This window comes from Balaenoptera acutorostrata, chromosome X (assembly GCF_949987535.1).
Source record: "Balaenoptera acutorostrata chromosome X, mBalAcu1.1, whole genome shotgun sequence".
Lineage (NCBI taxonomy): Eukaryota > Metazoa > Chordata > Mammalia > Artiodactyla > Balaenopteridae > Balaenoptera > Balaenoptera acutorostrata.
In genome coordinates, this window is record NC_080085.1 from 118024800 (window position 1) to 118096888 (window position 72089).

General features: G+C 40.6%; 2 protein-coding genes across 2 annotated transcripts; both read left to right on the plus strand.

Annotated features, from left to right (window-relative positions):
* Positions 1–27854: 27854 nt before the first annotated feature.
* On the plus strand, positions 27855–32108 carry BRS3 (bombesin receptor subtype 3). Its single transcript, XM_007174493.2, has 3 exons — positions 27855–28288; positions 29866–30217; positions 31695–32108. The coding sequence occupies exons 1-3, from the start codon at positions 27855–27857 to the stop codon at positions 32106–32108; spliced, it is 1200 nt and encodes a 399-aa protein (XP_007174555.1).
* A 4642-nt stretch (positions 32109–36750) lies between these two features.
* Positions 36751–53397, plus strand: HTATSF1 (HIV-1 Tat specific factor 1). Its single transcript, XM_057538885.1, has 10 exons — positions 36751–36953; positions 37122–37362; positions 39058–39238; positions 39907–39954; positions 40424–40578; positions 42599–42762; positions 44115–44214; positions 49476–49565; positions 50494–50631; positions 51168–53397. The coding sequence occupies exons 2-10, from the start codon at positions 37177–37179 to the stop codon at positions 52410–52412; spliced, it is 2307 nt and encodes a 768-aa protein (XP_057394868.1). The 5' UTR covers positions 36751–36953; positions 37122–37176; the 3' UTR covers positions 52413–53397.
* The last annotated feature ends 18692 nt before the right edge of the window (positions 53398–72089 follow it).

Sequence of the window (72089 nt, forward strand, 5' to 3'; positions counted from 1 at the left end):
AAATATTAGTTATTTGTTGAGGCAATGTACCCTCCTTTAGATCTTTTGTCATATGATCGTGCAGAAATAGCAGGAGTCAGTGAAGTTTTTTCTGTAAGGGCCAAATAGTAAATATTTTAGGCTTGGGAGCCACTCAGTCTCTGCCATAGCTACTCAACTCTGTTGTGAAAGCAGCCCCATATATAAACAAATGGGTGTGTCTGTGTTCTCATAAAATTTTATTTGCAAAAATAAGTGACTGATCTATGCATGGGTCAGAGTTTGCTGCCAACTCCTGGTTTATAGAGTAGCAAGAGGTTTAGAGACAGAAATGGATAAAAGTGATAAATCTCGTTAGGAACATGTACTCGAATGAATTTTAAGCATTTAATTTTCATTAAACGAATAAACAGAGGTTTAAACCATAAACAAATTCATTTGAATTCTAAGCTTTTCTGTTGGATGTTGTCTGGACCTGTGTTATCCATGTTGGTAAATGAATCAAGCAGCAAAGACTATTAAATTAAAATTAACAAGGTACAAATTAGTATGGGGGCCAAGAGTACAGTGCTTCCAAGTTAGTGCTTTTTTACTCTTTGGGGTTCTTACACTTGATTCTTTTTGAGTGCCAGTAGTTGTAGACCATATGACTTAGGGCATGGTTGGTCAGGGGCTCATAGGGACAGTAAAGCACGACTGGGGAGTCCTGCTTGCCCTCTACCTATTACTTTGACCCCAAAACGTACACAATAAAGTCTCTATTCTTGCTTTTTTAAATGTGGCAGATAACAACAGGGAGAGGGGACTTATTCATTTGACAACCAACTGAGCATGTATTCTATGACAAAGATTACGAGAACCTAGAGAAGGAAGCTAAAAAGATGAAAATATGCATGATCCCTGCCTTTACAGAGCTCCCAAGCCAGTGGGGGAGACAGATCAGCAAACAGGCAATAACCCTTGCACTAGAGTGTGATATTGTTAGTGTCGTTGGAAAGCATTGACTACTCCTAGAGTTTTAAAATCATATAGTATATTATTTGGATACTGAAGACTTACATTGCACTTTGAGGATGTTCACACCCAGTTGTTAGTATAAGCAAAATTAATTGCTATTATAACAGTTAATTTTATATGTGTATGGATGTGCTTTCAATCAAATCTCATCCCTAGAAACAATACACTCAGAGAAGAAAGAATTTTTCTCCTTTGGTTAGCTTATGAAGGAGCCATTAAAGATCCCAATTTGTTTGACATTTGTCCGGAAGGATAACAAACCAAAACAGACCTGGGAAGAGGCAAAGTCCTTCATTCTCTCATGATCAATACTAGACTGCACAGAACAGGGTGCAGAAAATAAGGAAGACATATCACTCATTATAAATATGTCATGACTAAACCCTATCTGATGTATTTGGCATAGGAGAATAATTGGAAATTCTATTTATGGTCCTATTTACACTTCAATTGTCAAAATTAATGATTCACTATAAGTGAGAGGTTTTGCCTATATTCATCACCATCAGTGCCTGTGACTAAGTTAAAATGTGTTTATATTTCCATAAACCTTGATTTTCATTGCGAAGCCCCAGACTCAAATTTTATGTGCTAACGTTCATGACCAATAGCCTAAAGTCTTCCCTAAATCGGCAAATCCTTACCCTTCCAAACAAACATTTATTTAATAGGTTTTATTAACTACTGAACAGATAGACTTGTCTAGCATACGTCTAAGGAATGGCAATGAAACAAACCCTGAATGTCCGCCATCAAGAAACAAGAAATAAACACATTTTAAAAAATTAAATTTACTTTTGTATAAGTAATGCATTACATGCCATAAATTCAAAATTTACAAGAGAGTATACATACGTTGAAAACTCTATCATTTTCATTCATGTAAAACCCTTCCTTATTCTTTTTATGGCTGCAGAGTATTCTATTTATAGATTTAACATCATTTATTTAACCAGTCACCTACTGATTTATATTTTGCTTGTTTCTAATATTTTGCTGTTATTTTTTAAAATGCTGCAATGATTAACCTTGTGTGTAAATTATTTAACACATATATGAGTATATCTGCAGAATAAATTCCTAGAAGTGGAACTGTTTGGTCAAAAGGCATGCATATTTTGTTTTCTTTTCTGTTTTTTTTCTAAGGCATGAGTATTTTTATACAGAGAAAATGTATGCTTCTACCGGCAGTGCATGAGAGTGCTTGTTTCCCTACACTTTCATGAGTGAAATATGTCATTAGCCTTTGTCAATGTTATAGGTGAAAAATAGTATTGTGGTGGAATTTAGATTTGCATTTCTCTTATTACCGAAGCTGAGCATCTTCTTTTTTTCTGTATGATTCCCTTTATATGAAGTTCTCCAAGAGGCAAAACTAATCCCTGATAATAGAAATCAAAATAAAGGTCTGGGGCAGAGATAGACTGGGAAGAAGCATAAGAAATTTTTCTGGGGAGATGAAAATGTTCTGTATTTTGATAGGTGGTGGGTATGAACGCTACCTCAATTTAGAAAAAAGATAAGCACATAAGTACCTCGCACAGCATCTGGTTTGTAGCAGGTGCGTGGTAAGTGACTGCTGAATGAAATGACCGCTCCCTAAGCAATGAAGATGAGGGAGGAGGGATTCGTGCTGGACTTCTCCCGGGTTCCACTGCCTCCCACGGGCAAGAACTAGCTGGGACCGAGGGTTGCACTTAGGACCTCGCTGAGCATCGTTTCTTATGTCAATAGCCATTTGTATTTGCTCCTCTGTGAACTGTTTGTTCATCTTCTTCACCTATTTTTCTAAGGCTTGTTGGTCTTTTTCCTATTGACTTGTAAAAGCTGTTCATTTAGGGAAATTTGCTCTTTATCTGATATTAATCCCTCTTCTCCCCAGTTCATTTGTCTCTTTATTTTGTTTAGGTGGTTTTGCCATTCATAAATTCTTTATTACTGTGTAGTCTAATGTGTCAATCTTTTTATGGTTTGGGGGTTTTCTGACATATTGAGAAGGTCTTCTTTACTCCAAGAGTAAAAACAACAGACATTGAAACAGAACTGTGATTCCTGAATCTTCCTGCAATCGAGTGTAAATACTATTTTACCTGTAACATCTCTACATCTGACCTCAGGCACTGAATGGAATTGATTGGGTATAAAGAATTCTGCATGGTGACACTTCAGAAACCCAGTTGCTATGGAAATTTGATCCAGCTCTGTTGTTTAAAATACACTCATCACTTGTCTATTATGAGTAAAACACTGTGCCAGGCACCTTGTAGGATACAAGGAGAAAAAAATGGATCCTTCCCTCCAAAGGGCTTGCAATATAGTGTGGGAGATAGATTTGGTTAGAAATATGGGGGGTGGGGGGGGAGTGAAGAGGAGAATGGTGTGTAGGGATGAGGGGTAGGGCTCAATGTAGGTTGAGTGTCGAACTAGCTAGCTTTTATTGGCCTCCATATTGGATCACCAATGTTCTTTTCTTAAAAATTTATTTTATTAAAGTACAGTTGATTTACAATGTTGTGTTCATTTCTGCTGTACAGCAAAGTGATTCAGTTATACATTCTTTTTCATATTTTTTTCCATTATGGTTTATCACAGGATATTGAATATAGCTCCCTGTGCTATACAGTAGGACTTTGTTGTTTATCCATTCTATTGGGTTGGCCAAAAAGTGCCTTTGGTTTTTAAGTAAAAATAAAAGACACATTTTTCATTTTTACCAAGGACTTTATTGAACAATGTATTCACCCTTTTGTTCCACTACCTTCTGCCATTTTTCAGGCAACTTCATAATTCCGTCTTCCCAAAACTTTTTATCTTTTTGAGCAAAGAACTGTTCCAGGTGCCTTTTACAGTCTTCCAGGGAATTGAAAATTTTTCCATTAAGAGAATTTTGTAACAACCGAAATAAATGGAAATCCGAAGGTGCAATGTCTGGTGAATACGGCGGATGAAACAGAACTTCCCAGCCAAGCTGTAACAGTTTTTGCCTGGTCATCAAAGAAACATGCAGTCTTGCGTTATCCTGATGGAAGATTATGTGTTTTCTTTTGACTAATTCTGGACCCTTTTCAGCGAATGCTGCTTTCAGTTGGTCTAATTGGGAGCGGTACTTGTTGGAATTAATCGTTTGGTTTTCCAGAAGGAGCTGATAATAGAGGACTCCCTTCCAATCCCACCATATACACACCATCACCTTCTTTGGATGGAGACCGGCCTTTGGTGTGGTTGGTGGTGGTTCATTTCACTTGCCCCACGATCTCTTCCGTTCCACATTGTTGTACAGTAACCACTTTTCATCGCCTGTCACAATTTGTTTTAAAAACGGAACGTTTTCATTATGTTTAAGTAGAGAATCGCATGTAGAAATATGGTCAAGAAGGTTTTTTTCCCTTAACTTATGTGGAACCCAAACATCAAAGCGATGAACGTCACCAAGCTGGTGCAAATGATTTTCAACGCTTGATTTTGATATTTTGAGTATATTGGCTATCTCCCGCATGGTATAACGTTAACTGTTCTCAATAAATGTCTCAATTTGATTGCTATCAACTTCAACTGGTCTACCCAACTGTGGAGCATTGTCCAGTGAGAAATCTTCGGCACGAAACTTCACAAACCACTTTTGACATGTTCGATCAGTCACAGCACCTTCTCCCTACACTGCACAAATCTTTTTTGCATTTCAGTTGCGTTTTCACCTTTCTTGAAATAATAAAGCATAATATGCCTAAAATGTTGCTTTTTTTTCTTCCATCTTCAATATTAAAATGGCTACACAAAAATTCACCAATTTTGATGTCTTTTTTTAAATGCACACTGATATGACAGCTGTCACATACAATCTAACAAAATTGTTTTGGAATGAAGTTAAAGACAACTAAGTGCTACTAGAGCCATCATATGGAAAAAACCGAATGAACTTTTTTGGCCAATCCAATACATATAATAGTTTGCATCTGCTAACCCCAAACCCCCAATCCATCCCTCCCCCACCCCCCCTTGGCAACCACAAGTCTGTTCTCTATGTCTGTGAGTCTGTTTCTTTTTAGTAGATAAGTTCATTTGGGATGATTGATGTTCTTATCATGCAGAGCAGGGGTTGGCAAGCTTTATATCTAAAGGGCTAGCTAAGAAAATTTTCAGCTTTACAACTATTCAATTCTGCCTGAACAATGAGAGTATCTATGTTCCAACAAAAGTTTATTTATGGACACTGAAGTATGAATTTCATGTAATTTTCATGTGTTGTGAAATATTATTCTCTTATGTTTTACTTTTTTTCAAGCAATAAAAAATATAAAGACAAAACCACTTAGTTCAAGGGCCATACAAAAACAGATGGGAGGCCATATTTGGCCCACGGGTCATAGTTGGCCAACCCCTGATGTAGAGGAACGACTGTGAAATTCTACACCAGGAGGAAAGACGATTTGGGGGAAAGCTATCAATTATTGAAACCCTCAAAAATAACTCTAAGTTTGATACAAATTATTAGGTATAGTATAAGCTACAAGGATAGATTTACAACACGGGGAATATAGCCAATATTTTGTAGTAACTATAAATGGAGTATAACCTTTAAAATTTTCAATCACTATATTGTACACCTCTAACTTATACAATATTGTACAGTAACTATACTTCAATAAAAATAATAATAATTTTTAAAACTTTAAGTTCATCACGTTAAGTTTTGCAAAAGGAACCTGGAAGCAATGAATGGAAAATCAGTGAATATGTGACCTGCTGCTCAGCTTAACGCTGCTTCAAGCTGGAGAGGATGGAGTTCTTTGAATCAAATTCACGGATTCCTTCCATTAAACTGCCTTTCACCTAATATTTCTGTCAAAGAATCTAGAAACTATGGTGATTGATGCCATAGAAACACATAGCGAGCGAGCAGGGTGATGAGCTTGTGGATTGTGGCATGGCTGAGAAGCAAAAAGCTTTTTAGCTGCCAATCTCCAGGTAAAGTAATAGAATAAAATGCACTGCAGCTAGCATGCGGGGAGCTTTGCTGTTTACAGAGCACTCTTCACGTATATTATCACCTTTAATTTTACTCAAAACTCACAATCACCCTGTGTGGTCGTCATTTTTATGATTTTACAAATAAGAATCTGACTCTTATGGCATTATTCACATTGCCCTATGCATAAGGACCAGATGTTCCTCAATGCTAAGGCTAAGACCACAATTAGTAAATAATACGTATCTTCCTCCATTTACAATGGGGTTATGTCCCAATAAACCCATCATAAGTTGAAAAAATCATTAAGTTGAAAATGCATTTAATACACCTAACTTACAGAACATCATAGCCTAGTCTACCTTAAATATGCTCAGAACACTTACATTAGCTTATAGTTGGGCAAAATCATCTAACACAAAGTATTTTATAATAAAGTGTGGAATATCTCATGTAATTTATTGAATACTGTCCTGAAAGTGAAAACAGAATGGTTGTCTGGGTACAGAATGGTTGTAAGGGTATCAGGTGTTTACCCTTGTGATCGTGTGGTTGACGGGGAGCTGCTATGGTTGCCACTGCCCAGCATCACGAGAGAGTATCTGACCGCATATCACTAGCCCAGGAAAAAATCAAATTCGAAGTAGGGTTTCTACTGAATGCATATCGCTTTTGCAACATCCTAAAGTTGAACCATTGTAAGTCGGGGATCATCTGTAATGAAGATGATGATAGTAAAAGCATGCTGGTCACTGGATGTTGGTCATGTTCCGGACATTGAGCTAGGCAACTGACATATGATGGCTCATTTTGGCCTCACAACTGCCCGAGTATGGAGTCATTATGGCATTGTGTTTTCAATCACACGCTTTGGAGTCAGATAGATCCATGTTCAAGCCTTTGTTCTGCCACTTATAGCCCTGTGACCTGGGGCAAGTTACAGAACTTCTCCGATTTTCAGTTTCTTGATCTATAAAAGGCAGGTGACGTAATGCTACCTATTTCTTCTGGCTAGAGTATGAATCAGATGGGATAATGAATGTAAAATGCTTAGCACAGTAGCTCACACATACTAAGTACTTGATAAATCTTTATTATTACTACACAGAGCTTATAATAACTCTGATGATCCTGCAAAGATGATGAAGATAATTTAATGGAATCCACACACACACCTGGCATTCAGACCATTAAAAAAGCTTTGAAATCATTATAGACTCACAGGAAGTTGCAAAAATAGTAGAAAGATCCACACACCCTGCTCCCAGCTTCCCCCAATGGTGACATCTTATATAACTGTAGTACAACATCAAAATCAGAAAATTGACATTAGTATAATATCATTAAAAAACGACTTTATTCATTTTCCACAGTTTTTAAACCTACATTCACTTATGTGTGTATAGCTTTATGCATTTTCATCCCAAGTATAGATTTGTGTAACCACTACCACGATCAAGACACAGAACTGCTTCCATTACCACAAAATAACTTCCTGATGCTCCCTCCATGGATTTGCACCTAACCCCATCCCTGTCCCATGGCAACCACTAATCTGTTCTCCATCTCTGAAGTTTTGTCATTTCAAAATGCTATGTAAATGGAATAATACGGTATATAACCTTCTGAGATTTTTTTCACTACATATGATGTCATTGAGATCCATCCAAATTGTTGCATGTGTCAATAGTTCATTTATTTTTTTACTGTGTTCCACCATATACGAGAGTTTGTGCAACCAGCACTCATTGAAGAATATTTGAATTATTTCCAATGTTTGACTATTACAAGTAAAACTGCTATGAGCAATAGTGTACACTTTTTTGTGTGGACATAAGTTTCCATTTCTTTATGCCCAGGAGTGGGATTGCTGGGTCATGTGGTAAGTGTATATTTAAAATTATAAGAAATTGCCAAACTGTTTTCCAGAGTATCTGTACCATTTTACATTCCCACTAGCAGTGCATGAGTGATCCAATTTTTCTACATCCTCACCAGCATTTAGTATTATCACTATTTTTTATTTTAACTGTTCTAATAGGTGTGTAGTGATAACTCCTGGTGGTTCTAATTTGCATTTCCCTGGTGGCTAATGATGTTGAAGATTTGTTCCTGTGCGTATTTGCCATACATGTCTCCTCTTTGGTGAAATATCTGCTGATGTCTTGTACCCATTTTATAACTGGATGGATTGTGTTTTTATTGTTGAGTTTTGAGAGTTCTTTATATATTATGGGTATAAGGTCTTTGTTGAATATATGGTTTAAGTGGTGGGCTTAATCGTGTTCCCCCAAAACCCCAGCACCTACGACTGTGATCTTATTTGGAAATAGGATCTTTGCAGATATAATCAAGGTAAGATGAAGTCATACTGGATGAGGATGGGCCCTAATCTAATGACTGGTGTCCTAATAAAAAGAAGAAAATTTGGGCACAGACACTTAGGGAGAACACCATGTGACAAAGGAAGCTGGGATTAGAGTAATGCATCTACAGCCAAGGAATGCTAAGGATTGCCAGCAACCATGAGAAACTAGGAAGAGGCAAGGAAGAATCCTTTGCTTACAGCCTTCAGAGAAAGATACTGACACCTTGATATTTGACTTCTGCCCCGCAGAACTGTGAGGGAATAAATTTCTGTTGTTTTAAACCACCAAATTTGTGGTAATTTGTTATGGCAGTCCTAGGAAACGAATCCAGTTTATAAATATTTTCTTCCAGTCTCTACCTTGTCTTTTCACTCTCTTAATGGATCTTTCCAGGGAAAATATGATATCCAATTTATTAATTTTTTTCTTTTATGGATCATGCTTTTAGCATCATGTCCTAAGAACTCTTTGTCTAGCCCTGGATACCAAAGATTTTCTCCTATGATCTCTTCTAAATATTTAAAAATAATTTAGTTTTTATTTAAATCTATTATCATTTGGAATTAATTTTTGTGTACGGTATGAGGTTTAGGTTGAAGGTCATTTTGGTTTTGTGTATGAATGTCCAATTGTTCTAGCATTCTTTGTTGGAAATACTATTCCTTCTCCATTGGAATGCTTTTGCATCTTCATAAAAAATCAATTGAACATATTTGCGTTCATCTAGTCTAGGATCCTTATTCTGTTCCATTGATCTATGTGTCTATTTTTTACACACTGTGACCCAACTATTTTTTTTAATAGTCAAGATCCAAGGTTACACAGATCTAGTGGCACATATTTAAGGAGGAAATATCAGAACTATTGATATACCAATACCATACTGTCTTGGTTACTGTAGGTATATAATACGTTTTTTAAATTTATTTATTTATTTATTTATCTTAATTTTTATTGGAGTATAGTTGCTTTATAATGTTGTGTTAGTTTCTGCTGTACAGCAAAGTGAATCAGTTATACATATACATATATCCCCTCTTTTTTAGTTTTCCTTCCCATTTAGGTCACCACAGAGCACTGAATAGAGTTCCCTGTGCTATAAGTAGGTTCTCATTAGTTATCTATTTTATACATAGTAGTGTATATATGTCAATCCCAATCTCCGAATTCATCCCACACCCCCTTCCCCCCTAGTATCCATAAGTTTGTTCTCTACATCTGTGTCTCTATTTCTGCTTTGCAAATAAGTTCATCTGTACCATTTTTCTAGATTCTACATATAAGCGATATTATACTATCCATTCTTTAGAAAAACAAGACCATGTGATCTAGAACTTAGAGAGAGAGAGATAGAGGTCAGATAAGATGCCTAGAGGGAGTAAGTTGGAGAAGTGTATCTGTAAGGACACTGTACCTCTCACTTCCCTATGGTTTTATGGTATATAGTAAGCCTTAAAGTTAGGTAGAGTGATCCTTTCCACTTTATTCTTTTTCAGAATCGATTTAGCTATTCTAGTTCCTTTGCCTTTCCAGATATATTTTGGAATAATCTTGTCTATAGGTACAAAACATCTTGCTGGGATTTTGATAGGAATTGCATTAAACCTATAGATCAATTTGGGGAGAATTGACATCTTTACTATGCTGAGTTTTCCAATCCATGAACAAGGTATGTCTCTCCATTTATTTAAATCTTTGATTTCTTGCATCAGCATTTTATAATTTTCAGCATAGAGATCCTATACATATTTTGTTAGATTTATACCTAAGTATTACATTTCCTTAGGAGTGATTTAAAATGGTTGTCTTGTTAATTTCCTTCCACACATTTGTTGCTACTGTATAGGAATGCAATGGAATCTTGTGTGTTGATCTTGTGTACTGCAACCTTGCTAGCTCATTAATTTTACAAGCTTTTTTTTTTTTTTGCTGATTCCTTGGTATTTTTTACACACTGTGACCCAGCTATTTTTTTTAATAATCAAGATGCAAGTTTGCACTGATCTAGTGGTACATATTCAAGGAGGAAGTATCAGAACTATTGATATACCAGCTCAGAGTCATAACTCTAACTCCTCTTCACTCAAGTCTTCTGAGGGTGACAGCACATATGAGAATCCTTAGTTACAATTATTTATTTTAAAATTAACATTAACTTCCTAATATAAAGACAAGAGACTTGTCTCACATGTATGCATTCCTAAACTAGAATATGTCTTAGCAGCTAAGCTCAGTTCCATTGATCAGTCTGGGAAGCCATGTTAATTTCCTTCCTTCCTTCATTCATTCAACAAACAATTACTGAGAGCCTACTCTGTATAAAGTCACTGGAATAGATGCTGTGAACCCAGAAATAAACAAGATGCACATATTCTCAAATGTATTTGCCAAGCAACATCTTGAGCTCAAAGTCAAAATTTTATAAAAGGATGTTTATGCTGCTTCTAATTTCCTGAAGATTGAATTATTCATTCAATTAGCCAGTGAGTTCCCAAAGTGTTTTATGATGGGACATTTCCATTGGGAAAAGCATGAGAAAGAACACTGTGGTTATAGTTCTATTGACATAATGCTATATCTTTGAAAGCAAAAAAATAAAATAAAATAAAATAAAATAATAATAATAATAAAAGCAAAAAGAAAAGGAAAAGGAACAGCCACCCACCTTGTAGTTTGATCAATGTGGTCACCATCCCCCCAACCCTACTTTTAAAGGCCCTGACTCATTCCCAGGGTCTTCAGGTCTCCCTTCTTGCTAGGAGATGATAATTTGACCCCCAGTTCCAGACTTAGCAGCGTCTCCAGGCCCTAATATTGGTCTCAACCCTTGCCGTACATTAGGAATCACCTTGTGAGATTTTTAAAATACAGATCTTAGGGACTTCCCTGGCAGTCCAGTGGTTAAGACTCCGTGCTTCCAATGCAGGGGGCGCAGGTTCTATCCTTGGTCGGGGAACTAAGATCCCACATGCTGTGTGGCAAAAAAATATATATATATACAGATTTTAGGGATCCAGACCAGAGCAATTGATTCAGAGCCTCTGGGGCTGGGGCTTAGGCACACATATCCCTTAACACCTCCTGAGATGATGCTGAGGCATAGCGAGAACTAAGAATTACTGTAAATCTAGCCCAACCTGCTGATTATGGTTGCGTAAGTCCAGTCTTTGTGGACCAAATTGTATAATTGGATTTTGTTAAGGTTCCACTTACTATGTTCCAGGTACTGTAGTAAGCACTTTACACACATTATTTTGCTTTGTTCTCATGAAGTATTTGAGTCAGGAGGTGGCTTGAAGGATGTCAGGGGGAAGGAAAGTTTTAGCTTTCCTCCCATCTCCATCATATCTGTGAAAAACAACTCCAAATAATTATATACAGAATGAAAAGACACTGCTAGAATATTCAAGATAAGCTCTCTTAGGCTGTCCCCTCCAACTAAACTGTGCCTGAGTCACTCCTGTATGGAAATCCAGGAGCTGCCACTGCTTCAAAACAACCACGTGAGGTAGGTATTATCATCCTTATTTTACAGTTGAGAAAACCAAATCACAGGTTTGCCCAAGATCACATAGCTAGCAGGAGAGCGGAAGCCGTTTCTGTTCACCCACTTCACCAGGGCTGGGACAATCCTGTCTTAGTTGTCGCTGTAGACCCAGCATGTAGCCCAGCACCTGCACCCAGTGCATGATGGACGCTCTAAATGAACGGAAAGGCAGCAAAGTCATGCTCTTTACCACTTTGCACCTGCCTTGTCCCAAGGTCCAGGCTCCCTTGTCCCTTGCTCTAGTTACTGGATCTATGCTTCTTCCCCAAGCCCAGTGTTCTACCTAGGACTCTCATCGTTATGATCTGACTCAGCTCAGTGCTGGGTCTGCTGTTCTCTCCTGCTTAAAGGTATTGGATGTCAAAACACACCACACCAGAGCCAATGTTTTCAAGTGATTCAGAGGTTTATTTTTATACATATGTCCCCAGACCAGGTGCCTGCCCACCCGCGCGCTCTCTCTCTCTCTCCCAGGGACTCCTCTCACTTTGCCCATCCCTGGGTGGGAGGACCCACTGGTTAGAGGGCTTTCTGATGTTCAAGTGGAGGGAGAGAGAGCACACCTGGTCCTGGGTGGTGTTACACACACACACACACACACACACACACGCACACATACGTGATAGGAGCCTACCTGCAGGAATTTTTAATAATACCGGGGCAGTCATCACATTGCAGGGTTTGGGGGGAGATCAAAAGAAGCAGGACAGATTTCTTGTAAGGAACTTATCAGACATAGTGATTAGAGCTGGGGCAGTTCCTGACCTGGCCAATGTGAATGGTTTGGTCAAATGTCATTTTGCTAGCAGTGACTTACTGCGTTCAACTTTATTTTCCCACAATTCCCCCCTGACATTAGGTCACTGTGCCAGGAATCTTGTAAGTGTACTGGCATGTAGGTGCTGCTGGTTTGCCACCCCAGCTCAGTATGGAAAGTCCACCTGCCATCGGGAGGGACCCCGGAACAAGGCGCAAAGCCAGTCACCCCAGGCTGCAGGGGATGCCCAGGAGAAAGGTCTGTAGGACTTCCCAGCACCTCATGTAAAAGGTTAGTTATATTGTTAAGTGTTTTAGTTAGATGCTGTGTCTGTCTGGCTATTCGTGTGGCCAATTCTAAGATGCCCTGTTGTCCCAAGATTGTTTTTCCTGAGATTTAGTGGTTGCAGAAGGCTGAATCTCTACGTTTCCAGTACCAGCAGGTCTGCTGGGGGGCTTGCAATTTTGGCCCCAATTTCTGCCTTCCAGGGGTTCACCAAAACAGTAGACTTATGGGACCATACCAAATCTACTCAACAATTGTCTGCCTTATTCTAGTGAGTTCTAGTTACTAAGGCCTGAGTCCCACTGCAGTGGGGTGGGCTGGGCTGTCTGTGTGGCCATGGAAACAAAATGTAGGAGAGGGAAAGATAAGGTCCTCCTTCAGGGGCTATGATATTCTGGATGGGCCCTTTTTTTTCTTTTCTCTCTTTTTCTTTTTTTTTAATTTCAAAATAAACTTAGAGAAAAGTTGCTAGTACAATGCAAAGACTTTTGTTTTCTTCAGTTGACACTAAGTTGCTGACCTGTTGTCCCCTCTGTAATAACCAGGTCTTTTATTTTTCGTATTTTGATGCTCTGACATCTGTGATCTGGGGCCTTGCTGACCCTGGAGGGACTGCCCCCTCAGGGTAGCCAGTTCCTAGAGATAACAAACAACTTGTGGGTGAGGTCATTTCAATGTGAATCAGCCACTCCAGAGTCCCCCTCCCACAACTCTCCACTCCAGCCACTATCCACCTGCCCTAACCACCCCAGGGCCAGGTACCAGACAACCAGGGACAGCTCCTAGAGCCCAGGGAAATTATTCCAACTAGCCAATCCTAAGCCTGCTTACCTTGCCTTGCCTATTCCTTCCAATGGAAGCCTCTTGTATGTCATCAGACTCTGTTGCTGTGGTGCTTCCCTCCCCCATCTGCCAGAGCCTCCCGTTTTGGGGGAAGAGGGGCACAGATATTGACCCCGCTTCCTGCACCAGCTACGTGTTATGGTCATTCTTTGCCTGCTGCTCTGGCCTTTACGCCAGGCCTGAAGTAAAGAAAAGCCCGGGGGTTGGCACCAAACCCTTCCAGGTGTCACCTGCTCCTGACTGCCTCCGGCCCTACCTGATCCCACTGTCTCTCCCTCATGGTGCCGCTCAGGCCCTCACAGCCTGGGGCAGCTAGAGCACACCCAGAGAGTTAGCACATACCAGGCCCACCAAGACCCCCTACCCACGTTTGCACCAAGTCTGAGAACACAGAATGTTCTGCAAGAAACCAGATGGAGACGGCCCCCTTTAAAGCATAAAGGCCCCACCCACCTGCAGGAGGTCCAGCTCTGGGATCATGTGACCAGACCACCAGCCATCGCCAACACGAGCTAAAGCAGACCACACATGCCACCCCTACCAGGGAAAGTGAGCTGCTCCTTTGGGGGCCTTCCGCTGGTCCCCTGATCAGAGCCTGAGCTACAGCCTGTTCTCCTAGGAGAGTCAACCTCACAGACCTGAAGAGAAGGGCAGGAAGGCAAGAGAGGGAAGGAGAGTGGCAGGGAGGAAGGAGAGAGCTGTTGGAGGGCGGGGGAGGAGGAGGTCAGCCCACGGGGTGTGAGGTGCCAACCCTTCCATCAGGTATAGCCAACAGGGGCTGAGGTGCTGCCCCCTGAGGAGAAGAGGCTGAGTCCCTCTCGCAGACAGTGCGGCCATGAAGCAAACCTGGGGGCAGGAGCGCCCCTGCAGGCTAGTCCCTAAGCTTTACCCCATAGCGCCCCGGGTTAATGCCCCCTTCCTGCCCCCCCATGCCTCAGCATGGGAGAAGGGAGGAGTAGGGGTGGGGTAGAGTTAGGGGAGGGAGGCCTTGCCCTTGGCCCCCAGGGCACACCTCCTTCCAAGTAGGAGTAGCCAAATAGTGGGAGGCTCCAGGCAGAAGGGGTTGTGAGGGGATGGGAGGGGGTGGGGGCGATGGAGGCTTTCCCCAGCACCAGAGAAGACGGTCCTTCTGACCGGTGGTTCATCCACTTTTCCACTTTTTTTTTTTTTTTTTTTTGGCTGCGTTGGGTCTTCGTTGCTGTGCACGGGCTTTCTCTAGTTGCAGCGAGCGGGGGCTACTCTTCATTGCAGTGCGCGGGCTTCTCATTGCGGTGGCTTCTCTTGTTGTGGAGCACGGGCTCTAGGAGCGCAGGCTTCAGTAGTTGTGGCTCGTGGGCTTAGTTGCTCCGCGGCATGTGGGATCTTCCCGGACCAGGGCTCGAACCCGTGTCCCCTGCATTGGCAAGCGGATTCTTAACCACTGCACCGCCAGGGAAGTCCCGTCTCATCCACTTCTGACCGGTTTTAGTTTTAGAGAGTCTGATAAAATGGGGCAGAGATGAGAGAGAAGGAGGTAGGATGGCCGAGGAGGGGCACAGCTCCTTTAAGCACGGCTGGCATCAGAAACGGCTGCGCTGTCTGGTTGGAGGTGCACTCTGAAAAGACTCCTGCGTGTCACAAAGCCATCACCCTTTCTCCACCTGTCCGTACTTTAGTTCCACCACTGCCAATTCAGTCCTGAGGTCAATATTCAATTACCCCCGGGCTCCTTCCTCCCTTGGGCCCTTTTCAAAGCCCTAGAGGACATCATCTACTAACTGATCCATTTCCCTTATGAACCAGCACACAGTTTTCCCTCCAGAAAAGGTAAAGCAGGAACACAGAACAGGCATTAGGGACTGCAGGCCCCCACTTGCATAAGGCGAAAAGCCAGAAGTATCGGTAAAAGGAGAAAGGCAGGCTGGTGGAGAGTGAGTGAGTCTGTTGGCATATTAGAAAAGGCCCAGAAAGGTTGTGCAGGTGAGACCAGGGCAACGATGTTTCCCTTTCTGTTCCTATCATTCCACAAAATACTTCCAGAGGTCCCTAAACAGGGCCAGGCTCTGGCAAACCAGTCTGAGCTGTCTTCCAGCCCACCTCACAAGGAAAGGATCACTACTGATGCAGATTTTTCTACCGCAAATCACCACCCACACCGCTCCCTTCCACATAGTTAAAGCTCAAACATGATAGAAATGCTATGAGTAATTCCAGGCACCTGCCTCTGTAAAGGCAGGCACACAGCTGCTGTGGCCCAGAAAAGGAATCTCCCACACCTGCTGGTCCAAGGCCAAAATGTGTTCTCACTGTTTCTACCACACTCTAGAGGACCAATATCAGAGTTCCTGGTCTGGGTCTTCACACTAAGCCTCTCTCTCATAGGGGTAATGCCTAGGAAGGGGCAGCTAGCGTGGACAGGGCAGCAAATTTTTCCCTGCCGTTGCCACCAATTTTTTGACTAACACCAGATCTCCTTGTCTGGGCCATCCAACCAAGTCTCCCCCTGGGCTTCCTCCCAGCCACCTAGTAAGGGGAGGATGTCTCCTGGTCCATGCCCCTTAACCGGTGCATGATTGCTTCTACTGGAAATAGATCAGACTCTGGAAAAACAGAAAAGCTGATGCTATTTCCAGTTCCTGGCCTCTGCAGAGTGCATAAGGCAACTGTTCAATCTCAGAGGGGATGGGTCTGCAGAGATCACAGGCACACGGCAGCAGAGGCTTGTGAACGACGCTCTAGACCTCATGGGGCACCAACATTTCCTCCACTGTTAGTTATTTTCTCTGGACCAGAGCTCCCTTTCATTCTCCCTTTGGTCTGTGTTCTACCCATCAATCAAGGGGAAGATGACTCTTGACCTATCCCCTTAATAGTCAATACCCAACTGCTTCTACCGGAAATAGATCAGGCTCTGGGAAAATAGAAAAGCCGATGGTGCTTCATGGCCCCAGCCCCTGTAAAGGCACAAATGCAGCCGCCCCATCTCAGTCTATCCAAGGCAGAGGAGACGGCAGCAGAGCCGGCAGTCTAGACTCAACAGGGCAGAAAGGAGAGTGGAGCAGAGCGTGTGGAGAGTGTATTGATCCTTAGGTAAAGAGGGACAATCAGTTTCGGAAAAGTTTGAATCCCTGTTTTCTGGCTTTTGCTTTTAACCTCCTGAAAGCCATGATCACAAATCCACCTTTCTACTCTGTTGAGTCACTGCCAAAAATTCAAGGATTAGTCTTGGTTTATTAGTTTTAGAAACCAAGAGAGATAGTGTCCCCTTGCCCATAGTAAATTCAGCTGAAAGAGTAAAGTATTACCTAAATCCCTTACCCCAGCCCTGTAAAGGCCCTAACAGTTGTTTTATTTACAAGGGAGCTAAAGAATGGGTTGAGGCAGACAGCTCCACATGCCAGGCCTGTGAGAAGTGGAGTCTTGACTCTCAAGGACTCTGGAGCAGCTGTGTTGGCAAATCATTGTTTCCGGCTCTCCAACTTCTCCCCCTTCCGTACTCAGGATTGTTGTCACCACATAATCTTTTCAAAGTCTTCCAAGAGATCATCTTTGAGATTATGTAAGTAACTGCGTATTGACGTGCACTCAAACATGTGGTGTGTGTGAGAGAGATGTATAAAACAGTTCATATCATTACCCCGCCATAAAAATGACTAAGGCAGGCTTGTTATATACTCTTAAAGACAGGAAACTTCGAGGTGGTCAAGGAGAGTCTTGCTTTGGCAGCCTTTCTTTCATCCCGCCTCTGTTAACCAACCTCAGTTTCATCTGGGGATGTTCATTCCCCAACCTCATGTCCATCATGGACCCCTACTTAGCCAAGGGCTGTGAGACTCAGAGACTCGGTTCCTAAGTCCACGTGACCACCCTGATAAGCAGCCTGGGACACAGAACCTTCTCCCCAGCCTCACACCACGTGAAGGAGCAGGCCTGCCCAGTGCCTCTGAGGGTGTGTCGGGCGTACTTGAATCCCAAACAAGGAGGAAGAATGAGAACTTTGGTCTGTCTGACAAACTGCACGGGAAAGCCATCTGGGTGAGGTCGGCTTTCGAGCGGAAAGGTCAGTTGTGCGGGGAGCTCCCAGCTGCGTCCTAACTGCCCCCTGCTGGTGCCGAGACCATATGCTCTGCCATCACCACCACCCCCGCCCCATGGAAGGGGCTGGCCCCCTTGCTCTTATACGTGCCAGGTGAGGCAGGGAGCTATTTTGCACAGCACCCTGCTGGAAAGAAAGTGGATAGTGTGAAATGAAGGAAGAGCATCTCAGAAGTAACAAAAGAAAGAAAATGGGAATTGAAGCACCATCACGTCTTCACAAGGCCATGGCAGTCTGTTTCGCTTGTCAGGAGTTCAGGGTCTACTTCTTGTTATTATTTACGTGCATCTCCAGAGCTTCAAACTATCATTATTACTCACAACTATTAGCTCATCTACATGTTTATATTCCTAGCATTGACATTTGGTTTGTTTCATGGTATGGGATGTTTTATTACTCAGGTTCTCTGCATTTCTACTACAGCCAAATAACACTCAGTAGTAAAGACGCCAGGGGCCTGCTCCCTAGGCCCTGAAGTCTATCGCCTGAGAGATGGATGTTCTTGGGGTTAGCCCTGCCCAGGAAAGTCACTATACTGTTGTACCAGACGCTAAAGCACTTCCTCTGGCCTGTGAGAGGGGCAGTGCAGATCCTGTCACATCCTCAGACTGTGACATCCTCCTGTCTCCACTCCTGGGACTGTAGGATGCTCACCTATGTATTCAGTTCCAGCTCCCAGTTCATATGACTGAGGACTGGCTCTGAGGCAAAGGAGTGTGTAAGGAGCTCCAGCCAGCATTTTGGACTTGGCCTCAAGCTGCCTTTTCCACTTTGTGTGGCTCTGCCTTTGCCTTTAGTTCAGATGGCCTTCCACGTTACCTTTTTCCTACCTTATATAAACTTGGGCCTAAGTCCTTCTCTTGATACTTTACAAAGTACCCTTCATTTTCCTTCCTCCATGGGGAGTTCTCTTGTTTCTTGGTGGCGGGTAGAGGTGGGTGACTCACAGGTTTGAAGTTACTGTGGGGTTCGGGAAGCATCCCTGAAACAGCTTGGATCACCAATCCTTCTCCTCCCGCTTCCACGGACCCATCTTCTCTAATTTACACACCTCCCCTTCCTCCTACGGTCACTCAGGAAGCTCTAGCTGCTTAGCTTTTTTGTCCATTCCTTCTCCCAGATGAACCCAACTCATAGAAACCAGGCTAGATCCCACAAGTCAGAGCTGCCCGCAAGGGCCTGGGGTTCCCAAGGCAGTGCCAAAGGAATCTCCACTGAAGAGCAGCCGGGTCACTAATCAGAAAGGCCAGGTCCTTAGAGAGTAGATCTAAACAGCCTCAGCTGCCCCTACACCATGCACCAGGGATCTGCCCAGAAGAGGGGTGCTCTGGCATGGACTCAACTGGCAACAGCCTGCATTCTTTGCATCTGATCTTGTTCTTTCTTCCAGTTCGTCCTTATGCTTTGTCCTTTTCTGTCTGGCCTTAAGGATGAATAAAAAGAAAATAGACCTTGGTACTAGAAGGTTCTGGATTTGAATTCTGGCTCTTCCACTTACAAACACGTGTGACCCTAAGCACATTTCTTTACCTTCTGGGACAATTTCTTCACCACTAAAATGCAAAAGCCTATCACCTACCTCTCAGAGCTGCCTCGGGACTAAACGGGATAACATGCATGGAGAACACATTACAGCACCCAGAGCACAGTAGGCGCTCAAGTCCATGGTGGCTGTTATTCCACCTCCAATCAAGCCTCATGGAAGTCTGGTCGTGGCCAAATGTGCGTATTCTGCTCTTCATATCTGAACCTCGCGACTCTCCAGCTAGAGCACTTCCCTCCTCAACCACGTGGCTTCTATCCCCCAGCATCGGCTCCAGCAAACAGGCTTTTTCAAATTGGCATGGCCCTAGGAAGCCTGTTTTGAAGCCTCTCCTTCCTCATTTCCAGCCCCCCGCGGCACTCCAACCAACCCTGCTTGTACTGGGTGGGCCCGGAAAATGGGAACTGGAAAAGCAAAACAAAACCAGATCTTCAGACCAAATAAGACTTGGAGACAATGTGGTCGAAGATAAGATGAGGTATGGGCAGGTCAAGGTGATGCTCAGAAATGATTCCAGGGCCACAGCCAATCTGCCCTAGTACAGCCTTTAGGTATGGTTCAGTGCACCTCTTAAGGGACAAGGTGTGTCTCGGGTGTTTTTAAAGGAGGCAAGCTAATCCAGACACCCACTTTAATTCTCTCAACCACAGGTGTAGTGTGGTGGCTGTACCCCTAAACTGTCAACTAAAATACAGAAGAAGGCTCCCGGAGCATCTGGTCTGAGATTGTGGAGAGGGGGTCTGACGCCACGGCTCTTCAACTAAAACATTGATATAACTTCTTATTGAAACGACTTCTTATTGCCTTTCAAATTAAGTTCAGTCTCAGCCCACAGCATTCAAATGTTTTGCACAAGTTAACCTCAACCTACCTTGCCAGGCTTATTTCACCTTGCTTCCTTTCCACCCACACTTCAGCCAAACTGGACTGTTTATTCCCTGAACATGCCCCTGTACACTCCCACCCCTGTGTCTTTGCTGTTTATCTTATTTTTTTTATTGCAGAGTTTTGGGGTTTTTTTTTAAATTGGAGTATAGTTGATCTACAATGTTGTGTTAGTTTCAGGTGTACAGCAAAGTGATTCAGTTATACATACATACATATATATATATATATTTCAGATTCTTTTCCCTTATAGGTTATTACAAGATATTGAATATAGTTCCCTGTGCTATACAGTAGGTCCTTGTTGGTTGTCTGTTTTATATAGTGTATACATGTTAATCCCAAACTCCTGATTTATCCCTCACCCTTTCCCCTTTCCCCTGTTTATTTTTATTTATGACTGTTTATGTCCCCATCCCCCATCACTACCTACTGAAATCCTCCAGACTCCCTCTGAAAAAATGGACTCTCCCATGAATCCTTTCCTGATCCCTCAGCTCTCCTCCAACGGGACAGAATTTACTTTCTATCTTGCTTGTGGCATGGATTCTAGCTAGAGCCTAGGTGCTGGGGTTGAGACATACCGGGCAGTCTGGTAAATTGAGGGAACGGTGGTGGGGCTAAGGGCCTCTGAGGAGATAAATCCTCCTGAGGGGAGGAAATAACCAAGCATGACAGAGCTGACTCAGGCACAAAGGCCAAGTCGGTAGTAGGAAGCCGTGAACTGGAGTACAATGCGAAGGCCCTTAACTGAATCTGCCCAGCCCAGCCTCCCTGGATGCCTGCTTCTGTCCTATCCAGGGACCTATTTGCATCCAGGAAGGCTTGTCATGGCAGCAAAGGGAATGAGATCCTGACCTCCTCTTCCTAACACAGCCCACTGAGGTTCAAAGGAATAAACCAGCAGTCCCCAAACTTTTTGGCACCAGGGACCGGTTTCGTGGAAGACAATTTTTCCATGGACAGGGGAGGGGGGGGGCGGGGGGATGGGGAGGATGGTCCAGGCGGTAATGCGAACGATGGGGAGGGGCAGATGAAGCTTCGCTCACTCTCCCGCCGCTCACCTCTTGCTGTGCGGCCCGGTTCCTAACAGGCTGCAGACCGGTACCTGTCTGCGGCCTGGAGGTTGGGAACCCCTGGCATAAACGATGTCTAATGGCCTGGAGTGGTCCCAAATGAAGTCAGATTGCTGAGAAGGAACAAGGAGGGTGCTCTGAGAGGAGGCTTTCCATAAAAGGAGAATGTGGACAGGCTCTCAGAGTCCAGATCATTGGAGGGCATCTGGTTCAGGACATGCAGTCATTCTGGATATCCTGTGGATGCTCCTCGAAAGGAAAGAGCTGCATCCAAGCCGCTAAAGAGTTAAAATCCTCCAGGACCCAGGCAGTCTTTCTTTAGGACCCTTCTGAGCTGAGTCGGACAGAGTAGAAATGGCACCTTGAGAAACCATCTTGATGAGGATGGATCAAGTCAGCACTCTATGCTGGAACCAGTTCAAGCTGGTGGTTTGGTCGGGGCCACCTCTGATTAACGGGGGTAGTGGTTAGTAGCCAGGACTCTGGAACCAGCTACCTGGGTTCAACAGCTTTCTCATATGTAAATGGGGAGAACTGAATCAGTCAACTGAGAGCAGCAAATGGGACCACCTTGTTGTTAACAGTTGTGAAGTCCATTTCAAGAGGCAAGATTAGGTTGCCAATAACCCAGCAGACTAGAGCAAACAAAGTAGAGGACTGATTCATGCATGTGTGGAAGCAACCCTAGAGATTCTTGGGTCAATTTAAGGAGGGGAACCATTAGAATTCTTTCTGGAAAAAAAATGAGTGTGCATGGGGGCGGGGTCTCAATGCCATTGTAATCTGGATATTGGAAGATGAGACTTTTTTTGAGGCATTTTTGACCTACAACATTATATTAGTTTCAGGTGTACAACATAATGATTCAATATTTGTATATATTGTGAAATGATCACCACAATAAATTGAGTTAACATCCATCACTATGTATAGTTTAAATTTTTTTTTCTTATGACGAGCAGTTTTAAGATTTGTGGAGACTGGGACTTCCCTGGTGGCCCAGTGGATAAAACTCCACGCTCCCAATGCAGGGGGCCTGGGTTCGAGCCCTGCTCAGGGTACTAGATCCCACAGGCATGCTGCAACTAAAAGTTTGCATGCCACAACTAAGGAGCCCATGTGCCGCAACTAAGGAGCCCGTGAGCTGTAACTAAGGAGCCCGCCTGCCACAACTAAGACCCGGTGCAACCAAATAAATTAAAAAATAATAATAATAAGACTTAAGGAGAACTTATTTTTAATGTGCAGGCTTATCCTACCCTACCATACTGGCAGCGCCTCGCAGACCAGTGGGGCTCCCTGGAGAGGGACTGCCATGCTCGGTGGGGCAGTGGAGAAGACCACGAGGCCTGGCAGAGTGACACGGAGGTGGTAGGGCACCCAGTGGGGCAGCAACAGCGCCCGTGGGAATATACTTGTTCATGAGCACAGGGAAGACACTAGGAAAGAACTTGAAGGGTTAAACGATTGCCACCAACTGTAGCACAACCTGAGTCCCAAACTACAGCTTAGACCCCCATCCTTAGGGGCTGCCAGAAATACTTGAGGTGGAGGACTTTGCAAGAAGCTAAAGATCCTGCGTGAGCCCGTGTGTGTAGGTGCCCGAGAAACTGAGGTTTCCCGGTTGTGTCCTTACCTCCTCTCTCTCATTAAGTTCTTTGAGGACAAGTGCTATGTTTTACTTATCTCTGTATCTCCCCAACGCAGGAGCCCTAGTCCTGGCAGAGGGCTGCAGGGCAGAGTGTGGTGCCCAGTGGGGCAGCAGCAGTGCCAGCGAGAGCAGCCTTGATCCAGGCACAGGTGAGACTCTTCCACCTCGACATCCCCCAACAGCATCTAGCCCGGGACTTACTATTTTTTTTCTCATTTTTCAGCTCTCTTGAAGTATAATTTACATATCATGAGTTCACTTATTTTCAGTGTACAGTTTGAGGTTTAATAAATTCATACCATCACGCAGACATCATCATGCCACATCATTACAGAACACTTCCATTATCCCCAAATTTTTCCTTGGGCTCCTTAGCAGTCATCCGTTCTCCAACCTCCAGACCTAGGCAACCATTGATGTGCCTTCCATCACCATAGTTTCGCATTTTCTTGAAATTTCATATTAAGGAATTATACAGAGTAGCCGGTGTCTTTCATTGCATATGTTTGAGATTAATCCCTGTTGTAACACGTGTCAATAGTTTGTTCTTATTTGGGATCAGTGGCCAGTCTGAACTCATGACAGTTTAGTGCTAATTATGTAGGAAAACCAACTCTCCCAAGTTATTCCAATCCTACAGTCAAGGTGAGAGTGGAATGATCAAAATGCATTTAATATGCAATTTCTAATTTGTAAGAGTCACCATTTTTATCTGGGACAATTCCCTCTACAGATAATAGATCATGAAAGGGTTTCATGTTGCTAACTAAATAGCCACAGAATGGTAATACTTACGTCTTATAAAAAAGTAAAATTGATAACCAATAAACTGGATTTTAAAAATAATATTGTTCTTTTTTTAATTGCTGACTAGTAGTCCACGGTATGGATAAGTCACATTATGTTTACCCAATTGCTAACTGATGGACGTTTAGGATGTTTCCAGTTTGTTTTTATGAATGATGCTTCCATGCACATTTGCATTCAAGTCTTTGTGTGGACATATGTTTTCATTTACTTGGGTAGATATGTAGGAGTGGAATTGTGTGGTCTTTATTGACTTAGAGTCCCTTAAGAGGGATTACACTGCAGGAAGCTGAAAGTAAGCCCCGTGGAAACGGAACACGTGATTAAGGGTATGTGAGAGAATTTTAGGAAAAGGGAGGTTACTGAGAGGTAGAAACGCACTAAGAGATAAAATTATCTACTTCATAATTTGTACCTCAATATTTAGGAAGCCTAAACATTTTATCTGACACAAAACTGCCTCCGTCTATTATAATTGGAGACTCACTGGCCACAGCATACAATATTAGGCATGTGTGGGTGGCCAATACAGTGATCCAGGCATAGAAAGGCACCGAAATCTGAACAGTCTACATGGTTGTTCACTTTTTCGGAGCCATCAGTAATTATGACAAGAATTTGCTTTAACAAAAAATTCCACTTCAAGATTCGAGTGGAATTTCTACTCCTTGTAGAGCCTACCATTACATAATTTGTATTTTTTTTTAACCTGGTCTCTGCAGAGGCCATTCTGAATAGTAGTCTCCTCTTGAAATATGGAACTATATCAATAAAGTTTTGGAGCAAGAAATTATGAGGGAGAACAGAGAACTCTGTGATGACAGGAATCACTATTACATAGATCTAAATACACCCACAAGTCAAACTTGTCCTCTTAAAATTGATCTAACCCAGTTAATTAATAACAAAGAAATCCATCCTGTTTCCCAGCACAAGAGCATTAAGAAAAAAAAAAAAAAAGGAACCTCTATTGTTGGAGACTTATAGATTGAGAATTCTGGTTATTCATTTTTCAGCTCTCAAATATGCAGACAGAATTTGACCTTGAGTCATAGGCCAAAAGCTTAACCACTTCGTTTTTCTCCCATTGGAAAGATCACCTCAAGCACCTTGAGTCATTTGAGCGCAGGTACCCGATGGTTCAGTAGACGTGGCTTACCCGGGACTGAGATTCACAGGGAGGATTTTTGAAGTATCCATCACATCACAGAATTCCTTTTTCTTTAATGAAGACCCACAGAAATCTCTCTTCGACCTCAATATCAGGAAAAACCATGCTTCTCCTGAACAACTGGATTGTTTTCATTTTTATCCTATGTAAGTGGTTCTCAGAGTGTGGTCCCTGAGCAGAGCATCAGAATCACCTGGGAACCTGTTAGAAATGCAAATGCTCAGGTTCCACCCCAGATCTATCAAGTTAGAAACTCTGGACGTGAGACCCAACAATCTGTGTTTTGTTAAGCCTTCCTGGTGATTCTGATGCAAGCCAAAGTTTGAGAACATTAACTGAATTGGACTGAAACCAGGAAAACCAACTTTAGAAAATTGGTAATTTATTTGTTCAATGTCTAATACTTCCTTTTGAGTTAAAAGGTTACATTAAGGTTGTATTACAATTGCTTAATCTACAACCAAGTAGTTGGTTTTGAAAACCTTGGATGATAATATTGACCAATTATGTACTACTAAAAACAAACAAAAAGGGATTTCATCATCTTGTATAGGCTAAGTGCCCTGCAACTTGAACTACAAACGATTAACTAGACATGGTTATGCTTTGTGCGTGAATTATAGGGTAAACGAAGTAGATATTAAAGCAGATGAATTTAAATTATCTATCATGATTTACTTGTTAGCCTGGAAATCTCTTGTTCTTTAGTTAATAAAACACACAGAAAACCTAAGTCCACGATGCCAAATGAGCAAATATGGCTCATTGTCAGGAACTGAGTGTTTTTTTAGCTCTTGCCGCTTTCAGAATCCAGAGGGAACCTGTTTCCATCTCAGCTCTGCTACGGAATGCTTTGTGTGACCTCATATGAGATAGCTGTCCCCCTCTGAACCTCATTTTTGCCTCTGAAAAAATTGAGGATTTGATTTCATCATCTTTAAGCTCACTTCCATCTTTGATCTGCTGGGAGTCTGGAATTCTAGAGATCCCCAAACACCAGCAGCACCCGGGAAATCACTGCTCTCTCCTGACCTCTCCTGACCAGAGGGCAGAGGAAGGAGGGAAGGCATGCATGTGGCTGCAGCCTGAGGCAAGCGTGCCTGAGATCTTCCGAGTTCAGATAATTTTAAAAATCACGCGCCAGGGTTTATTTCTTACTAAACAGTGCTGTGTGGCCATCAGCCGAGGTGTGAATTGGGGCATACGGCTTGCTCTTTGCTAAATGCTACACGGGAATCCCAAAGAGATTTGATCATTAGCTTTGTGAGAACAAGATGTGAACGGTATAGAGAGCCGTTTTCTGTAGAGCCAATCTTAAAGAGGCAGCCCAGTGCGTGAAATTAACATAAGGGTATATAGTTCAAAGCGAAGGGGTTTGCATTTATCCAAGCATTCCCCTTCCTCTTTCCCATGAAAAGCAGTTATTTCACTGGGTAATTCAAGACCTGGAGATAATTTCATAAGGAGTGGAGGATAGGTGTGGTTTAGGTTGTTCTAATTAACCAGATAATTGATTCAATTCATCCAGTTCACTCTCCCTGTAGAATTTATTGCGCCTATTATTGTCAGTATAAAAAGCTATCTTTGCTCCTTCTGTTCATTGGGCAGCCAAATACTTTGCTGTCTTTCATGCCACTTCCCAGACTAATTCTGATCTGGATATATTTATAAGCACCTTACTACAAAAAGTTTCTCCTAGCTGAGAGATTATCCTTTGAATTTGATCATTTCAGAGAATATTCCTTAGCAGATAATATTATCCAATGCCTTTAGACTGCTGGCCTCCCACCCTGCATATACACACAGAAATCACATACTTACATTCTCTGTATCAAGGGGCATTTCTTGCTGGTACTATTGCTAGTACTAAGGGAATTGCCTTAATTTTCTGCTTCCTTCGGTTCATGTAAACATTATCTCCATGCCCATCACCTCTGGAGTAGCCTGTGGCATTCCCTCACTTGAAAAGAATGATTTTCATTCTTACAAGTCCTTTTGCGTCAGGACCTCGAGCTGGGTTCTGCATTATTTTGTTTTGGAACAAGGCAGGTTCCTTTTAACCATTTCTAAAGGGAGAAACCCTAAATGGCATTTACAAAAATATATGGCATTAAAACAGATGGTCAAACAGTAAAAGGGTGTTTTAGTAGGACATTTAGAGACAAAGCAACTGGTGGTTTGCCTGGATTTTGCATCTCTTAAAGGTTGCTTTGATACTGTGCAGCAGAGCCCTGGTAATACGCAGGGTTGGGAATTACCATGTGTCAGAGCTGGGTGATAAGCCCAGGTCACCTGAATTATTCCTCCTTGGAAGTGACATCAGCCCTATCAAAATGTGAATGATTTGTTGCTTCAGCACCTCTCTGATATTAAATCTAGAGGAGTGGATTCAAGTTTGTGCTTCAGGGGACACACATACTTATTTACCCTGTAAAAGAGAGTGCACTAGACCACCTTCTGATTGCAGAGAAATGGATGAAAATTGACAAAACCTATACAGATCTTCGTGGTTAGATATGGAAACAGAGTGATTCTAATAAACAATAAGTATTGTTTAATAACACCTAGGTAGTCCATAAGATTCCCCAACAGGGAAGAACAAGCAACTGCAGAGCATTTCCCAAACCCCCCTCCTTCTGTCATGGAAACGCCGATAAAACTCCTCCACCTCCCACACTCCTGTGCCAGATCGGTAAGCATTTAGCCAAGCATGCTGGGAGACAAAGAACAACTGAAGGAAAGGAGTATCCGGGTGTCTTGGATTTGCTTGCCATTCTGCTCTGTTGCTCTACCATCTCGTTACTAGACGTAGGCATTAGACGTGACAATCAACTACATTTGAACTGAGCAGAAGAAATATTAAAGGCATAGGCTTCAGAAGAAATGTCTCAAAGGCAGCCTCAGTCACCTAATCAGACTTTAATTTCAACCACAAATGACACAGAATCATCAAGCCCTGTCGTTCCTAATGATACCACAAATAAAGGAAGGACCGGAGACAACTCTCCAGGAATAGAAGCATTGTGTGCCGTCTATATCACTTATGCTGTGATCATTTCAGTGGGCATACTTGGAAATGCTATTCTCATCAAAGTCTTTTTCAAGACCAAATCCATGCAAACAGTTCCCAATATTTTCATCACCAGCCTGGCTTTTGGAGATCTTTTACTTCTGCTAACTTGTGTGCCAGTCGATGCAACCCACTACCTTGCAGAAGGATGGCTGTTCGGAAGAATTGGATGTAAGGTGCTCTCTTTCATCCGGCTCACTTCTGTTGGTGTATCAGTGTTCACGTTAACAATTCTCAGTGCTGACAGGTGGGTTTCTTTTCTCAGTTATATTTGCCAGGATGTGAAATTAGGCGAAAAGAAAGGAAAGCTTGTACGGAGCGTTCACTGGCTACTATTCTGCTTTTCTCACACTCTGGAACCTGGATGTAAGATTGAAAAATCGGGGGGCATTTTAAATAAAAGTTGGTGTAAGAATATTAAAATTCCTGTGTTAGCATCGGATGAGAGATTGAAATTGTGTGCTTCAGGGATCATTTATTTTCTTTGAAGTGTAATTGTTTGTTTGAAAGAATACTGAACGGTGTTTTTCCCCCCGGTTTATTAAGGCAAATTATTCCAGGTGTAAAAGAAAAACAATTCTTTCTTTATACGTTAGTGCAGCCTAGTGGTGCAATATTGTCAACATTAAAACATCAACATAGGTGTGAAATTGACCACATACACATTACTGTCTACTGGAAGAATGGTAAAAAGATACATGCATCTAATTTATTTGAAATGCATCAAATTAATTAATGGCAGAAAAACGGTGAGGCTTTCAGCTTCCTGGTAACTCAGTGTAATGTCATCACTTAATTGTGTTTGTTTTTTCTATAGGCGTTCAATGACATTCTCATTTCCAGACATAAATTAATCCCGGCTGACTTTTAGAGCTCTATGGATGGAGCGTGTGAGAACCCCTGGCAGCCAGGGTGTTTGGGCTCTGTTAGGATATTTTCAGTCTACGTACTGGGTCTTTCTGTGCCTATTGTAGAATGATAACTGTGAAAGCATGAAGAAAAATTGAGGCTCCAAATGTTAAAAGTGATGCTTTAACAAGCCTGCAAGAAGCCTGTAAGTAATCAATGCCTGGCAGTAACAGAAGGAAAAGCTTCTTCAGATTCTGGAATCTGAGAGGAGGAAAAGCTTTCCCTGTGTCTTTTATGGAATTTTGCTTTGACTGGTTTTATATTCTGTTTGAGGGCAGATTTACTTAAAGGCTGTAGATTTTAAGGTGGATTTGTCAGAATAAGGAGGCATCTTTTCATGGGTACAGGGTTTCCGATTTCACCCGTGCCTTGCCCTAAATCTACCTACAGATTGGATCGGCTTGGGCAAGAAATTAGCACTTATGAACAGGGAAGAAATTAACCCTCTCCTCTTTCCTGCATAAACTCATGGAATTCTTTTCTAGGAAGGTTGATGACTGCTCTCTCACAAGGAAAGGAGAATTAGGTTTAACATCAGTCACTTACATAAAAAGGAAGTCTTTTAGAACACAAGGTAATGCACAGGTAGTGAATTACTCTCCATCACACACAAAATCATGCTGAAAAATATTTATTTGCCCTAAATAGAGGGTCTACAAGAAAATTATAAAAATTGCAAATCTGGAATATCTCATAACAGTGAATAAAAGAAAAAGTGATTAGCATCAATATAAAGTACTGGGATGTATTATGTGTATTTGAAATCGTAACCAATTCCAGTTGGTTAATGTTGACTTGGTTATATACATATGGGATAAGAAGGTAGAACTGGATGACCACGGAGATCACTCCTAACTTTAAGATTCTGTAATTTTGATATTGATTTTGCCCTTTGCTATGATTATGTGTTTCTAGATACAAGGCAGTTGTGAAGCCCTTGGAGCGTCAGCCCCCCAATGCCATCCTGAAGACCTGTGCCAAAGCTGGCTGCATCTGGATCGTGTCTATGATCATTGCTCTACCAGAGGCTATATTTTCAAATGTATATACTCTTCGAGATCCCGACAAAAATATGACCTTTGAATCGTGTGCCTCTTATCCTGTTTCTGAGAGGCTCCTGCAAGAGATACATTCTCTGCTGTGCTTCTTAGTGTTCTACATTATTCCACTTTCGATTATCTCTGTCTATTACTCTTTGATTGCTAGGACTCTTTACAAAAGCACCTTGAACATACCTACTGAGGAACAAAGCCATGCCCGCAAGCAGGTATGTATTAATCAGGACCCACGCATGAATTTAGAAGGGAAATGCCTCCTTTTGCACCCCTGAGCAATAAATACTTTAGCAGTATCATATTTTTGTTATGGTCATGGGCTGTGGAGTCTGTCAGACCCAAGATTTAATTCCATACCAGCTGAGCAATCTTGAGCAAGTTACTTAACATCTCTGAGCCTCACTTTCCTCATGTATAAAATGAAAATGAGGTCTGGGTGATATATATGAAATGCTTAGCATAGTTCCTGCTGCAGAGTAAACATTCAATAAGTGGTAGGACTACTATTATTAGAAAGCTGAAGTCTTGGATCAGTCAAAAATCATCCCACAGAATAGTGAGAAACATCACACAAGGTGAGACTATAAAGTGAAGCATCTTTTGTTTAGAAAAACACAGGATGGTAGAACTGGCAAGAAGCCATAACATTATTCAATGCAAACCACTTACACACAGATGAGCAGACAGGGCGGAGGGGTTATCTCGAGGGATGCAGTGCCAATGGCAAGAGAACACAGTGATTCACAGAAGCTTGATTAAGACCATTGCAAGACCCAGGTGTGCTCTCCTCTCATAAATATGAACAGAATAAAAAGAATATTGGCAAAACATCGTTTCATTTGATTAAAAAAACCCAACAGGATTTCTATCTTTCTTGGGTGGGAGGAGATGATTCCATTTATCTCTTAACGAGTATGTGCAGAGCTCAGCGCTTTTTTTTGTTTTTTTGAGCTAGTACATTCAGTTGCTTCAACAGTGGTGGTCAGGAGGCTAAAGTTGCATTTTAATGCCCATGTGAACAGTTATCTTTGCTCTATCTGTGACTACAGGCAATGTCTTCACTTAATGTGGTTCATTTCTCTTATTAACAGGTGCAGGTAGGATTATTTTCATACATGAAGGGTGGCACATTGATTTTTATTCCTTTGACTATATAGTTAGAATTCCTATACGTTAACAACATTTTTTGGTACCAATTTAGCAACTTTCATAAACCCCAGAAGACTATTCTAACCTAGTCAGCCTCTGCTGATGCAGTGAAAGCAGGTTTGTATAGCATCTATTTCTTAATTAAATTAAATTTTCGATAATTCCACAACACTGCTTGAGATAATTACAGACACCCTAGAGTATCTCAAAACCAGGGATGGGAGTCTCTGAATTAGAGCTAATCAGAGACCAAGATCACAGGTTACCATGTCAATTAACTTGCTGTATTCTCTAGCCACGGGCTGACTTCCTTCACCTGCACGTTCAAAGGGACACCAGCCTCTTAACTGTAAATTTCTGTGTAAATCTAGAGAATGGCTTTTTAAAATCTCTGCCAGCTAAATGTTTTTGTTTGGGTTTTCGGTTGTTTTTTGTTTTTGTTTTTTGTTGTTGTTTTGTTTTGTTTGTTTGTTTTGTTTGGGTTTTTGTTTTGTTTTGTTTTCTTGGTTGTTGTTTTTGCCATTTTTCTTCCCCCTATAGATTGAATCCCGAAAGCGAATTGCCAAAACGGTGTTGGTGCTGGTGGCTCTGTTTGCTCTCTGCTGGTTGCCGAATCACCTCCTGTACCTCTACCGCTCATTCACTTCTCAAACCTACGCGGACCCCTCTGCCATTCACTTCATTGTCACCATTTTCTCTCGGGTTCTGGCTTTCAGCAATTCTTGTGTAAACCCCTTTGCTCTTTACTGGCTGAGCAAAACCTTCCAGCAGCATTTTAAAGCTCAGTTATTCTGTTGCAAGGCAGAGCTGCCTGACCCTCCTGCTGCCGATACCCCTCTTAACAACCTGGCCGTGATGGGAAGGGTCCCGGGTGCTGCAAGCACTCAGGTGTCTGGAATTAGTGTGTCCGTGTACGCTGGCTGTAGTGTGAAGAAGGAAGATGACAGAGTCTAGCTTTTCAATTAAAAATAGTATTTTTCCTCCCAGCGTGTGTATTCGACTCTGAGCTGTGTGTAGGTGTATGGTGTCAGAATTTTTGTTGCTTGAGAATTGTGCTGAAATCTTAGGAGGGAAGGATCAGACAAACCATGATTTTCTTCAATCTACAAGCATTAACGAACATTATTGGGCTTTCTAAATAAAACAGAGCCCCACTAGGCGTAGAAAGACATATCTGCGTATGTCAGTGGGTCCTATAAGAGGTTGAATAGGAGGTGAAGTGAAATAAACAAGATGACACTTAAAAATCTAATATGTTTCCATCACATCTCTGATGCTTATAATTTCGCATATACTCCTGTGATTTGCATAAAACTGTGTTTATTATGTGGTGTAAATCTACAGATGATACTTTGCATATGAAAAGGGGCTCAAAGAGAGGTAAAACATCTCTTCTGCAGTTTTCTTAAAAAACAAAGTCCTAAAAGATAAACCTTCACAGGGTTTGTTTTTGACTACCCTCTTCCATTAATCTCTATTCCATTAGAACTAAAGCTGTGCAATGGCAATGACAACGTTTTGAGCTCAGTGAGTATAAAGTAGCGAGTAAGGGTCTGGGGCAGGGTGTTTGCCTTACTAGGTCAGCACTTACTGACTTAAGGTAGTTCTGGAGTTACAACTCCCATTGATTGATAATTGGGCAAAGTTATCTTTCACAAATATTGTGAAGAACTTGCCTTCTTCATAGGCAGAATAAGTGGCCATGTTTATGGTGTCATTTGAGGGCTCCAAAGAAGGACCCCTGTCAAAAAACCTGTGAGCCTGCCAGTGTCTGAAATTCTTCCTTGAAGGAAATTCATTTCTTTCTGGTAAGCAGTGCCCTCTTTCTAAAAAATGCAGAAGTACCACATGAGATCCCTAACACCTGGGTGTGCAGTTACTATCAGATCATCTTCCTGCTTGACTACCTTAAACCTGATGTGTGCCTAAATCCTGTAAGAGTATGACCTAATTAATCTCTGCCCTTGGAAATCAGAGGATTTTCTATCCTCTGCTCCTACTTGCTAACACTATAAGCTTGTTAATAAATATTATTTCAAACAACTGTTGTCAATAGACGTGTCAGATTTAGATTTGTGCTTTCAGAAAATGTTTTCTTGGGGGCAAATTAAAGCATATGTTTGGCACAATCGATAGTTAAATTTGAATTTTCAAAAACTTGATTTTGGGGTGTGCTTTTGGTAGCTTTGAGCTTTCTTTAAATGGCTTGTGTAATTGTGAACTTTTGCTTAAAGATGTGGCTCGAAAAGGGGATATATATTAACACTAGACTTTACATTTAAGTAAAATTGGTTTACTTAAAGTGGGGGGGGGTGTTAGAATTGTGTTAGTATTGCTTTGGGTTGGATGTTGTAACAAGGGGAGAAAAATAAATATGAAATAAAGTTTTAAATGACTGTGTAACTTTATATTCTAAAAACAATACTTCTGACAGAATATCACTGAGAACCCATTTTAACTCCAAAATGTATTTTCAAGTGCCAAACTCCAAAATATTTTACTATTTTCCTTACTCTGGGTAAAAATGACATCTTTATTCTCCTAAGCATAACATTTTAGAAATAACTTGATCAAAGTACCAGATTACAAAAGCTAAGCGAGCTTTTTAGCAGTTGATAAAACTAGAGCTCCAAGAACTTTGATTTTCTTCATTCTCAGTAATCCCTAGGTGACTTAGGGGTCTGATATAAAATAAATCCCTGAATGGCTTTATAGGGCATCAGCCTCCCGTCCAGAATTGGGGAATTGGGATTAAAATTCATGGCTTTGTTTTGATTTTTTTTTGGAGAGGGTGGTCTTTTTTTTTTAACAGATTATCCTTGTCAGAGCTAAACTTACAAGTAGGCCCCAATATCCACAATTTTTTTCACACGGACTATTGTGTGCAGCAATGTTACTACATTTCACTTCTTTGGAGAGGGTCCTAAATGGGGGCATGGGGGAACACATGAAAAACAAATTTTGTATACTTCTCAATTTTGCTCAGGGCCTGCCCTGACCCAAGACTTAGAATAATGGACCATAATAATATAATATGCTACAAAGCAGGAAAACAAAGTCACAAATTTAGGTAAGTCTTTGTCATTGAAGTTGATAGTACTACAAAAAATTTAATACTGGTATACCTACTGACAATAGCAAATTTGGGTTTAAAGAATTTCTGCAGTTATTACCATCTTAAGTCAGGGATCCATCAATTTTTTTTTGTCAGAAGGAGTTACTTTTATTTCCACTTAAGTCTTGAGATTACAGGAAGTGGGGACAGGAAAATTCCCGAACAGAGCGAGCCTGAATGGGCCATTAAAAAAAATCTACTTTGGTATAGTTCAGTAATTTTCCAGAAAGACTTCCTAGGCCAGGTAGATGACTTCTCTGTCCAGGCAGTCTCTGCTTTTGTAGGTTAATGAATTTTTATCCACCAAGAAGTCGGTGGCCTATTAGGCCAGGAGTACAGCACAGATCACCCCTCACAGAGAAGAACGAACGTGATGTTCAGGGAGAAGCCGGCTGTCTGGGTTTTGTTTTCCTGGGTCCAGCAGCCCCTTGTGCAGCCCATCTATATTCCATTCCTGGAGTTTCAGGAGCTACCCCCATCCTTATAATAACAAAGGACCCCCCTTTTTGCTTGTTAACTTGAATGTTTCTTGCAAAAAATCTTGGAAATAAAAACAGGTTATAGGGACTTCCCTGGTGGCGCAGTGGTTAAGAATCCACCTGGCAATGCAGGGGACACGGGTTCAAGTCCTGATCCCAGAAGATCCCACATGCCGTGGAGCAACTAAGCCTGTGCGCCGCAACTACTGAAGCTGGTGCCCCTAGAGCCCGTGCTCTGCAACAAGAGAAGCCACCGCAATGAGAAGCCCGCGCACCACAATGAAGAGTAGCACCCGCTTGACGCAACTAGAGAAAGCCCGCTCACAGCAACGAAGACCCAACGCAGCCAAAGATAAATAAATAAAATAAATTTATATAAAAAAAGAACAGGTTATAAAGAGATACTTCCAGATTACCTCAGTTACTAGGGATTTAATTCTAGGAATCCACAAGGAAATAAGAACTGGAACCAGGCCTCATAGAGACAAAAGTGTTGCTTAAAAAAAAAAGAAAAAAACTGGGAATTCCCTAGCGGTCCAGTAGTTAAGGACTCCACACTTCCACTGCAGGGGGCACGGGTTCGATTCCTGGTCGGGGAAGTAAGAGCCTGCATGCCGTGGGGCACGGCCAAAAAAATTAAAATAAAAAATAAATTAAAAATTAAAAAAACAAAACTGTCAGGGCCAGTGGCCAAGTAGAATGCCATTGTAGGTACAAGCATGCTTAGGTCCCAACTCACTACTCCACTATTACAGTGACTCAATGACCCTCTGTCACTGCCTCAGCTTCTCCTCTCACCCCTGGAGAACTTCTCCACAGAAGGCCTCTGTTCTGCTTACTACCTTCCCTTTGTGGGCCTCCCTGCTTCTGGGCTACTCTGACCATGTCCCTGTCTGTTCCATACTCAACCCTCTTTCTGGGAGAGGCTTATTGGCTCAGTGAGTCAAATTCAGTCTAGAATGCGGGGCTACCCTACCAGGTCACCTCACAGGCCTCTGGGTAGCCCGTGACTGGGTCACATGGGAAGTAACCTTTTTGGCCACCTGCTAAGAGGGGTCTGTGGATAGAGCAGGCGCTCAGTGTCACGTGCAGCAGGGCTGCGTAGCATATTATCACCTATGCTGTGAACTCACTCAGGAATGAAATGGGAGCCCAATAAACACATTGCTGAAAACAGCTGTACACTCTTTTTGAATCCTGGAAGAAATATTTAGCAATGCTTAAATGAGCCTAATAAAACTCATGTTATCTATATTATAAAAATGCACGCAAGTTCTATTGCATGCATGTTTTTTTCTAAGAGATCAAAAAACGACGTTAGTGGAGCAGTAAAGGTGGTGTGCACACTGGATGTTAAAAGTTTTAGGTTTGGAGCTTGAGCACGTCTGAATCATGGAGTACAAGGGGCAGGCAACTGCTGCCCTTCCTTTCCAGAGACATCTCCAGCCTGAGGAAGGTACCGGAGAGATAAAGGAGGGAGCAGAGGCTTGGAAAGAAGGTTGGTCCTTCCACCCATCGTTCGTTCATTCATTCATTCACTCACCACACACGCACTAGACACTAGACCCTGTACTAGGAACTCGGGCTAACCAGAGCCGGCGCCTCTCCTAGTGAAATCGTAACGAAACAAGCGAAAAGACTCGTTTCCCACGCGGAGGAGGAGCCTCCGGGCGAAGGAGGCGCGCCTTTCTCTCGCACCGAGACCTGTCCCGCCCGCCCGGTCCACTCCCTCAAGATGGCGGCCGCCTCGACGCCTGCTCCGGCGCCGGCCGAGGGGGAACCTTCCCACGCCTTCGGGCTACCGCCTCGCCCCGGCCCCTCCCGGCCCGCCGCGGACCCCGCGGACTCAAACGGGCCCGAGGCGCCGCGCCAGGAAGTCCCAGCTGGGCATCACCGCCCGGCAGCAGCGCAGACCCCGAGCCCCGCCCGCCGAGCCCCACCCCCCCGAGCCCCACGCCGCCTGCCCGCGTCGGCGCCTGTTGACGCCACTGGGGGAGTGTCTGCGCGACCCGCGACGTCGCGACGCGTCAACAATGGCGACTGCGTTAGCGTGAGCGGGCCTCCGTTGTCAAGCGGTTTCCAGACGTTGCGGCGGGAGCCGCAGTCGTCTTAGACCCGGCCGGCGGGGAGCACAGAGCACCTTGTGCTCGCTCCCGCCGCGTTGTGGATCGAGCGGCGGTGTCAAGACCCAGCGGGGCGAGCCAGGTGGGCGGCGGGGCCGGGAGCAGCGGCGCGTGCGCGCGGCGGGCGGGGGGCGGTGCGGCTGGCGAGCGGCCCTGACTTCCCGGGGGCTGCTGGGGCGCCGCGGGGAGGCGGGCGGCGGGGGGGCGCGGGCTGAGCACGGCCAGCCTCCCTTTCTCTGTTCCCCTCCAGCGTCAGTTCGGCCTCTTCGCTCTCCCGGACCCTGCCACTGGGCTAAGTCGGCAACATGAGCTGCAACAACTTGGATGAGAACGACGAGTTTGATGAGCAGTTGCGAATGCAAGAATTGTACGGAGGCACTGAGGACGGCGACACCGAGAAAGATCCCGGTGGAGAAAACGATTCTTTCCAGCAGCAGTCGACTGACACCCCATACGAGTGGGACCTGGACAAGAAGGCTTGGTTCCCCAAGGTAAAAGTCGCACGGGCGCCGATGCGCAGCGGGCCCGCCTGGCCAGCCTCGCGGGGCGCTCCTTTCACGTTTTCTTTGCTGAGGTCCTGGGTTAGAGCCCCTCTGGATAGTGACGTTTCTTTTTGTTGTGTCTGTAGCAGAACCGACGTGTAAAGGAACGGAAATCTTTAGGGAGATGGCTTCAATGTAATTTAATTATTAAGCCTTTTCCATGACTTATAAATTTTATCTATGAAGGTTACAGTTGGTGACTGCTTTTTATTGCAAAGAGGAAAAACACCAAGAGCAAATTCAGTCGATGTTAATCTCACGTAGTCTCAATCTTACTTATCCTAGGAATTCAGATGTTTAGCTGATGTGCTATGTGCACAATTCAGCTTCTTGATTTGAAAAATTGATAAATTGATAATTCTTTACTGATTGAACTTTGCACCTCTTTTTACTTTCCTACTAAATTTTGTCCCTAGACACGTATGTTTGAACCATATTACCACGGGAATAGGACAAGAGGTGCACAGAATATGGATGGAAAAGATCTGAGCATATTTATTTAGAGTACTTGGAAATTGTTAAGTATTCTATTTTAGCTTGAAGGTAAAAGGACTGATGTTAAGCTTGGCTCTCTAAACTTTTTGGTCAAAGTACCCTGTTAATCAAAGTCTCACGGTATGGGTGGAAAAAAAGGATACTCATCACACAGTAATAGACTTGCAAGCCAGTAATACAAACTGTGTCTCCATTGTGTAATTTGAGTGTGATTTTTTAATTATTTATTTCACCTTTTTTCTTTCCCACTTTGTATTTGTGTGTATGTTCCAATCCCTCCGAATTGTTAAACTTACTATTTCACTTGGCTGCTGGTGGTGCCAGCTAGAGTGCATATTTGGTTTCTTCAGCCTTCAGAGTACTTTAACAATCGTCTGATAATGGATTAATTTGTGGCTCTATCTTTTTATGTTATGGAAGCCCATACCTCTTCAAACTTCAAGTTTTAAATTTTCCTCATTCCTGTGTGTGCCTAACATTGATTGGTGTGAAGATATAACTATATTTCTTTTGTTGTGCAATTGTGTTTTTTCCCTAAGAGCCAGGAGGATAGTTGTGAGTCGGATTTGTTCTTGATTTGTTCTGACATTAAATGATAATGTGATTTAATTAGTGACGGTGTTAAAATAGCATTTAATTTTATAATTGTTAGCCCCATTCTTTACACACCAAATCAGAGTTCTACTCTTTGTGTTCTCTGCCTACAGGTATTTAAATATTTAGAGTAGATATACTTTTGTTCATCCATATAGTAAAAGAAAATTTGATCCTGTTGTTAGATTATTAGTTGACTGTTGGTTTTTATTCTGTTTATTGTTATCTGATACTTCCTTTGTTATATTTATTTGTAGCCTTAGTCAAGTAGACTGCAGAGATAGTAATTTACAAATAAAACAACTAGAAAAGGTGCCAACTTAAAATGCCTTTAATAGTATCTCAGACTTTTGTGCTGATAATCCAAGTACCCATGTCTTAATTTTTTATTATTTTGTGTGCAGTTTTCTATATAAGGTGACTGTCCTTGCATTGACACAGAAACACTTGTATGTTAAGTTGTATTACTGAATATGCTGTTATTTAACACTGTAAACTTTTTGCGTGAGGAAATCATTTTTGAATTTATGTGTGTGTGCTAAATTTCTTGTTTAGATCACTGAAGATTTTATTGCTACATATCAGGCCAATTATGGCTTTCCTAACGATGGTGCGTCTAGTTCTACTGCGAATGTCCAAGATGTCAGTGCTAGGACTGCAGAAGAACCTCCGCAAAGAAAATCCCCTGAACCCAGTGATACCAAAAAGAGGGGAGAAAAGAGAAAGGGTGAATCAGGCAAGTGGATTTAGCTTGCAAACATGAGTGTAAAAATTAAAAATATGAGTGTGTGTGTATATATAGTTACTTTTGGGAGAATTATAAAATAGCTTTGACAGAATCATAAGATGGGTTTTTTAAATATTATTATTTGGGTTCATATGTTGGCTCTCTCACTAACCTGTGGGCATCCGGTGGGCTCTTTCAATTCAGTTCAGTTCTCAGTTTCTTCCTTTGCAAAATAGAGCTGTCATTAGGAGATTATCTAAAGTTCTGTTTGTAAGGTGATTTTTTTTTGTCCTTTTTGAGTTTAATTAAATTAAACTCAAGAAGTCAATTTTGCTTCAGCTTGGCCAGGTCTAACACAGTAGATTGGAGTCAGAAGCCACTTATGCCAAGGCCTAAAGTCAGTGCAAGGGTGAGGTTTTTTTAAGGTAATATCAGATTCATAAAGAACCAAGATAAACTAGCCATCTTTTTTCAGACTGGGCTCTGAAACGAATTACTTGTCCAAAGATCCAAATACTTTGAAAGCTGGACAGTGATTTGATTTAATCTGTCTTGTTCTAAGGGTAAGAAAAAGCTTCTGGAAGTTTTGAGAAACTGCCGCACTGTCAGGATTTCATAATGGGACTCTTACCTTTTCTGGCATGTGTTTTATTTGTTTACTCGATTTTGATTTTTAGGATGGTTTCATGTTGAAGAGGACAGAAACACAAATGTGTATGTGTCTGGTATGTATACCTTTTTAACCACATTTAGAGTAGAAAATATTTGATTTTGAGATTTTTCACAAAGTGATTTTTAGTTTTCAGTTTCTCTGAATTCTATTTTGTATCGTTGTGTCATTATTTGTTCAGCCATTTATGTGAGTGAGGGATATGTTGTTTTTTTATGAAACTGAGAAAAATTAAGTGTATGTAACTTTGCATGCCATCCTTTCTGTCTGCTTTAGGTAACTCACAGCTGTTTGCCCCTTCAGATTCATTGATACAAGGCCTAAGCAAAGCATGATTTTAATGTATATTTGAATACATTAAAACATGACATTTCTTCACGTCTATAGATGTGAGATTTTTACATACTTTTAGAAAATCAAAATTGCGCTCATCCAAGTTATGGATTTCGAATTGGTAGAATCCCTAAGTAATCCTCACCTTTGTTTTAGATGCCTTTATAATTTTTTTCCCCCTAACGTCATAGGTTTGCCTCCAGATATTACAGTGGATGAATTTATACAGCTCATGTCCAAGTTTGGCATTATTATGAGAGATCCTCACACAGAAGAATTTAAGGTCAAGCTTTACAAAGATAATCAAGGAAATCTTAAAGGAGATGGACTTTGCTGTTATTTGAAGGTTAGTTATGTGGTCAAGTAAGTTTCTCCTATCTCCGTTTCTTTTTTTTTTTTTTTTTTTTCATTTTCCTATCTCCATTTTTAACTCAGGAACCAGGGCTATAATTTTGTATAGATGATAACCAAGAGTGAGAGCTATTCAAAACAGGATGTGAAGAAAACTGTTGTTTCAGATTGTGCCTGTGTGTATCACATTGGTAAGGTTATTCACGCGCTCTTGTAAGAAAATATGTTACCAGGTCAAGGTATTATGTAAGTCATATGACCGAGGTACTTCTCTTGTCTTAAAAAAATTCTTGCTGCAAAGATCTCTTTAGGAGTGTATGCATATAATCAATGCAGAACACATTCTAAAAATCCACAGAAAAAAGAAAGCCAGTAACATTTTATTTGCCCATTGGAATGAATTAGACCAGGGTTTGGCAAACTTCAGCCCACTGCCTGTCTTTGTAAATGAAGTTTTATTGTAACTGGGCCACATTGATTCATTTACGCATTTGTCTGTACCTCCTTTCACATTTCAACAGCAGAGTTGAGTGGTTGCAACACAGACCACAGGGCCCACACAGCCTAAAATATTTACTCACTAGCCCTTTACAAAAGTTTTCTGACCCCTGAATTAGACCATAAAGGTGCTAACTTATGCTTACTGCTTTGAAATATATTTTGAATGAGAGAGAAGAGAGAGTGGTATTAACAGACATTTGCAGAACTTTATGTATTCATGATACCATAAATGGCATGGGGGGAAGCTCAGTGCCAAAGGCAGCCATCATTTTTGGAACACCTATCCCCTTAGGAGCATGTGTTACGCATTACTGCATGGTACAAAAGAAATGGGTACAATGATGGCGTGTACATGTGTCATGGAACCTGAAAATAATTACAAAGCAAAATCAAAGTGATGAAACAACAGTACCAACATCACAAGTGTGTTGCAAGTATACAACATTTCAGTGAAATCAGAGGGCGGGTAAGATTAAGCTGACAAGCTTTGGGGGAGATAGGTTTTTGATCTGGTTCTTGAACATGATGGGCTCACACATGAGTACGACCATTATAGGAAGATATTTATGTAATTTTCAAATGTAAGGAGATTGAATGCTTTATAAGTTCTTCAAGGATTACTAAAAATCTGTGAACAGATTCTTAGGGGGTTTGATTGGGTTTTAAAATTTTGAAGAGAAAAATGGGGTTTTGACAAATTTGATATGTCAAATTTATGACCCATAAAAGTGCAAGATTGCCAAACCAGTAAATTGAGTTCCAGAAGAATATAGTTAATTGTTCCAGGATCCATATTTAATTGCATGGCAGAGTTCAGTTGTCCTTTTGAGTTCTCCTCAGGTCCTCAGATCTTTGAATCTGTGTAGAGCTGACAATTGCCCCCTTTGTATAGGACCCAGAATCCTCAAGTGTGTGTAATGTTCAAGCTATCAGATAATCATCTTGTTCCCAGTATATCACAGACCTACATTTTAATTGGTGAACACAAAAGATTAAAGGCTGACTATGCTATTCCCAGTTTCTTGAGTCATCTAGTCTTTTAAGTAGGAAACTTTTAGAATTTTAAAACTGGAGTGCACCTTAGAAATCACGCAAGTCCATTTACCTCATTGTATAGAGGAGAAATTGAGATTCCAGGAGGCAAAACTACTATTCCAGTAATGGTATAACTTATTGAGTACCTACTGTATGCCAGTCACTATCCTTTATATGCCTTATTTCATTTAAATTTGTCAAGAACCCTGCAAAGAAGGCATTTCCATTCCCATTTTACAGATGAAGAAATTGGGGCTCAGGGAGCTTGAATAACTTGCCTAGGTTCACATAACTGGTTGAGGACAGCTATGTCTTAAGTACACATTTTCCGATGCGTGTTCTGTAGCTCTTTATTCCCATGTAGGTAGTTACATTTAAATTTTATTTTATGTATAGTCATCGTTCATCTAAAACACTCCTGCTGAAGCTTCATTTCAGTGTGTAACTTACTGACTGTAACTTGCTTTCCCTTTACAAAGAGAGAATCTGTGGATCTTGCATTAAAACTTTTGGATGACGATGAAATTAGAGGCTACAAATTACATGTGGAGGTGGCAAAGTTTCAACTGAAGGGGGAGTACGACGCCTCAAAGAAGAGGAAGAAGTGCAAAGACTACAAGAAAAAGCTGTCTATGCAACAAAAGTTTGTGGTTTTTTTTTTTTTTTCCATTTTGAAAGATTTCGTATAAATATCCTAGAGTATACTTTTGGTAATAACCACCTGGTTTTTTTTTTAACGTCTTTATTGGAGTATAATTGCTTTACAATGGTGTGTTAGTTTCTGCAGTATAACAAAGTGAATCAGCTATACGTATACATATATCCCCATATCCCCTCCCTCTTGCGTCTCTCTCCCACCCTCCCTATAACCACCTAGTTTTGTTCCATCAAGTATGCCTACAGATTATTTTTAAAGAATTTTATTTGCTATACATCTGAAACTAACACAACACAGTAAATCAACTATCCTCCAATATAAAATAAAAATTAAAAAATTTCATTAGATCATTGGAAACCCTCAGTAATCTGTGTAATAGGATGATTTGGCAGTGGTGGTGTTTTTCGTTTTCTGGGGTATTCATTTTTAGTATAACATGGGCTTAAATGAAATAAGAAAGCCATCTCTACAGAAAATGTTGAACATCAGATTAAGTAAGATGGTTTAGGTTTACATACCAGAGCCATTAGTTCATGTTTCATGTGGATGGGATCAGCTACACCAGGAGCTAAATTTTTACATACAGGTTAGTTAGTAGGAGTTAGAAATTAGAAATGATAGGTTTTATCATTTTATCATGTACTGTGTGGTTGTGTATAGTATATACAAGTCATCAAGTTTCTATTCCCTTTATTTAATATGTTTTTTGAAATATGCTGGTTTTAAGAAATGAGTCAAAATAAGTACTTTTATCAGAGTGAATTCTAATAACACTTCTAACACTATGCTTAAACTAATGATAAAATGATCAAAGAAGCATTTAGTTGTGATGTCTATAGTTTTTACAGGAATCGTTAAAATAGATACCTAAAAATTTTATAAACAAATCAGTAAAATTTAAGGTAGTAACAAACAGTGAGTAGTTTTACATATTTCAATGCAGTTTGTTCTTTATAATCGTAAAATACCTAAAAACCAATACAATTTGAACATTTTCTTGGCCTCAGTGTCTCTTTCTAGATAGTCATAGATACTAAATAATTAGCAGTTTTTCAGGAGTCTCATTGGAATGTTTGTAACCAGCCAGCAGTTCTGAAAAATATATATATATTCTGGGGATTTCAGATACTGCGTCCATCTTTCACCTGACCATTATTTTTATTCAGAAAGTTGTAATGGAGCTGTGACTAAAATACACATTGTTGTTTTGGAATCAAATAATTATCACTATTTAAGTGCTCAATAAAGGATTATATTTAACTGCTCATTTTTTGTTTTTCGCTCTGACAAGTCTGAAACAAAATTCACAGCTTCTTGTTCCTGCTTTGTCGCGTTAGGCAGTTGGATTGGAGACCCGAGAGAAGAGCTGGCCCGTCCCGAATGCGCCACGAGCGAGTTGTCATCATCAGAAATATGTTTCATCCTATGGATTTTGAGGTAGGAAGCAGTATTCTTACTGATAGAAACATAGATATGCTTTCTTTCAAGGGAGCCCAAAGCTTGCCTCACCCCATCCTTCTCATGTCACATCCTGCATGTTCATCTAGTCTTCAGGGTCGGAAAGTGATACCAAGAATCACCTGAAGGTTTCAGATTTTCCCAGGTTTAACCCAGCGTTCCTTTAATCGTATCGCAGGTAAACCTGTCTAATACCTGTACTGTGGCCCCAAACAGCAGCTACTTGGTATGGGAAATGATTAAAAATACAATCTTTAAAAGATTTATGGGAGTCGCTTGTGGATTTTGAGTGCAGTTCAACAATGCAGGCTGATTTTGGTGGGGAGGACCAGTTTCACACTTGGAAATGAAAACTTCACTTTAGTGCTAAAAGTTTGATCCTTAAAAAACCTTAGGTTAATGAAATACAGCCCCTGACATTTGAGTAGCGAAGGTTGTTTTTTTAGGACCTAATCTTTACAAAACTCTTTAGTGGCTATTAAGAGGACTTTGTAATAATTGGTGTCCATGTAAGATTCTAGGAACAGCAAATAAAAGTGAATAAAGGAGGAAGAGCTACTAGAGAGGTTTAAGGAATATTAATTGCCATCAGGGTACCTTGTGTTATGTTCTGCCTCTTGTCCTTATCTGTGTTTTGGCCTAGACCGATGGGATCATTCATGGAAGAATTCTTTATTCTCTGCCTGACTTCCGAAATTAATGATAACAAATCACACATAAGAAAAAAATGTTCATAATGTAAAATTTCAGATGGTTTACAAATGATCTAGTTGCACCCAAGGCCCACTCTTGTTCCTTTTGTGTGGTTAAGCAGATTTAGAGTGACTGTCATTTTATCCCCCTTAGAGAGGGCACCAGAATTGTCTGTTGAACTCCATCTCTGCAGATGGTGATGTGATAGGGTTTATCGTGCACCTGTGGAGTCTGTGTGTTTTGAGGTCATTGGGAAGATACCTGTGGTCTATTTATACTGTTTGGTGTCTCTTCTGACTAGAATCCTGAAGCATCTTGAAATACAGCAGAGCTGCATTAGACTTGCAGTGATAATGAAGCATGTTTAAAAAATACACATATACACATGCACACTAGATGCTTTTTGAAATGCTACCCCTGCCAGGTGGGACTTTGAAAGGCATGCATAGATGGATCATGGTATCTAGTCTACTGGGTACAACTCCAGAGTTTCCTGTGATTCACCTACATTTTATTTCCCTGGTAGATAATTGGTTTTTTAATTAGGTGACCTATTACTTTCTGTGACTTGAGATCCGTGATTCACAACATTCCATACTCCTAACACTTGGACATGAATATAAATGCAAACTTAATTCATGAAGTATCTGGGCCCTGTGCAAGTTGAAGTGTACTGTGCAATTGCCTTTGTGTGTTTCCGCCTCCTGCCGTTGTTCGTTGAGACCCTAATTTAAGTCTAGCTATCACCCTGGGCACACTTAATTTTTCCTAGCTTAACAAATATTCTTTCCTCCAAAAAGCCATATTTATTCTTCCTTGACTTCCCACAAATTTCCTCCAGTGGATATTTTTAAAGATAAAAGTTTCATGCTTGTAAATTCTTGATAGCTTAAAGAAAAAAAACCTTTACTGGTTTAATATAAACTTTGGAGTTATAGAACCTTTATATTAACCCTGTTTTATTTTATTCATAGCATTTATTATTATCTGAAGTAACTGGATCTTCTCTGTTAGAATGTGAGCTCCATGAAAGCTGGGGCTCTTGTCTGCCTGGTTTGCTGTTATATGCCCAGTGCTTAGAATCATGATTGGCACATAGTAGGCCCTCAGTATTTATAGGAAGAAAAAGTGAGAGAATGATTGAATGAAACCCTTTTTACTCACAAGGCAGAGTGTTTTCATCCACTCAAGGAAGAAAACGTTTTCTCTTTAGCATCTTTGCAAATGAAGGAAAGTTTTCAGACGGCTGCACCACAGCGGCTGGGAGCGCAGTGATGGGCTTCAGAGTTCACGGGCAGAGAAACCCTTGATGCTGTCCTTGTTTGCCCATCTGACTGGTCTTGTGTGGTCTGACGAGTTTGATGAGAGCCTGTCAGAAGTCTTGTTTTTTTGCTCAGTGTCTCATGGGCCTGAACGTAAAAGTGCATCACTGTAGTAGACTGTCCAGTATGCTAGACTCTAGCCACATGTGGTTAAATTTAAATTAATTGAAGTGAAATAAAATGAAAATTTAATTCCTCAGGTGTATTAGCCACATGTGGCTAGTAGCTACCATATTGGATAATGGAGTATTCACTTCTATTAACACAGACAGTTCTGTTGGGCAACGCTGGTGTAGACATTATATAACTCTGGATAGAGGTGTTCAACTGGAAAACTGCTTTCATTGGATGTTTTTGGGGAGTGTTTGATTTGTCCAGAGATTCCATATGAATCTAAAGAACAGATCAGCATTGAGGTTTGTAGTAGAAGACAAAAACTGAATTGTCAGGTAACCGGGGTGTCAGAAAGAAATCAGCTTTTGTGGGGTGGAATACAGGCACATCTTGTTTCATTGTGCTTCGCTTAATTGTGCTTTGCAGATACTGCTTCTTTTTTTTTTATTTTTACAAATTGAAGTTTTTGTAGTAACCCTGCATGGAGCAAGTCTGTCAGTGCCATTTTTCCAGTAGCATTTGCTCACTTCATTTCTCTGTGTCACTTTTTTGGTAATTGTCCCAGTAGTTGAAACATTTTCATTATTATTATATTTGTTACGGTGATTTGTGATCAGTGATCTTTGTTACTATGACAACTCGCTGAAGGCTCAGATGATGGTTAGCATTTTTTAGCAATAAAGTATTTTTTAATTAAGGCATGTCTTTTTAAAATACAATGCTATCGCACACTTAATAGACTACAGTATAGTGTAAACATAGCAGGAAAACCAAAAAAGTTCGTGTGACTTGCTTTATTGTAATATTTGCTTTTTTTTTTTTTTTTTTGTAATATTTGCTTTATTGCGCTGGTCTGGAACCGAACATGCAATGTCTCCGAGGTATACCTGTATATGTTTATTCCAGACAGTTGACTAGTGTTAGAACCAAAATACCTAGAAATACTCTTTGGTATCAGGGTGAACAGTGAAGGCTGATATTTTAAATGTAACTTTAAGGGGTTTTCAGTATTTAATTCAAAGCCTTATTTAAAAAATTCATGCCTGGCAAATTTGAATACCAGGAGGTGAAGAACCAAAACTCAGATGCAAAGGTAGGTTTCTCATTGTGTATACTAGCGCTGTCCAATAGAAGTATAATGTGAGCCACATGTGTAATTTAAATTTTTCTAGCAGCCACAATACAAAAACAACATGAAACGGGGTAAATTAATTTTAATAATGAATTTTATCTAACCCAGTATATCCAAAGTATTATAATTTCAACATGTAACATAAAAATGTTAATAAGCTATGTTACATTGAAGTGTTTTTCCCCTTTGGTACTAAATTTTCAAAATCTGGTGTTTATTTCACACCTGCAGCACACCTCAATTTGGACTAGCCACATTTCAAGTGCTCGGTAGCCATGTGTGGTTAGTGGCTACTATCTTGGACAGTGTAGGTTTAGCTTGGAAAAGAATGAGAAATACGGTTTATTTCTGGGAAAACAAAATATCACCCTGGAAAAACATTTTAAGTGTTGACTACGGAAGGTTTCAGCGTTTCAGTCTGAGTTTAGTCTCAGGTCTGTTGCTTGCAAAGTGTTGTCTTTAGAAAATTTTCATGCTTAGCTAGGTTAAAGATATTTCCCGGGGGAGAGGGTTATTATCTTTAAGCCTCATGATACTATATAACAGTGAAGATATATTTGTTTTTCAAGCTGGTAAACATGAAAACAGAGGTCTGGGAAGTCTTTGGCTGAAATTTGATATTCTTGTAGCAAAGTCGTGAGACTTTGATAAAGAAATAAAAATGGTAATTCACCCCTCCCCCTACAGTGGAATCATGCTTAAATGTGTTAAATATTTTGAAACAGTTTTTGTTTGTTTTTAATATAACCCTGATTTCCCTTGGTAAATAAAATGGAGTTATTAGGAACAGTTTATCAAACTCTGAAAAAGCTTTTATTGACTGTTCATTGCATGAAAGACTGTGCTGTGTTCTGTGAGGTATTCGAAATTCAGTCAAAGGAGATTCCTGCCTGCGGAAAGCTCACAATCTGATAGGAGCTACGCCCCCACACATACACCCCCGTAAAAGCCACCACATGAGTACATGGAGTTTATGCTCCATTCCCCATTCCTCTCAGGCCTGAGAATTTTCTATAAAACAAATTGGCCTATTCTCCACAGTTAGATTTTATAAGTGGGAGAAATCCAGAGTCCTGCCAGCTGTACTCTTAGAAGCTTCAGATTTATAGGATTTGATAGTTTTGATTTTAAATTTGATTTCAGTAACTGCCTACCAGTTGTTTATTTTTGCCTTTGACAAAACTTTAGGAAGGAGAAGCCACTTGTCATGTTTTGCTGTTCTCTTTAGTTGGTGAGGAACATATAAACCCGTGAGATAGACAAATTCATATGTTTCCTAAAAAGTGTAAGTCTGCTTCATTAGAAATTTGTAGGTAGGATATCCTCGTTTATATTTGTATGTAGTTGAAATTCAAGTTGATAACATAACTTTTTTATGAGCCTTTTTCATGTATTGAGACTTGGAGGCAAGATGAACAGGAACCCTTATGGGGGAGGTTTACCCTGTGAGTTAAAATAGAATCGTGGAAGCACAAAGAATAATCTTAGAACACTTAGTCAATGAAAGGGATATATGTCTCCCCATTACAACATTTCTGTAAATAGGAATCTATGCAAAACACAAAATAAAATTTCCTCATCGGTACAGTCGTCGTGATCCTGGTGCAGAACATAGGAATTAGCAGTCTCTGACTTAATATGAGCCACAGGACTTCACCTGCTTCAGCTGCTGCTGTTATTTGTGATTTCCACTGACACTTCCCTTCCCTCTCCTTTGCCACTGCACACCCCTAGTGCTGCCTACCATACTTGCCTATTCCCCATCTTAAAGCAGGGCAGACCTGTAGTAGTAGCAGCAGCTGTGGTAGTCTAACTTCATTTGACTTTGATTTTTTTTAATTTTGTAGACTGCAGACAAACAACTAACCTTAAGCAAAACCTTTGTTTATTCGTTGGTTTGTCAAAGTAAGAAATTTGATTCTCAGGAATTATACTTAAAGAAGGGGGCAAGCCCATTTTAATCAAGTGTGTTTTTGCAGGATGATCCACTGGTGCTGAACGAGATCAGAGAAGACCTGCGGGTGGAATGTTCAAAGTTTGGACAAGTTAGGAAGCTCCTTCTCTTTGATGTAAGTTCATGGCTTGGACAAATGATTTCTTAAGCAATTTTCTTCCATTTTAATAAGTTATTACCAAATGTCAGTATGCCTCCAAATTTTACATAAATGTTTTTATGTAGTAGGTCTGCTGTCTAGTGGTAGTCATCTGTAAGCAGTATTAGATAGCAATATTAGATGAACGTGGATTACAAGCGAAGGCTTTGATAGACGTGATATCCCTTGGTTATTTTCCTTTATCATCACTCTAGAGTTTATGATCAGGTGAAAAAAAGTATAAGAGACATGTATGAGACCTTATGGTTCCCTATTTGGCCACATCTCCCCCTCTTTCTGAATTATTTCTTCTTCCATATTTGGAGAAGAACAACCAAGAAAAATACTCTCCTGTATGTTCCCCTTTTCACCTTTTTTTTACATCCAGAATCAACACATAATAATTGAAAGAGTCACCATTTATTGATTGCATACTACAGCTACTTTACATGTTATCTCATTAAATCCTCCAAATCCTCTGAGGTAGGTAGGTGCTATTTTACCCATTTTGGTTAGTTACCCATTTTACAGATGAGGAAGTTTAGAGATTGAGCACCTTGCCCAAGGTCATTCAGCTGGTAAGTGGCAGAGCCAGGATTTAATCCCAGGGCTATTCAATGTCAGAGTCCACGTTCTTAACAGCCATACTGTTCTGCGTCTCGTTAGACGGTGTTATCAGCAGGAACATTTCCAAGGATATCATGCTTGGTTTTTGCTAGACAATGTTAAGCTGAAGAAGCAGCTAGCTGCGTGTTACTGGCTGCAGTAAAAAGGAAGAAAGACTTCATATAAAATCTTTAGCTCAAATGATCAGAAGGAACACTACTTCCCTACTTTGTCAAATGTATATGTTTTACTTTAAATGTTCTCATTCATTCCTTCTTTTTCTTCCTTGTCTTCCTAGAGACACCCTGATGGTGTGGCCTCTGTGTCCTTTAGGGATCCGGAGGAAGCTGATTATTGTATTCAGACCCTCAATGGAAGGTGGTTTGGTGGCCGTCAAATCACTGCCCAAGCGTGGGATGGGACTACAGATTATCAGGTGAGTTCTGCAACTGTCAGGGGCACATGAATTGTTTCATTACCAACAAATACTGATCTAGCAGTTTTTCACATAAGTTTTAAGTCCTGTTTAATCTGTTTAACAGTACTTCTTTTAAATAATCCTTTATATTCAGAGTACGGAAAGAAAAATGTTTCAATCTTTCAGTTTATAAGTCTGAAATCAGTTTATAAGTCTTGAGGCTTGCTCAGGATAGCAATAAGAGAAGAACAAATTAAAGCGCTTCTCTTCCTTTCTGTCTTGTAAAGTACAGACAGTTCAATTATTAACTTTTTAATTGATGAGACATTTCTGCAGTGCTGTGGTATTAGGCATTTATTTAAATGATCTTAAGGTCAACTCTAGTAAATCAAGATGTAAAGTGTTGGAAACTGAAGATAGGGAATTGCTTTAATTTCCTAAAAGTGATACCTTATAAAATCAGAGTACTTTTGGCGATATTAGAAATGTTCAGAGACGCTGTTACTTCTTTTGGCCTACAACATATTTTAACGGTAGTTTCCATGTGTACATAGGTGGAGGAGACCACGAGAGAAAGGGAGGAAAGGCTGAGAGGATGGGAGGTTTTCCTCAACACTCCTGAAGCCAACAGAGGCCTTCAGCGTTCAGATTCCGTCTGGGCTCCAGAAAGGGCGGGGCCTTCTAGAGTTAGGCATTTTTCAGAGCACCCTTGCACATCTCAAACGAATGTTCAAGAAGCCGCAACTGAAATGGCATTTGAAGAACCTATAGATGAAAAGAAGTTTGAAAAAACAGAAGATGGGGGAGAATTTGAAGAAGCTGCTTCTGAAAAAGATGCTAAAGAAAGTGGCCCTGAAAAAGAGGCTGAAGAAGGCTGTCCCCAGAAAGAATCTGAAGAGAGCTGCCTCGAAAGAGAGTTTGAGGAAGGCTGTCCCAAAAGAGAGCGTGAAGAAGACTTCCCCGACAGAGAGTCCGGAGAACGCAGCCCCAAGAAAGAGCATGAAGAGGGTAGTCCTAAAAAAGAGTCGAAAGAGAATGGCGCAGAAAGAGAGTCCAAAAAGAAGAGACTCAAAACAGATCCTGATGAGAACGGCCTTGAGCAGGAGCCTGAGGAGGAGGCCAGCCCCCAGAAGGCAGCTGAAGATGGCAGCTCAGAACAAGGGTCTGAAGAGTGCTCGGAAAAGCAGTTTGAAGACGACTCTGAAAAAGAGTTAGAAGAAAACGGCCTTGAGAAAGGTTTTGAGGAAGAGGGCTCTGAGAAGGAATTTAATGAAAACGTTCTTGAAAAAGAGATAGGGGAAAATGACTCTGAAAAATCAGAATTCGAAGATGACAGCTCTGGGAAAATGTTTGATGAAGAAGGCTCTGAGAAGGAGTTTGACGAAGAGTCAGATGAGAAGGAAGAAGAGGAAGATGTGTATGAAAAAGTATTTGACGATGAGTCGGATGAAAAAGAGGACGAAGAAGATGCAGAAGAAAAGGGTCTGGAAGACGCGGATGAAAAGGATGAAGAAGACGATGCAGATGAAAAGGTGTTTGAAGATTCAGATGGAAAAGAAGATGAGGAAGATGTAGATGGAAAGGAAATTGAAGCCATAGATGAAAAGATGTTCGAAGATGACGATTCCAACGAGAAGTTGTTTGATGACGATGCCAGTGACAAGTTGTTTGAAGATTCCGATGAGAGAGGGACTGTGGGTGATTTAGGGAATGTTAAGGAGGAAGGGCCCCTGTCCACAGGCAGCAGCTTTGTCCTCAGTAGTGATGACGACGATGAAGACGATGATGATGACGTTTAATCCCTTAAACTTGCTTTGGAGGGTGATTCCTCCATCTCCATTTTGCCTCTGCTCCAGGGTAATTAACCAGTAGTGTTACATGAACGTGTGCATAGAGGTAGGATGCCCTCAGATCAATGCAGTGAAATGTGTCTGGTTATCTGTACTGACCGATTTTAAATATATGTGAACAAGTCAACTGGATTCTTGTCTTTTGTCAGATTTGTTAAGTGCATGCAGAATAATATTTTTTAAAGTATTCTGATTGAAGTTTGTGATATTCAGAAATAAAAAATAAGTTGTTAATATGCAGAAACAGAAAATTAGACCTAAGTTAAATTGCATTTTTCATTCTTGCTATTGCTTTATTCATGCTAAAGTTTGGTTTTTCTAAGGACCTGAAAAATCCCTGTAGGAGCCTTCTTGCTTCAGCTTATGATGTTACCACTGATGTCCCCATTTCCCCTTTCTAAACCAGAACATGTTACTAAAACTTATGAAGTAAAGAACACTTCGGAGTTTTTCCCTGCCCAGTCCTCGCAAGTTACTTTTTTCTTTTCTACCCTCTTGCCATGAAAATTGAGGCTTAAACATGCAAAAGTAAACTTCCCAAGGTCCACAGCTTCCATTGTTGAAAATACAGAGGAAATCAGAATTCTACTGTGTACTGTTTGGACCCCTCTAGAAGCTGATTAAAGTTACAGGACCTTTACCCAGAAAAATCTATGCATGCACTACACAACCTTTTGTATACAGTTTGGGGTGGTTCATGGATCCCCTGGAGTTTAAGAACTTTTGTCATGCATATTTCAGATTTTTGCTTTTGATTTTGTTCTAGAATCATCGTATCTAGTATATGCTAAGTTGTGTAGTCCCAATAAAAATTTGGGTCTTTCTTGATTGTGCTTTCCAAATTCAGTATTGATGAATTGACTTCTGATGTAGCATTAAGTTATTCTCATAAGTTAGAAGAATTAAAATAAACTGCATTGGTGCTTTCTCATTATACCGTCTGTCAGTGTAATCATTACCCTCTATAGACAGAAAAGAGTTCTTATACTTCAGGACAGCTTTCTGAGAATGTTGTAGTTGATGTCTGGGATCTATTAAAAATCTTTAGGCTTTTCACTGGGGATAAATCAGTAAAAGAGGTGAAGAAAGTTAAACATAGAAAAACTGCAAACCAAAATAGTGTTCCCTTTGAAGATAAGCCAGAAGCATTTAAACACTATATTTATTGTGTTTTACTACAATTTATTGTAATTTGTTGGAAAATTGGTTTTCTAAACGAAAGGGTAAGAATACTTTATCTTCCGTACACAGTGGTTGGAACACATAACTACAACATAAATTGGCTCTAAGCCTGTCAGAAGGAGGCCGTTTTCATTCTGACTTCTTTTCCCCTGCTCATTAGTTTGGTTGATATCAAGTACTCATGCTCTTTTCATATAAACACCCTGGAGCAAAAGTCACAAACAGCTGTAAAATGGTAAATAATTTACAAGGTGATATTGATGAGCAGACGTTAAGAGTCATGAAGCACTCACCTGTTTTCTAAGCAATCAGGTTTTATTGGTCCTGAAAATGGAATTTACTGTGGAGCAACAATACATCTTGTTATCAAAAGAAAATTAAAATGTACGGGTGGATTGTAAGCACAGCAATGCTCAACAATTACCGTACAGTTTCTAAGGAGTAATGCTCCTTAAGACTATATATATAGATTTCAAATAATGTATTCAACCTTGAGTGCATGAACCACAAGTTGCTTCAGAGATGCCTTTGAAAGGTTTGAATGCCCTGCCCTCTGAGTCTACAAGTACCTTGTATAGGAACATAACTTGAAACTTAATGTTAGAAGGTAAGAATATTACTGGTCTTGCCAATATTAATGAAATCTTTGAAATCATTACTACTTTCTACAAAAGAAACCCGACAGCAAAATTGGAGTAATTTGTTCCAAGGATCTCTTCCTTCTCAAGTAACTCTCTCTGGGCTCTTTCTCAAGCCCTGCGTTGTCAAATCTGGCCAATCTGGAAGCCACTACCTCTTCCTTTTTAGAGTGGAATCTTCTCCTGATGTAAATTATTTGGTAATTCTGAGGCTTGGAGAAAAGGTGGGAGTTAGCTAGTTTTCTGAATATACCTTTCTCAAATAATGCCAAGAAGTGCTCTTGGGAGTTCCCTGGTGGTCTAGTGGTTAGTATTTGGTGCTCTCACTGCTGAGGCCCAGGTTCAATCCCTGGTCCGGGAATTGAGGTCCTGCAAGCCGCAAGGTGAGGCCAAAAAAAAAAAAAAAAAAGTGCTCTTAATTAGTTTGAACAATGCCATGGCTTGGACAACAGCAGAAGGCTTATAAATGTGCCCTTTGTGAATATTTGTCAATATTCTTACACATTATTTTTTCCTTATTGAGTCTCAGATTTACAAACTGCATGCCTGTTTTTAGACAGTCACTTCTATTCATTTAAAGTCTATATTCATAAATGCTTCAGAAAAATGAACAACTTACAAAAACAAGAAGCTGCTCTTCAAGTTGTTCTTTCTTAAAACCACTTACGCAGTAATCCAGAGATTAATTTCAAATCCCTCTATTTTTTAAAAGCACAAGTTATGAAGCACTATAAATAATCTTGTGATATGTCCTAATAAATAAATAAAATTAGTGTAAAAAAATCTGTTTGCTCAAATTATTTTTGCTTCTTACCACACTTCATTTACCTGACTGGCTTTGTTCATATCTCTCTAAGTGAAATACAACCTGATGTGAGAAAAAATGTTAAAATTATCCCTTTCTAAAATCACTAATTGCTATTGCAAATAGCCTAAATTCTTGGACACCAATTATCGCAGGGATCGATTGCTTGAGAAAAATACTTAACAGTTTAAAGTTTATTTTTAGGTGTTCAGATCTGTCCTACAGACTTGTTTCAATTTTCATTTGGAACCAAGAGGATACTGTGGTTAGATACAGTACGCTCAGATAGCATCTTTAGATTGGCTTGTGTTTATAGTTTAGTTATCTGTAGCATTTCCGGGCTGTGTGATGAAGATGCACCAGTGGTCCCAGGCTAGATAAAGAAAGCTCGGACAATAAAATCTTTTATGAATTTTTTTAAATTAAAAAATGAAAAATAAATAATAAAAATTTAAAAGCTCAGACAGCAGCAGCACAAAGGTGGCTTTTCTGCTGCCAGTATTCTACTTTTTGCACCCCTTTGTAATGTTTCTGCTGAAATAGCAATGATAATGTTAGAAGAGCAAAGCTCTTAAGAATAAAGCGTTTTTCGATTTGCCATTTCCAGCTTTTTCATAGAAATTGAGACTTTAATAATAATAATGATAAACCTGCAACATCTTAATGTAAAAATTTCTAGACTCAACTCTGTCTAAAGTTTGAAAATGTGATACCTTGAGCTCTTGTTTTTCTTTATTTTAAAACTATCTTTTACTTTAAAAAAATTTTTTTTTTTTTTTTTTTTGGCCGTGGCGCGCCACGCGGCATGTGGGATCTTAGCTCCCCGACCAGGGATTGAACCCAGGCCCTTGGCAGTGAAAGCGCGGAGTCCCAACCTCTGGACCACCAGGGAATTCCCGAAACTATCTTTTAAATGAACGAGATAAGCTTTGGTTTTCAGGTGATTCTTAGGAAATTAAAGATTAGGGTAATAAAAATTTGTGTATCATTTCAATGCTTTTTACTACGAATATATTGCTTACCATATTAAGATACAAGTAGTGTTAGACTATTGGTTTGGTGTATTTACACTCACTATAGCATCTATTTAATTTGATTCAGTCCATTAGCAAGTATAGATTGGGCCAGTGTGTATCTATTAATATACTAGATGAAGTGGGGCAGAAGGGGCAGTGAGAATAAAGGCAGCATTAGGCATGAACCCTCCTCAAATGGAAGCTGTCATCTATGTTGAGATAAGACAGCCAAAAAAAAAATGTGGCAGTGATCCAGCAGTACCATTTCTAGAGCCTAGCACTGTGCCTGGTACTTAATAGGGGCTCAAATAAATATTTGTTGAATGAATGAATGTATTCTATGGATACACTTGCACACTCCCATTCATTCATTTAAAGAGGTTCATTGGCTTTACCACCACCTTGTCATCATTCTTGTTGATTTCAATATTGGAATGAAAGACCCTGTTCTTCCCCCAGTCCTCCCACCTCAGCAGCCCAACTGTCCAAACCCCACATCTAGGAATCATCTTTGGTTTCTCTCTCCATCTCCCACATCCAAGCCATGTTGGCTCTAACTCCAAATACACCCAACATATGAATGCTTCTCCCCATGTCCACTCCTACCACATTTACTGCCCACAGTGCCCTGATGGCTCTCTATTTAAATGCTCCAGTCACACTTAGAATAAAGTTCAAACTCCTTACTGTGGCCTGAGCACAAAGCTCTGAGTGATCTTGCCCTGCTGCCTCTCCAGACTCATCACAATCACACTGCCATCACCTTGGGTTCTCATTCCTATCCCAGGACCTTTGCACATGCCTCAGCCTGGGATGCTCTCTCCCCGGCCAATCTGGATCTCTCTCATCCTTTAGACTGCTTAAGTATCACCTGCTTAGAAATCCTGACCGTCAGTAAACCACCCTCTTCTCCCCCTTGATGCTATTACTGTTGAATCCTTTTCACAGCAACAGATTATCTTATTTGTTTACTTGCCTTCCCCACCCCCCCTTCTCCCCCCGGCTGCCTTGCAAGCTCTGTAATAGCCATGGCTTTCTCCTGGGCTCTGCTGTCTCTCCAGTACCTAGAACAATGACTGGCACAAAGTAGACAATCAGATATTTTTTCAGGGGTGGGAATCATCATGAATGTTGTATTCTGTGAGAATCTCCACATTTTTAGAAAAATGTGAAGAACAAGTAGGACAAGAGAAGGGGAGTAACAACAGTTATCTGTAATATAAAACCAATGAGATAAGAGTTTGAAAACACAAGGCTCAAAGGTAGAGTTAATCTCTATTGAGGAACATAAAAAATATCATTTTGCAGTTTATTACATTCTTTTTCTTCATCTTCATGCAGAACTGGATTTGAATCATAGCAAAAGGCCTTGCTAAGATAGGTTAAGCTTTCTGACAGGACCTCTCAGTGGGAAGCTTATGGAATCCTCATTTCTGGAAATCTTCCTGGATAGAAAACGTCTTTCCTGAATGAATAGTGGAATATTTGCATTGGAAAATCCATTTATTTGCTTCCTACAATGATTTCATTCTCTGATCTCCTGATGCTCTTCTTCCCTGTCATTTTATTCTCCCTACCTGCTCTGCAGACAACCGGAAATGTTACCAAAATGTTGTGTCTTTACAAACTAGTTTAGGTCTCTTCCAATCTGACTACACACATCATCACTAACCAGTAGAAGTAGCTCCATCTTTGATGAAAATGAAAAAACAAGAGCCAGATTCAAATGCAAAGGCCAGTACCACTGCAAGAGAGTAGGGATTTGGGCCAGTTGGTGAGAAGACTCTATTTCATATCTATATATACCAATAACTCTGTTACAAACTCACTGTCTTAATACCAAGATACTGAGCTTCATTTCCAGTTCCACTTGGATATTGAAATCTCCCAGAATGATGACAGGGACAATGGTGAAGTCAATGAACCTCTTCAAATGAATGAATGGGAGAGTTCAAGAATATCCATGGAATACAAGAACAGGCCTGCAAATCTTAGAACTTTTTATGTCCGAGTCCCACACAATCAGGAATTCGCTTATAAAACTTTCAGAAGTACTGGTTAATCTGTTCATTCAGTGAATACAAACTATGACCCAAACATTGTTTTAGGTCTGGGAATACAGGAATGAACAAGGGGAAATTGGAAAGGAGATAGACAATGCATATATTTTTGAAAGATAAATTCAGATGGTAGATGCTGGGAACAAATCAAATCAAGATGATGTGCTAGAGCCGATTTAGTGGGGGGAGAAAATTCTTTAGGGTGGTAAGGAGGGAAGGTCACTGAGGAGATAACATTTAAGCCAGTACCTGAATGATGAGAAAGAACCTGCCAGGTGAAGAGCTGGGGAAAGATAGTTCCAGAAAGAGGGAGCAGCAAACAAAAAGACTCTGAGGCATGGTTTGAGAGCCATGGAAAGGGAATGGGTTTTATTTGGAATATAATAGGAAGCAGTTAGAGAGTTGATTTTTTTTTTAACTTTTTTTGGACTTGGTTTTAATTGAGGTATAGCTGATTTACAATATTGTATTAGTTTCAGGTATAGAGCAAAGTGATTCTGTTATACATATATATGTATATATCTATATTCATTTTTTGGTTCTTTTCCATTATAGTTTATTACAAGATATTGAATATAGTTCCCTGTGCTATACAGTAAATCCTTGTTGTTTATCTATTTTTATATACGGTGGTGTGAATCTGTTTATCCCATACTCCCAATTTATCCCTCCCCCCCAAGAGAGTTGATTTTTAAACAGAGTGTTGGTGCAATTTGATTTATATTTTAAAGGGATCTTTTTAGGGATCTCTACTGCTGTGTAGAGAACGAACTAGAAGGAAGAGAGAAGAAAGGAGCCTATTTCAGTAGTCTGGGCAAGCAAAGATGGTGGTTTGGACTAGGGTAGTAGCTGTGGAAGAGGTGAGAAGTGATTGGATTCAGGACATATTTTGCAGGTAGATATAACATGGGGGGACTGAGGGTGGTAAGAAGTTTGGATTTTATAAGTACAGATGTTTCTATTATAACGATGCCTCTGGAAAACTTCACATTCTGCAAAAATATGTGCTAAAAATAATAGGGCTTATGGGAAAATGTAGGGTTAGGGAAAACCACTCAAAACCCAAGGAACATGGTAACCGGAGCATTAAGAAAGCAACAGCAATTCCAATGGTAGTAATAGTGGAGTTATGTCTCTATGGCGTTTGTGTCCTGTATCCCCACCAGTTAATCCTTCACAGTATTAAACCCTGGGTCAGCTTCCTCCTCCAAGATGTGAGTCCTTGAGGGCATTCACTTCTAATAAAGACCATCCTCAGTGAAATTAAATAAATGATTCAGGACATAGCCTTTTTATTTTTCATCATTTTACCATGGGAGAAATGCCTCTGCAGCATCTTCCTCTTCATCGGTACTCACAGCCTGGACAGATAGCTTACCACAGAAAGGACCACAGCCACTATTGAAAGCACTAAAGCAGCCACACTAGTACTAAAGGAAAGTCCCTGCAGATTTCCTGCTTTTTGCTTAGGGTCTTCGTATATTGCTCAGGCCTTTTTAATGGTGAGGAAGTTGGCCACAGGTCGCTTCAAAATGTTAGCATGCTAGAAAAATGGCATGTTAACCAGCACAACTTCTGTGTTATCCCAACATCAGTCCCCTATTACTTATTAAGTAATTTCCAACACAGAAAAACACACTGTAGGAAACAGACTATACAAAAGAAAGCCTTTGGAGCTGTTAAGCAAAGGAGTGACGTGATGTGATTTCTGCTTCAGAAAGATCACACTGACTGCTGAGAGGAGGACAAACAATGGAGGAAAAGGGCAGCCCTGAGAGACTGTTGCACTGGGCCAGGTGAGAGGTAATGGTGGTTCCGATTAGGCGAATAGCAGTAGAGATGGTGAGAAACGACTGCATTCATTCTGGATGTAATTTGCTGGGAGAGGTGATAGCATTTGCTGGTTGAGTGGATGTGGGGATTGAGGGCAAGAGAAGAATCAAGAATGACTTTCTAGTGAAATAAGCCAGATATAGAAGGACAAATATTGTACAATTCCAGTTTTATGTGGTATCTAGAAGAGACAAATCCATAGAGACAGAAAATAGAATAGAGGCTGCCAGGGGCTGGGAGGGAGGGAGGAAGAAGTATTGCTTAATAGGTACAGAGTTTTGTTGGGGAAGATGAAAAATTTTCGATATAGATAGTGCTGATGGTTACACAGCATGCTGAATGTATTTAATGCCACTGAATTGTGGTTAAAATGATAAATGTGAAGTTATGTATATTTTATAACAATAAAAGAATCTCAGCTCACAGATGGCTGTTTCAGGGAAAACTTCTGAAATCCTATTATACTCACTCACAGAAGACTATGCTTTTTCTTTCATCACTTTTATCCTAGTTTGTAAATATGTATTTATTTGTGTGGTTTTTGAGGAATGTCTTTCTCTTCTCCAGGACTGTGTGATCCATAATGATTTCCATGTCAGATTTGCTAACTTATCTCCCAGCAGTGTCTAGCCCATTGAACTAATTTGGTATAAAAGTTTTTATTGAATTAATTTTTCCAGTATTAAGGAAGGAAACTAAAATACAATCTTGAGCACCACATGCATTGCAATTATCTAAACCTTTCCTAGCCATGACATTTATAGAGCTGACTAATTTTAATAGGTCATTTAAAAATATATTTAGCAAACGTGGCATGACTATGCCACACAAATGCAGAGAGAGAAAGAAGTCTACTTATTCTATTGTTACATCACATAATTATCCATGATCAAATTATAGATTGTAGAAGGGATAATTATTTCTAATGGTCTCCAAGAGCCATCATTTTCTTTAATCGGAATTTGGTAGGGATTAAGTGATTCGGAAGGGGCACGGCAAAACATTCTGATTTTAGGTGATTCACCTGAAGACTGATAATCATGGTAAGTAAACAAAGTTTCCTCTGAGAATCTACATGTCTTGTAACGGGCTTCAAATAAATTAACAGAGTGGGAAATATTATGGACTTATATGCCTAATAATTTGCAATAACTTTTCATGCAATTATTAATAGTTCAAGGGATGAACAACAAAAAAGTGAGGTTTGCTCCTGTTTTCACTTTTCTTTTCTCATTTGACTAGAAAGTTTAAGGTTTTAGAATAGCTTCTTTGGCGAATGATTTAGATTCTGAATACCTGGCAGAATACTGACAAAATTTATTCTGTAAGCGTATTTAAAAACCAATTCTCCTTCTAGTCAAATGCGTTTTCGTTTTTTAGTAGTAATGATAGTGGTGGTGAGGCTGGTAGATTCAATGCTACTTAAAATGGGAAATTTCTCTAGTTCACATTAACTATATTGAAGTTATTTTACTATGTGCCTATTCCTTCTTAATCTGCTTTGTTATTAATAAGTGTATTCTCCAGTTGTGTCACTTAGTCTATTTTTTCTCCAGTTGTGTCACTCAGTCTATTTTTCCAAATAGAAACAAGTTCATGTCTTTGTAAATAAATGATTAAGACTGTTAAAAAAAAAAAGGCTTCCCTGGTGGCGCAGTGGTTGAGAATCTGCCTGCCAATGCAGGGGACATGGGTTCAAGCCCTGGTCTGGGAAGATCCCACATGCCGCGGAGCAACTAGGCCCGTGAGCCACAATTACTGAGCCTGCGCGTCTGGAGCCTGTGCTCCGCAACAAGAGAGGCCACGATAATGAGAGGCCCATGCATCGCGATGAAGAGTGGCCCCCGCTCGCCACAACTAGAGAAAGCCCTCGCACAGAAACGAAGACCCAACACAGCCAAAAATAAAAAATAAATAAATTAATTAAAAAAAAAAAGAATGACTTTCTAGAATTTTGTCCCGAGCAACTGAGTGATTGGTAGTGCTATTAACTGTAGAAAGAAAGATGGGAGAAGGAACAGGTTTGAGGAGGGGAGGAGGACATGTTAAGTTGGAGATGTCCGTATGACATCCATGGGGAGAGGGCAAATAGGCCACTTGATGTATAATTCTAAACCTGAGGGATGACATCGGAGCTGGAGATTTCAACTTAGTGACATCAGCATAGGGATAATATTTCAAGCTAGGGGACTGGATGGGAGCCTTCAGGAGAGACAGTGAACAGATGAGAGGAGAGGACCAGTCCCAGCCCTGAGACACATGAGCATTTGCAGCTGAGACAGGGGAGGAGGGATCAGAAAAAGAGATTGAGAATGAGTGCTCAGTGCTACAGGAGGAAAAGGGAGGAGGGTGTGGGTTTCTGGATGCCAGGAGAAGAAGGTATTTCAGGAAGGAATGAGTGATCAGCTGTGAGGAGGTGAAAAGGAGGGCAGAGAATTGATCATTGCATTTGGCAAGTTGGAGGTGGCTGGTGATCTTTGTGTAGAGCCATTTCAGCAGAGTGCTGGAGAGTAAATTCAAGTGGAGGGGCTTAAGAAGAGAATGGGAAGCGAGAATGTGGAGGCAGCAACCATAGGCAACTATTTTGAAGACTTTTGCTGTGAAGGAGAGCAGAGAATGGGGCAGATTCTGGAGGAGAATGTGAGGTTAAAGGAAGGGTTTTTTGTTTTGTTTCATTTTGTTTTAACCTTCACTTATTCCCTCTCCTCTTTTCTTTATGTACATCTGAGTTTCTTTTTTAATTTTTTTAATTTTTATTTTTTAGCTTCATCATGCGGCACACGGGAATCTTAGTTCCCCGACCAGGGATCAAACCTGTGCCTCCTGCAGTGGAAGCAGGGATTCTTAACCACTGGACCACCAGGGAAGTCCCAACATCTGAGTTTCTGACCTATACCATCTTCCTTTTCTCTAAAGAACTTTTAAGGGCTTCCCTGGAGGCACACTGGTTAAGAATCTGCCTGCCAATGCAGGGGACACAGGTTCAAGCCCTGGTCCGGGAAGATCCCACGTGCCACGGAGCAAATAAGCCCATGCGCCACAACTTCTGAGCCTGCGCACTAGAGCCCGTGAGCCACAACTACTGAGCGCGCGAGCCACAACTACTGAAGCCTGCACGCCTAGAGCCCGTGCTCCACAACAAGAGAAGCCACTGCAATGAGAAGCCCTTGCACTGCAAGGAAGAGTAGCCCCTGCTCACCACAAGTAGAGAAAGCCTGCACACAGTAACGAAGACCCAATGCAGCCAAAAATAAATAAATAAATTTAAATAGTTTACAAAAAATAAAATAAAGAACTTCTTTTAACATTTCTTATAAGGCAGGTCTACTGGTAGCAATTCCTTCATATTTTTGTTTGTCTAAGGTCTTTATTTGTATTTCACTTTTGAAGGATAATTTCACAGGCTACAGAATTCTAGATTGGTAGACTTTTATTCTCAGCACGAAATATTTCACTACACTCTCTTCTTGTTTGCATGGTTTCTGAGAAATCAGATATCATTCTTATCTTTGCTCCTACTCGTACGTAAGGTGTTTTTTCCCTCTGGCTTCTCTCAGAATTTTTTCTTTATCTTAGATTTTTTGTCGTTTACAACTGATATACCTAGGTGTAGTTTTGTTAGCATTTATTCTGCTTGGTGTTGTCTGAGCTTTCTGGATCTGTGGGTTGGTGTCTGACATTAATTTGGGGACATTCTCAGTCATCATTGCTTCAAATAATTCCTTTCTTTCTTCTTCTGATATTCCCATTACGTGTGTATTACACCTTTTGTAGTTGTCCCACAGTCCTTGGATATTGTTGGGTTTTTCCCCTGTCTTTTTTTTTCTGTTTACTTTTCAGCTTTAGAGGTTTCTACTGAGATGTCCTCAAGCTCAGAGGTTCTTTCCTCAGCTGTGTGCAGTCTATTAATAAGCCCACCAAAGGCATTCTTCATTTCTGTTACAGTGCTTTTGATCTCTAGCATTTCTTTGTGGTTCTTTCTTAGAATTTCCATCTATCCGCACACTGTCTACTTTACCCATTTAGAGCCCTTAGCAACTTAGTCATAGTTGTTTTAAATTCCTGGTCTGATAATTCCAACACCCCTGCTGTATCTGGTTCCAATGGTTGCTCTGTTTCTTCAAATTGTGAGTTTTGATGTATTATTTATTATTATGTCAGTATTTTACAGATGCCCTTTATCAAATTAAGGTAGTTCTTTTCCATTCTGAGTTTCCTGAAGTTTTTATTATGAATGTGTGTTGAAATTTATTAAATATTTTTTTCTCTATTGAGAGGATCATTTTTAAAAAAACCCAGAAATTGTGTGTTTTGTCTTTTAGTATGCCTTGAAATTTTTTCTTGGAATCTGGACATGATGTATGAGGTGAAAGGAACTCTGATAAATAGGACTTTAGTGCTATGCTGGTAAGGTGTTGGGGGAGGGGAGGCATTCTACAGTCCTATGATTAGGTCTCAGTCTTTTAGTGAGCCTACGCCTCTGGACAAGTGTTTCTCAGCTTTTTCTTCCCCCTTAGGTGGGACAGGATGGCTAGAGGGGGCTGGAGTTGAGTATTTCCCTTCCCTCAGGTCAGTTAGGCTCCACTAAAACCCCCAGTACGTTAGGCTCTGGTTAACTAGTCTCTCTTGAGGGTAGACCTTGTTAAGAAAAACAGGGTGCTCTGATGTATTTCAAAATGGTTCCTTTTCCCCTCCACCTGTTGGAAGCACGAGGGGATTTTTCTCGGATATTTATTGTGAGAACCTGGTCGAGCTCCTGGAGGTAAAACATAAAATGTGGGCACTCACTGATGACTAGGTCCCCCTGGGGTATTTTATCTCTCAGACTTGTCTATACTGAGCCTCCAGCAATTTGTCGATTACAGTTCAGGTTTTCCTGCCCCAGCACCACTTCCCTCAGTGGTTTCTGCTCTAGTAAATTGTAATTCAGTCAGTCTCTTCAATTTGGGAGCAGCGGTTTGCCCTGTGACCTCACTTTTCTTATGAATCTAAGAAGAGTTGTTGATTTTTTAGTTTGTTTAGCTTTTTACTTATTGTTAGGATGCAGTGGTGACTTCCAAGCTTCTTACATGCCAGACCAGAACTAGAAGTCTTTTTTAAAAAGTGGGTATATATATATATATATATATATATATATATATATATACATATATATATACACACACACACACACACACACACACACACATATATATATATCACTTGTATGCTGATGGGATGCTGCAGAGAAATGGATGTGTAAGAGAGGAGAGGATAATTACAGGTCGAAACCCTTGAGTAAGCTATTTCAATTGGAGAGATGCAAACAAGTTGCCTTTGGCTGGGCAATTCAATTGATCAATGCAAATTGTAGGGCAGATAATAACATGTTTAGCCTTCCATTGTGACCAGCAGTTATCCACATCTCACTCCACCAGGCCAAAACAGTTTGCTCACTTGAGGGACTGGACTAGCTTTTAAGTGGCTTATGCAGAACTATCAGCTTAAAAGTTGCCTACTGAACAGCAGTGGAGACCAGGCATAACAGAGGTGAGCAGCTGCCCTGATCAACTCTGGAGCATGTGTGAACACACTCCCAGAAATACTTTGGGGAGAAGGGAGCAGACCTGGAAAGGATTTGGGAGTCCTGCAAATGTGGGTGATCAAGGGAGCTAGTGTCATTTGGGCAGTGGTGTAAATGTGACTTCATTTGTACCCAGAGACTGATGAGGCTCTGGTCAAGTACACTTAGGTTAGTGCTTCTTAAACTTTAGCATGAGAAACCTGAAAAACTAGTTAAAACGCTAGGCCTCACCTCCAGAGATTGTGATTCAGTAGGTCTGGGGTAGGGGCTGAGATTCTGCATTTCTAACAAGCTTCCCAGGTTCTGCTGGTGCTGCCGGTCTTGATAGAAGGCTGGCCTGGAAGCAGTGGGGCCATAAAGAAGCACTGATCCTGTCTCCATGCGGCAGGGGGTAGTCAGGAAAATCTTCATAGGAAGAGTATGTGAGCTGCAAAGATGCATAAGTGTCGGGCATGTCAATAACAGGAGAGGGAGTGCGCTTCTCATGGTGGTGTCAGCTGAAACTAAATTGATCACGTGGCGATCGACGTTGATTGTTAACACAACTGTAATGAACACATCCGCTTTGCTGCGGAGCATTGCAAAGGAAACACTGATTTTAGATAATGCAGTGTTAATGGATGTGTTAGTTTTACTAAATAAATATGATAGGAAAAGATTTGGATAACACTTGGCTATTATTGGACTGTGAATTTAGATTATGGGAATCCTAATTCATAAAGGAGCAAAAAGGAGGGACACGAGTGTGTTTCATTTCCTACCATAAACTATAATAAAATTTTAATAAATACTTCAGATAAATATCCCCTGGCCCCCCTCCCCCTGAGGATACCTTTGCTTATTTAATAGCTGCAGGCTCTACCCATCCAATAAAAAGAGAATTTTTTACTGTACCTCTCTATAGATTGACATTCTTTAGTTTGGTTTAGTTTTGTTCTGTTTTTAAATTAAGCAAAGGCCAACAGTGTTATCAGTCTCTCTGGAGGTTTGCACAGATGAATAGTGTTTATGTTGAAACTTCACAGTTGACTTATAGTTATCTCATTATAAATCAGAACATTGTTTTTGTTAAATGCAAGTTGATTTTTTTAAATAAAATTCACGCTTTTATTTTTAAATTTATTTATTTTTTAAATATTTATTTATTTATTTAGGCTGTGACGGGTCTTAGTTGCAGCACTCAGGATCTTCGTTGCGGCACGTGGGATCTTTTAGTTGCCACATGCAGACTCTTAGTTGTGGCATGCATGCGGGATCTAGTTCCCCAACCAGGGATCAAACCCAGGCCCCCCTGCATTGGGAGCATGGAATCTTACCCACTGGACCACCAGGGAAGTCCCCAAGTTGATTTTTAAAGGTCTTCTAGTATTTCTTTAAAATAGATTTCATAAAGTAGTGGTGCTGCATTATAAATCATGTATGTATTTTAAACTTTGATTGATTCTGCCAAATTGCCCCATAGAAATGTTGAACTAAAAAACACCACTCACTACAACGGTGTGTGAAACTGTGCAGTTTCCTCATATTTTTTTTAAATTAATTAATTAATTTATTTATTTATTGGCTGTATTGGGTCTTCGTTTCTGTGCGAGGGCTTCCTCTAGTTGCGGCAAGCGGGGGCCACTCTTCATCCCGGTGTGCGGGCCTCTCACTATCGCGGCCTCTCTTGTTGCGGAGCACAGGCTCCAGACGCGCAGGCTCAGTAATTGTGGCTCACGGGCCTAGTTGCTCCGCGGCATGTGGGATCTTCCCAGACCAGGGCTTGAAACCGTGTCCCCTGCATTGGCAGGCGGACTCTCAACCACTGTGCCACCAGGGAAGTCCTCCTCATATTTTTGTTAATACTAAGTATTATTGACCTTTAAAGTGTTTGCCAATCTGATAGTTGAAAATGGTACATCATTTTTTTTTAACATCTTTATTGGAGTATAACTGCTTTACAATGGTGTGTTAGTTTCTGCTTTATAACAAAGTGAATCAGTTATACAAATACATATGTTCCCATACCTCTTCCCTCTTGCGTCTCCCTCCCTCCCACCCTCCCTCTCCCACCCCTCTAGGTCGTCACAAAGCACCGAGCTTATCTCCTTGTGCTATGACGCTGCTTCCCACTAGCTATCTATTTTACATTTGGTAGTGTATATATGTCCATGACACTCTCTCACCCTGTCACATCTCATCCCTCCCCCTCCCCATATCCTCAAGTCCATTCTCTAGTAGGTCTGTGTCTTTTTTCCTGTCTTGCCACTAGGTTCTTCAGGACTTTTTTTCCCCTTAGATTGCATATATATGTGTTAGCATAGTGTATTTGTTTTTCTCTTTCTGACTTACTTCACTCTGTATGACAGACTCTAACTGCATCCACCTCACTACAAATAACTCAATTTCGTTTCTTTTTATGGCTGAGTAATATTCCATTGTATATATGTGCCACATCTTCTTTATCCATTCATCCGATGATGGACACTTAGGTTGCTTCCATGTCCTGGCTATTGTAAATAGAGCTGCCATGAACATTTTGGTACATGACTCTTTTTGAATTATGGTTTTCTCAGGGTATATGCTCAGTAGTGGGATTGCTGGGTCGTATGGTAGTTCTATTCTTAGTTTTTTAAGGAACCTCCATACTGTTCTCCATAGTGGCTGTATCAATTTACATTCCCACCAACAGTGCAAGAGTGTTCCCTTTTCTCCACACCCTCTCCAGCATTTATTGTTTCTAGATTTTTTGATGATGGCCATTCTGACTGGTGTGAGATGATATCTCATTGTAGTTTTGATTTGCATTTCTCTAAGGATTAATGATGTCGAGCATTCTTTCATGTGTTTGTTGGCAATCTGTATATCTTCTTTGGAGAAATGTCTATTTAGGTCTTCTGCCCATTTTTGGATTGGGTTTTTTGTTTTTTTGATATTGAGCTGCATGAGCTGCTTGTAAATTTTGGAGATTAATCCTTTGTCAGTTGCTTCATTTGCAAATATTTTCTCCCATTCTGAGGGTTGTCTTTTTGTCTTGTTTACGGTTTCCTTTGCTGTGCAAAAGCTTTTAAGTTTCATTAGGTCCCATTTGTTTATTTGTGTTTTTATTTCCATTTCTCTAGGAGATGGGTCAAAAAGGATCTTGCTGTGATTTATGTCATAGAGTGTTCTGCCTATGTTTTCCTCTAAGAGTTTGATAGTGTCTGGCCTTACATTTAGGTCTTTAATCCATTTTGAGTTTATTTTTGTGTATGGTGTTAGGAAGTGTTCTAGTTTCATTCTTTTCCATGTACCTGTCCAGTTTTCCCAGCACCACTTATTGAAGAGGCTGTCTTTTCTCCACTGTATATGCTTGCCTCCTTTATCAAAGATAAGGTGACCAGATGTGCATGGGTTTATCTCTGGGCTTTCTATCCTGTTCCATTGATCTATATTTCTGTTTTTGTGCCAGTACCATACTGCCTTGATTACTGTAGCTTTGTAGTATAGTCTGAGGTCAGGGAGCCTGATTCCTCCAGCTCCATTTTTCGTTCTCAAGATTTCTTTGCCTATTCGGGGTCTTTTGTGTTTCCACACAAATTGTGAAATTTTTTGTTCTAGTTCTGTGAAAAAAGCCTGTGGTAGTTGGATAGGGATTGCATTGAATCTGTAGATTGCTTTGGGTAGTAGAGTCATTTTCACAATGTTGATTCTTCCAAACCAAGAACATGGTATATCTCTCCACCTGTTTGTATCATCTTTAATTTCTTTCATCAGTGTCTTATAGTTTTCTGCATACAGGTCTTTTGTCTCCTTAGGTAGGTTTATTCCTAGGTATTTTATTCTTTTTGTTGCAGTGGTAAATGGGAGTGTTTTCTTAATTTCACTTTCAGATTTTTCATCATTAGCGTATAGGAATGCAAGAGATTTCTGTGCATTAATTTTGTATCCTGCTACTTTACCAAATTCATTGATTAGCTCTAGTAGTTTTCTGGTGGCATCTTTAGGATTCTCTATGTATAGTATCATGTCATCTGCAAACAGTGACAGCTTTACTTCTTCTTTTCCGATTTGGATTCCTTTTATTTCTTTTTCTTCTCTGATTGCTGTGGCTAAAACTTCCAAAACTATGTTGAATAATAGTGCTGAGAGTGGGCAACCTTGTCTTGTTCCTGATCTTAGTGGAAATGGTTTCAGTTTTTCACCATTGAGGACGATGTTGGCTGTGGGTTTGTCATATATGGCCTTTATTATGTTGAGGAAAGTTCCCTCTATGCTTGCTTTCTGCAGGGCTTTTATCATAAATGGGTGTTGAATTTTGTTGAAAGCTTTTTCTGCATCTGTTGAGATGATCATATCGTTCTTCTCCTTCAATTTTTTAATATGGTGTATCACGTTGATTGATTTGCGTATATTGGAGAATCCTTGCATTCCTGGAATAAACCCCACTTGATCATGGTGTATGATCCTTTTAATGCGCTGTTGGATTCTGTTTGCTAGTATTTTGTTGAGGATTTTTGCATCTATGTTCATCAGTGATATTGGCCTGTAGTTTTCTTTCTTTGTGACATCTTTGTCTGGTTTTGGTATCAGGGTGATGGTGGCCTCGTAGAATGAGTTGGGGACTGTTCCTTCCTCTGCAATATTTTGGAAGAGTTTGAGAAGGATAGGTGTTAGCTCTTCTCTAAATGTTTGAGAGAATTCGCCTGTGAAGCCATCTGGTCCTGGGCTTTTGTTTGTTGGAAGATTTTTAATCACACTTTCAATTTCAGTGCTTGTGATTGGTCTGTTCATATTTTCTATTCTTCCTGGTTCAGTCTCAGCAGGTTGTGCATTTCTAAGAATCTGTCCATTTCTTCCAGGTTGTCCATTTTATCGGCATAGAGTTGCTTGTAGTAATGTCTCATGATCGTTTGTATTTCTGCAGTGTCAGTTGTTACTTCTCCTTTTTCATTTGTAATTCTATTGATTTGAGTCTTCTCCCTTTTTTTCTTGATGAGTCTGGCTAATGGTTTATCAATTTTGTTTATCTTCTCAAAGAACCAGCTTTTAGTTTTATTGGTCTTTGCTATCGTTTCCTTCATTTCTTTTTCATTTATTTCTGATCTGATCTTTATGATTTCTTTCCTTCTGCTAACTTTGGGGTTTTTTTGCTCTTCTTTCTCTAATTGCTTTATGTGCAAGGTTAGGTTGTTTATTTGAGATGTTTCCTGTTTCTTAAGGTAGGATTGTATTGCTATAAACTTCCCCCGTAGAACTGCTTTTGCTGCATCCCATAGGTTTTGGTTCGTCGTGTTTCCATTGTCATTTGTTTCTAGGTATTTTTTGATTTCCCCTTTGATTTCTTCAGTGATTACTTCGTTATTAAGTAGTGTATTGTGTACCCTCCATGTGTTTGTATTTTTTACAGATCTTTTCCTGTAATTGATATCTAGTCTCATAGCGTTGTGGTTGGAATAGATACTTGATACAATTTCAATTTTCTTAAATTTAGCAAGGCTTGATTTGTGACCCAAGATATGATCTATCCTGGAGAATGTTCCATGAGCACTTTAGAAAAATGTGTATTCTGTTGTTTTGGGGTGGAATGTCCTATAAGTATCAATTAAGTCCATCTTGTTTAATGTATCATTTAAAGCTTGTGTTTCCTTATTTATTTTCATTTTGGATGATCTGTCCATTGGTGAAAGTGGGGTATTAAAGTCCCCTACTATGATTGTGTTACTGTCGATTTCCCCTTTTATGGCTGTTAGTATTTGCCTTATGTATTGAGGTGCTCCTATATTGGGTGCATAAATATTTACAATTGTTATATCTTCTTCTTTGATCGATTCCTTGATCATTATGTAGTGTTCCTCTTTGTCTCTTGTAATAGTCTTTATTTTAAAGCCTATTTTGTCTGATATGAGAATTGCTACTCCAGCTTTCTTTTGATTTCCATTTGCATGGAATATCTTTTTCCATCCCCTCACTTTCAGTCTGTATGGGTCCCTAGGTCTGAAGTGGGTCTCTTGTAGACAGCATATATATGGGTCTTGTTTTTGTATCCATTCAGCCAGTCTGTGTCTTTTGGTGGGAGCATTTAATCCATTTACATTTAAGGTAATTATCAATATGTATGTTCCTATTCCCATTTTCTTAATTGTTTTGGGTTTGTTATTGTAGGTGTTTTCCTTCTCTTGTGTTTCTTGCCTAGAGAAGTTCCTTTAGCATTTGCTGTAAAGCTGGATTGGTGATGCTGAACTCTCTCATCTTTTGCTTGTCTGTGAAAGTTTTAATTTCTCCATCAAATCTGAATGAGATCCTTGCTGGGTAGAGTAATCTTGGTTGTAGGTTTTGCTCCTTCATCACTTTAAATATGTCCTGCCACTCCCTTCTGGCTTGCAGAGTTTCTGCTGAAAGATCAGCTGTTAACCTTATGGGGATTCCCTTGTGTCTTATTTGTTGTTTTTCCCTTGCTGCTTTTAATATGTTTTCTTTATATTTAATTTTTGATAGTTTGATTAATATGTGTCTTGGCGTGTTTCTCCTTGGATTTTTCCTGTAGGAGACTCTCTGTGCTTCCAGGACT

Excerpts from the sequence above, each read along its gene's own strand:
- BRS3 (XM_007174493.2), top strand. The coding sequence starts at position 27,855 with ATGTCTCAAAGGCAGCCTCAGTCACCTAATCAGACTTTAATTTCAACC. Across the intron at positions 28,289-29,865 it reads ACAATTCTCAGTGCTGACAG|ATACAAGGCAGTTGTGAAGC; the intron begins GTGGGTTTCTTT and ends ATGTGTTTCTAG. Across the intron at positions 30,218-31,694 it reads AAAGCCATGCCCGCAAGCAG|ATTGAATCCCGAAAGCGAAT; the intron begins GTATGTATTAAT and ends TTCCCCCTATAG.
- HTATSF1 (XM_057538885.1), top strand. The coding sequence starts at position 37,177 with ATGAGCTGCAACAACTTGGATGAGAACGACGAGTTTGATGAGCAGTTG. Across the intron at positions 39,955-40,423 it reads CACAAATGTGTATGTGTCTG|GTTTGCCTCCAGATATTACA; the intron begins GTATGTATACCT and ends CTAACGTCATAG. Across the intron at positions 42,763-44,114 it reads AAGCTGTCTATGCAACAAAA|GCAGTTGGATTGGAGACCCG; the intron begins GTTTGTGGTTTT and ends TTGTCGCGTTAG.